Below are 72,089 nucleotides of genomic sequence, written 5' to 3' on the forward strand. Positions count from 1 at the left end.
ATTAAAAAAACAGCAATTCACCTACAACCATTGGGTATATACTTCGTTCGTTTTTTTTTTCCTTATAATTTTGGAATTTTCTTAGGGTAGGAAAATTACATGCTTTGATTCTGTGTTGTTGGGTGTCATTCTTTTCTAAATGTTCTTACTCTAATGAAGTTACTCTGGTTGTTTCTTTTTTTCATGCATAGTCATTTGATTCTTATGCATATGAAAGAAATTTATTTACTTGTTGTGCATATCTAGAAGTTTGCTTCTTTTTCTTTTTTAATGTACACTAAATTAGGAATAGTCATTTGATTGCTATGCATATGAAAGAAATTTATTTACTTATTGTGCATATTTAGAAGTTTGCTTCTTTTTATTTGCTTTTTTATTTTTATTTTTATTTTTTTGTACACTAAATTAGGAAGAGCAGACCACAAACCCACCAATAAATAGGAATTTGAGATTATGTAAAAATGTTTAAGTAAACCATTCATTTTCCGTGGTTGTATATTTTTCAACTGTTTACTGTTGTTGTTGAGTGGTAGAAAATTTTGATATGAACTATGTTTTTTATATGCACATACCGGGTCTAAAATATCGGGAGTTTCAAAATATCGGTAGTCCAAAAACACGGATATATCGATGGAAATATCGAGAAAATATCGATATCGATAAAAATTGAATAAAAATCACGGAAATTATGAGAAAAACTTGGAAATTTTTATTGAAACTTTAGAGGATGTTTACTTAGTCAATTGTCTATTATTTTATCACAAAAAATTGGAAGGAAATGCATGGCATGGTGGGTTTGAGTGATTTAAGTTGATTATGTAGCGACCTGACAAACACTGTGACTTTAGAAAATATGTAGTAATTAATGAAAGAAAATTAAACACACCATAATTTTTTAGTTATAATAATGTACTTCAATATATTACACTTGATACATATGATAAAATATATGAGCTTAACCAAAAAAACAAAGATAAAATGTATGAGTAACTTAGTACCACATAGAAAGAATTCCTATTAAAATTCAAACTTAGTATCACATATAATGAACAATATTAAAACTCAAAGTGAATAATAATAAAACTCCATAATATATAATAACAACAAAATACTACTCCATTATAAAATAATAAATAACATTAAATATATGCTTAAATTTATTCTTAGAGAATTTTTTTAATATGGAAATTTATCTTAGATAATATTAGCTTGCAAACAATTTTTAAAGACCTTATAAATATTACAAGTTGATGGTATATACACAAACTCAGCCGCAACTGAGTTGGAGAAGAAGCTGGCTTTGATGAGAAAGGGAGGGGTTCAATCCTCTGTATGCAAGGTGCTTTTCAACATTTTTCTGTCTTTTCCGGTTTCATATCGCGATATTATCAATATTATCAATAATATCGCGATATATTGACCATTTCATATTGAATTTGAACGAAAATATCGGTCCCGATATTTCGGCGATATTTTCGAGGATATTATCGATAAATTGACGAAATATAAATGGAATGTTAAAAATATCGACCCAAAAAATGATATTATCGTCGATATCAAGCATAATATCGAAATTTAAGTCTATGGTACGATAAAGGTGTTTTTCGCTGACATACTAGTGTATTCGTATTTAGTGTAGTTACATGAAAAATGATAACACTAGACATGTGACGTTTTGTTTCTAGGTAAGATGGATTTGAACATAAGAGAGTTTAGGAAAATGCAATACATATATGGTTTTGGGCCATTTTTTTAATGTTTTTAATGGTTTGAGATTGAGTATTCAAAAAGAACATTGTGAGATTATGAGGAAGACACCCTTTTGGGGTCTTTTTAGGGCTTTTGATGAAAGTTTGGTCAACGAAAACACATGCAAGAAATCATATATAGATATAATCAGAATCATCAATGTTTCAATGCTACAACTAGAGACTTCACACTTAGTGGTAGGCATGAAAAATTCACTGCTTTTGATGTTGAGGAACTGCTTGGTTTACCTAATGTTGGTTGTGAGATAAATATTAATAAATGAAGTTCAAAAGATAATGCATATTTTGTTAAAAGGAACTTTGAAACCACTGAATGAGTTAGTAGGCAAAATATTGAATCTGCAATGAAAGTTAGTTACATGCAATACCTTATGTTCCCATAATACATTATTGTTATGCAATAGTGGCAACACTGTCTCTCGGAGCATAGTTTCACGTTGCCAAGATGTACGCACAATGCCAAAATATAATTGGGCCAAGGCGACATCAAACTTTTTGGAAAGGCAACTCGTGAAGGATCAAAAAAAAGATTTGTGTCCGAATGCGTTGTTGCTTTACCAGTACGTATATTTAATGGGTTTGGTTGTTTCTAATTTTGTTATTCCTTTAAATCAACCCACAATTTACAATCATTGAATAAACATAGTTTTGATTTTACAGAAAATGCATTTGATTGAGCCATTAAGGGATAAAGTGGATGTATCTCCCAAGTTTGTTAAGTGGGACACACAACACCTACATACAACTATGCCCAACTCATATATTTTCTGTGGTGACACCAGTGTGTGCAAATATCATAATTGTAATGATGAGGTATTTTTCTATTGCTTTCATTTTAATAATGATGTTTTTTGCAAACATGTTTGATTAATGAATTTTTCTTTTTATATTATTAATTTTGCAAAAGGTGTTCAAAGATTTACGTAAGACACCATATGCTAGAAAAATGAGGCATAAATCACATAGTGAGACACTTTAGCACGGAACTGAGACTAACACTACATATTTAAGGTCGTTATCTGTGATCACTAGTGTTGCCTCTGGAAAGGTAGTAGACGGATATGTGTTGATATGATTGAGTCAATTGTGCCTTTTGATTTCCCATATGTTCTCTGTCATGATTTACATATTTTTTTTGAATTTCAAAAAATTGTTGCTGAATTGGACCCTCCCAACATGTTCCAACTCATCCACACACAAGACACTGATTTTCATGGAGTCGTGAACGATTGTGGTCATGATGATTCCCCATAACGCCTACAAAATTTGAGTTTGATACGAGGAAGGCTAAAGGAGTGTTTATTACTTTTACAGTGCATTTGGATGAAGAAATTTAATACAAAAAATTTCATAAACAACGGAAATTAATATTCTAGAATTTGTAAAGTTTCTTGTTTGGGTGACGAATTTTAAACACGGAATTTAACCTTTATTTGTAGTTATCTTTTTTTAAACTCAATCTCTCTTAGGATTTTAGAAAGAGTGTTGCTATTTCACTCCCTTGTCCTATTTCCCCACCCACCTTATCTTCCCACTTACCATGTAAATTTGAAAAAAAACCCAAATTTATCTTTCCACCCATCATTATTCCTAAAATAACCTTTAATTGTTTTTCATATTTGCCATTACAATAAAAAAAAATTCTTCAATTAGCTCATCCTCACCCCAAGTTGCCCTCATCGCCACCCCCTCAACCTCCTTCTCTGGTGAAAACCCAACAGTTAACACCATGACCATCACACCCATATCCACCTCTCCTTCTCCCATCCGCAGCCATCCCCACCACCAATTTGATTTTCTCACCGCAACCCTCACTCCTCCTTCACTAGACAAAACCCAAAATGAATAGATATATATATATATATATCATTCCAATGCCACTGGGGCCAAATATGGAGCATTCAAAAGAGGAATTTTCATACGGAGGCGCTATGCACCGCCTAAGAGAAATTCCCAACAAAGCATTACAATTAAGGAGGTCCAGAAGACCATCCAAACCAACACTGAACTAGTGACATAGATGGTTGTACAAATTTCTAAATTGATTGGAGATGGGAGTCGGTTTTGGAAAAAATATATATATATATAATAAAAGAAAATATGGGGTGTGGGTGCATGGGAGAGAGAGAGAGAGAGAGAGAGAGAGAGGGCTTTAAAATTGTCTTCAGAAGTCATTTTACAATTAGGGAAATTTTTCATTAAAATTTTGATGATAAGGTGGGTGAAAATAAAATGTGGTGGAAATAGCAACACTCTTTAGAAATGATGACTTTTAGATAGAATTTAAAGTTGGAATTTATGATCTCCAAATTCCATGTTTTATCCCAAGCGGAATTTCGAAATTTCTATGTTTTTTTATCCAAACACAAGAATTGGTCCATGTCAATTTAGAAATTTTGACTTTTGTCAAAATCTCAAGTTTATTTCCCTCATCCAAACGCATCGTTAGAGAACGAACTAGAATAATAGGTTGGTGAAGGAGTGATTTATTGACTTGGAAAACCTAAGTAGTGAAAATAAGCTAATGAAGGATGAAATTTCAAAATTGAAGGTGAAACTCGAGGAAGCACAGGTGCAGGCTGTGATGTACAATGAACTGTGATGTAATGCAAAAGTCATTGTGGCAGATGCACACAAGCAGTGTGATGAGTTGTCAAACGACGTCCAACAACTTCTTGAATTTATTCAAAAAGAGAAGAGGGTAAAGAGTAATGAATCCACACATGATTTGAAAACATGGGTTATAAGACAAACAGAAACATAGGAAACCGAAACACTTGCCTAGGTATGTGTACAATGAGATCAAGATATTAAGGGAACCAAGGAAGGCAAAGGTAAATGGGCATGGACATGTTATTGTGAGTACTGAAAAGAATAAGCCTTACAAAGAAGCACCTAAATTATCTATATCATTCATGCATGGTGATGAAAGCAAAGGGAAGCAACAATTAGGTACAACAGTTGTTGGTCGTAACGATGTTTGAGGGAAAGCACAAATATCTGCAACCATTAACCCTTCTTGCATGTCTGTGTGGATTTATCTATCAAAGGAAGAACAAGATAGACTACATCATTTTCTTATTTGCACTGATTCCGGGTGAGTCGGAGTATTCTGTTTAAATTATGCATAATATATCAGGATTTTAAGTCACATATGAGTATATTAAAGCAAATATGTAATTGTAAAGCAGGGTTTCATTGTGGCAAGGATCATACTTGGTGTGTATAAGGATGATTCGCGAGACCTACTAATGTTTCGCAATAACGGTAATGTAAGTCACAATTATGGATTTTAAATCTTAAAAGAGAAGGTCATAATGGTTACTCATTGCAGTTATTGATTCGAAGGACCACCCAAATTCCACTTTGAATCGAAATGAACCCCGTATGTGGTCCGACACTCTGAATGCCGGCACAAATGACCAAATCTCCCTTCTAACTAAAACCCGCTTAGTAGTTAGACTTCACCAAAATTCGGCAGTTTCGAATTCGAACATTTCCAACAGGTTAGATTTCCTAATAACTTAACCAACTACCTTTACTACCTAACCTCGTGGTCGCACTTGAACCTTAGGTTGCCTACGCACTTCTTACCGAGGGATCAACCCACACGTAGTTCTTTCTTCTAATTCCGATTTGTCAATTTCACTAATACCGCCTATACCCTCCTTGCATGCCTCGAGATATCGCTCTATCCGAAGTCGCAACCTCGCACCGCACGATGCAAGAGTCCCCTAAAGGTTCCCATATGCCTACGACATAAGTCCCGAACGTTTGGTCTTGATCGGACGGTCGGATTACCCACGATCGCAAGATCGGACAATTACTATAAACCTAGCCTTAGGGTTGGCATTTCTGGAGTAACCGAGACTCCGCTTGACGATCCGTCGAATCCTAAACGATCATGGAATTATCTAGATCAGTATATCTGAAAATGACTACGATCCAACGGCTCAAACATATTGAACCCGGAAATCACACCCTAGGCGAGATCCGTTCATGGTTCAAACGTTATCCAAATTGAATCCGTGAATACCCACACACTCGTGAGGACCAAGGGATTATTCTAGGACTGAATGTGGTTCTCACCCTGCTGCCCACGAGCTGCCACACAAGCCCGGCAACGCGTGGTTCCTATAATGCGATAATCGTCCAGAAAATCTCCAAATCACGGCCAAGACTCCTACTCTAAGTGTAACACCCTATTTGGAACCACTTTGTTATTGTACCTACCCCAAAAACTGGTCGAAGTGGGCGGAATCTCAACCTGAATTCCGGCCAAAACCTAGTTTCCAAAATCGTTCTCCTACAAGCAAAATCAACCATTCCTACTCAACAGGCAGCTAGAGTATGCAGAGAGGGTTCGAAAACATACCTAGTCCGACGGAAATTCTCGTCGGAACCGCCACGCCATCTTCGTGAACACTCGGGAGAAACCCAGTCGAAACCATCGGCTGGAATTGGGTTTTCCGGCCAGGAAACCGGGTGGGTCGAGATCGTGACTTCACGACGAGTCAAACGGGACCGGAGGGTTGGGGTGGTCGGATGTGGCGGCTGTGTGGGTGGGTTGCTTCGGGAGTACAGTAATGGGAAGGGGGCTTGCGCGCAGAGGAGCTCGGAGGAGAGAGAGAGAGAAAAAGAGAGAGAGAGAGAGAGAGAGAGAGAGAGAGAGAGATCAGATTTAAAAATCTGACCCGGCAAATTATCATTTTGCCCCTCAACGTAATTTGATCGTATCTCCTTCAACACAACCTCGATTCACCACTACGCTGCCACTGACTATCTCGTCACAATCTTACGCAACAGCGTAATCGAAATTCCCAAATTCCTTTCCAGTCAAAAGTCAACTTTAAACTTAACAACATAATCCAAGGGTATTCTAGTCCTTTTCTTGAATAAAATAATAATTAAGAATTAATTAAGGATCGGGTTGTTACATATTCATTTACAGAAATTTTACAAATTGAGATAAGCAATAATCCAGAAGTGGAGACTAAATCACACACGATGACAACGTTTTGCTGGGTATGTTTACCAAAATGAATCCCAATAAATTTAATCAAATACATTTCCCAAAAAAAAAAAATTTGAATGATTTTATATGCTTGTCATTTGGTAATTTTGTTTCACCTGGTTTTGGTTTTGTTACATCATCAGATTTGGGACCGATTGATGTTTCTTTCATGGTTAAGTTTTACACCTACTGGTGCACATGATTCTGTGTTGGCTAATAACATAACAGATTTTATCCGAATATCAATCCAGCACTCATGGAAATAATTTGTCATACATATCTATCTATCAATATATTTAGATACATTCCCCATGAGTAAATTAAAACCCAACTTCTTGCTGGGAAAAAAAAAAAGGACCATGCGAGTTATAAAACAAATTTGAGCAAATGACCAATTATATTTATACAACTAAAAACACATCATTACCCAGTAAATTTCAGCAGGGGTAATTAATCTACCTGTTAATTTCTTGTGGGTAATTTACGTACTTGTTATGAACAAATAATCACAGAAATAGACGAAGAAGAAAGAAGTGACTGCAGTAGATTATCAAAACAAGTAATGAAATAATAGACGAGGCAGAAAGAACTGAATCAATCAACTATCAAATAATAGAGCACCGATACCCAAAGGCTACTAAGAAACAAAAAAAAAACCCATTAAACAGGAATGCAGTGGACTATGAACAAAAAATACACCATAAAAAATAGTATGACGAACCTAAAAATTCTTGAGGTGAACTCACGCATACACTGACGGCGGGAAGCAACAAGAAGTCGCGTGAAGGAAAATCAGGGCTTTTCTCAGAAAAATAAATTTTATGACAGAGGATCCAACAAATGACTATCCCTATGCAAGAGATCATTATGCAAATTAAATTCATAATCAAAACTGATGCAAAAGAGTATTGAATTGCAGGCTAATTCGGTGGGAGGAAATCAAAACAATAAACTCAAGAAGCAAAGAGTTAATAATACAACCCCACATAACACGTTATCTTGTAAATAAGGGTAGTTTTGGAATCCTAAAAATATAATAAATCAGATTATAAATTATATTAGGTAACTTGCTTAGTTGGATTATAGTTATGGGTATTATTTGAAAAAATTGGGTATTTTAAATAGAAAAATAAAGGAAAGGGTTGTTGGTGATTTAAAATGAATTTGATGGGTTTAAGCTCAATTTACTATAATAAAATTAATGGAGGTATGGATTTTCGGGAGTTGGGTAGTTTCCACCATGCCCTGTTATACAAGCAAGGGTGGCGCTATTGAGTTCCTCACCTTGGTAGCTTGTATGCTCAAAGCACGGTACTTCTGATAACGAAAGTGAGATGTGTAGAGAAAGATAAGGAGGAAGAAAGCTAGAGAGAGAACACATGAATTTCTAAGAGAATTTTACTGGTTGTATTTTCTTAATGAACAATTATCAGACATCCAGCTTTATACAATTGCTTAACACCTTAATCGACTACACGATATACACGTGATCTATACAGATAATATGTCGACTAGACATGTACAATATCATTCCCCCTCAAACCTCAGCTGGGTTCCCCAATCTAAGATTAATACAATGTTTGAGAAAAATAGGACTATGAAGACCTTTGGTAAATACATCAGCCACTTGTTCTTCAGTTGGTATGTATTGAACAATCAAGTCTCTTCTTTGAACTCTCTCTCTGACGAAATGAAAATCAATATCCAAATGCTTGATTCGTGAATGATAAACAGGGTTAGAACTAAGTGCAATAGCTGATAAGTTGTCACAGTGCAAAACAAGTTGTCGTGGCGCATTTAACTTTTAAATCTTGCAATACCTGTCTTATCCAAGCTATATCAGCTGAGGTATGTGCCAAGGATCTATACTCAGCTTCTGTTGAACTCCTAGCCACAGAGGTTTGTTTCTTGGATTGCCATGAAATTGGATTAGGACCTAAGAAAACCACAAATCCCGTAGTAGATCTTCTGGTATTCACATCTCCTGCCCAATCTGCATCACTAAAAGCATGTAATTGCCAAGGACCAGTAGAGAACTTCAATCCATGATCTAGAGTGCCCTGAAGATATCTGAGTATCCTTTTAACAAGTAACCAATGAAGGTCGGTAGGAGCAGTCATGTATTGGCAAACAGAATTAACGGCATAGGATAAATCTGGTCTGGTAAATGTTAAATACATGTAAAGCGCCAACAACACTGCGATATAACAAGGGATCGATAGAAGAGTACCCTCGATCGCAATACTTGGAGTGTGTGCTTACTAGGAGTTGAACAGGGTCTGCAGGAACTCATGCTTGCTTTATGTAGAAGGTCTTTAGCATATTTCTTCTGACTTACAAATATATCACTCTCTGCATTATAATCAATCTGTAAACCCAAGAAATAGGTAAGCTTTCCCATGTCTTTCATTTCAAAAACTGCACTCAGTTCATCAACCACTTCTTGAATACAAGATGCCTTGGAACCTGTAAGAATTATATCATCCACATATAAAAGAAGAATGACAATATCAGATCCAGTATGCTTGACAAACAAACTTGGATCAGAATGAGAAGATTTGAAACCAATAGCTGGTAAATAACCAGTGAATTTAGCATTCCAAGCCCTTGGAGCTTGCTTAAGACCATAAAGAGATTTCTTTAATTGACACACAAACTCTGGATGTGCAGAATCTTCAAAACCAGGAGGTTGCCTCATGAAAACTTCTTCTTCAAGATCTCCGTGTAAAAAAGCATTTTTAACATCTAACTGTCTTAAGGACCATTTGTTCATAGCAGCAATACTCAAAATTAATCGAACTGTAGTATGCCGAACGACAGGACTAAAAGTCTCACTAAAATCCAATCCAGCTCCTGACTAAATCCTTGAGCTACTAGACGAGCCTTATGCCTAGAAACAGTTCCATCTGAGTTTCTTTTAATCCGGTAAACCCACTTACTGCCAACAACATTTTTATGGCATGGTTTTGGAACTAAAATCCAAGTACCCTGCATGTGTAATGCATCAAGTTCTTCCTGCATAGCTTTTATCCATACTGGAGATTGAGAAGCTAACTTATAAGTTGCGCCAGGGCTCAGTTTCATCAGGAGTGAAGGAATAGAGGTATAATAACATTGATAATCGAAAAAGGCTTTCTACAAACAATACCATCCTTGGACCTGGTAGTCATAGTATGGGTATTAACAGAACCAGTAGGGAACTGAAACATCATCATAGTGAGAGCTAGTTGGTAAAAGCACTTGTACCTGATCATCCCTTAGCACGGGTGCTGGCATAGAAACAAGAGGGACTCAGTCACCAATAGAATCATTGCTAGAAGAAGCACGAGAAAGCGGATCATTATTGGAAACTTGGTGAGGGAAAAAGACATCCTGAGATATAGCAGGTTGTAAACCAGATGGTGATAAACTCATACTATGTGCTGGAATGGATGAAGACACAGGAATAGAAATAGAAACCAATACCGGAGTTGGCTGTGAATTTCCATGAGACGAACTCGAAGCAGACGAAGACATTTTATTTGCAAAAGGAAAAACTGTCTCATCATGCAAAACATGTCTTGAAACAACAAATTTACCAGTAAGCATATTAAAACACAAAACTCCCTTGTAACCTTGTGCATAACCCATGAACACACATTGAGCAGTCCTTGGTTGAAGCTTGTGCACATTATAACATCTCAAGTAAGGATAAACAGCAGTGCCAAAAACTCTCAGATGTTGAACATTAGGAGCATGACCAAACAACTTAAGGAATGGAGAGTGATGATTCAAAACCTCACTCGGCATTCTATTTATTAGATAAACAGCATGAGCAACAGAATGAACCCAAAACTTTGTAGGAAGTGAAGCAGCAGATAAAAGAGTTATGGCTGTGTCAATAACATGGCGATTCTTTCTTTCAGCCAACCCATTCTGCTGAGGAGTGTGAGGGCAAGACAAGTGATGAGTAACGCCTTTAGAATCAAGAAAGGCAGTGAACAATGTGCTAGTAAACTCACCCCCTCCATCAGTTTGAAATGTCTTAACTTTAGCATCATACTGATTTGTGAGCATAGCATAAAACTTCTTGAAAACTCCAAAAACATCTGATTTATTAAAAATGGGATATAGCCACATAAAACCAGTACATTCATCAACAAAATTGACATAATATCTATAGCCATCAATGGATTTTACAGCAGAGGGACCCCATACATCACTATGGATACATTGAAATGGCATAGTGGCTCTAGAATGACTAGTAGGAAAAGACAACCTATGCATTTTGCCTTGTAAACATGCTGAACAGATAGCTGAAGAAAGATCATCAGAAGCAGAAATAGTAGAAGCTTGCAACATTTTCTTTGTAACCTCATTAGTGGTATGTCCTAACCTCTGATGCCACAAGGAAGACTTTATTTTCTGGCCAATGTAAGCTTTATGCATTGAAGAAATTGAAGATATTGTAGACCGAGGAAGCAGTGGAATAGGATATAAACCATGATCACTCTTTCCCTTGAGAAGCACCTGATGAGTGACTTTGTCCTGTATCAAGAAACCAGAGACATCAAACACAATATAACAGTTGTTATCCTTACAAAGTTGGTGCACGGACAAAAGATTTGCTTTGAGTTGAGGAACATGAAAAACAGAGGGCATTGTAAGCCTAGATGTAGCACCAGGAATATTAGAAGTGCCGATATGAAGTATATTCAGACCTTCCCCATTTCTAACTGTGACATTTTCCTCAGTAACACATGGAGTCACATTTTGCAATCGAGACACATCACCCACCATATGATGTGTGGCTCCACTATCAGCAATCCAGACTTGTTCAGGAGAATAAGAAGTCTGTGTTGTCATAGCAGTTAAGGAAGAAGGAGGAGCTTGACCTTGAAATGAGTAATTCGACCTGTGATAACAATCCAAAGCAACATGCCCACGCTTGCCACAGATTTGGCACTGTGCAATCAGAGAAACTCAAGATTGAGAATTGGCATGCCTAAAGAAACAATTAATGACCGTATGACCCCTTTTATTACAAATCTGACATTCAGGAACAAACTTGGAACCAGAAAATGTGTTGTGGCCTTGATAAACAGGAGTAATGCCTCTGAAATTTGGACGAGTAGGAGAACTAAAATTCCGTCCACCATTGAACTTGCCTCGACCAAAACCAGTATGAGAAATAGGACGAGGACCAAAAGACAACGAAGGAGGTCTAGAAGATGCATTACGAATAACCAACATGAGAAGGCGGGGTAGGAAGCAAACCTTGTCCTGAAGACAGAGAGACAGACGATGAACCACTGTGAGCTCCTGAACCCCATAGCGTAAGATGTATGAGGCACAAACAAAGCAGAATGAGAGGTAAGTCGAGCCTCAGCGTTTGCTCAAGACCAAGAATCGAGCACGAAAATCTTTCAACGAGATTGGCGTATCACGAGCAATCAAGATCGTCTTGATGATGTTGTATTCAGGTGGTAGACCATTTAATGCAGCAATGATAAAATCATCATCAGAAATCTTAGTACCAGCAGCATGTAACTGATCACGCAGATGTTTGAGACGAAGAAGAAATCACTCAACGGAATCTCCACCTTTTGCATCTGAAATTCTTTTTCAAATGATTGATTCTGCACGAGAAACCGACGCATAACGATCGGTGAGACTAAGCCACATCCTCGGCAGTTTTACACCAATAACATACTCAATTGCTTCGAGAGAGAAGCAATGAGAAGACTGAGAAGAGCTTTATCGGTGCGCCCAATCCTTATAAGAAGGATCGATGTCACTCCCTCTTCATCAACAATCGCAAATTTAAGGGCGGAGGAAGAGCAGAGCCATCAAAATGGCCAAAGAGATCGTAACCTTCCAGAACCGACTCAATTTGATAATTCCACTTAAGAAAATTATCATCAGTAAGACGAATAGTAAGCAATCCAAGGAGGTGTTCAATTTTGAGAGAAGATGATGAAGAAGCAGCCATGGCAGAAATCTAGGTTGTGCAGAAAAATTCGAATTTTGAGAAGAAAATTCGTTGAAGAAAGAGGACGAAGACACAGAAGGAGAGAAAAGAACAGAGAAATTGAAGAATTGGAAGATGAAAGTGAAAAGGTAGGGTTATCAGGAACAAGAAATCGAAGATTTGGAAGAGGAAATCGAAAAAGGAAAAAATTTAGGATTTATCGGGAACAAGAAAAGTTGCAGAATCAATAAGAGATCGAAGAGGATTGGGAACGGAAGCAAGAAAAACAGATCGAACTAGGCTCTTGATACCATGATAACGAAAGTGAAATGTGCAGAGAAAGATAAGGAGGAAGAAAGCTAGAGAGAGAACACATGAATTTCTAAGAGAATTTTACTGGTTGTATTTTCTTAATGAACAATTACTGTACATACCAGCTTTATACAATTGCTTAACAATTCCTAACTGACCACACGACATACACATGATCTACAGCTACAGATAATATGCTGACTAGACATGTACAGTCATCAACTTCCTCGATACAGATTTCTTACAAGCTTCCCATGGTGATTGCCCATCTTTTACGTGGCTGTCCATCTTGTGGGGACGTGAACTGTTACAACTTGGCCTCCATTTGCACATTTGCGAAGGACGGTTGGTTCGAATTTATGGAGATTCTTGGATTCGACATGCCCGTGTGTTGCCAGTCATGGGCCATTTTAGATCCTGATGCTCGAGTGTCTGAACTACTCACTGCCAGCGGAGGGTGGGATATACCAAAGATTTATCAAGTTTTCAATTTTCTCGAGGAAGAGCTTGTTATTTCTATTCCCATCTCTAATTTAAATTTGGATAGAAGGATGTGGCACTTCACATCAAATGGTAGATATAGTGTAAAAAGTGGACATTGGGTTGCTAATGAACATCAAGGACTTGCTAGTACTACAGCTGCTGATTGGCCTAGTTCATCTTCTGTCAACAAACTATGGAAATATTTGTGGAAGCTGAAGGTGCCTCCAAAAATTTTTCTTTTTCTATGGAGATTTGTACAGAATATTCTCCCATCAAGGGATGTACTATATCGGCTCAGGAGGCTGATCATTGATGTTGTTTGTTTTCGTTGCCTTACTGCTCTTGAAACATCCACCCATGCTATGTTTGATTGTGACAGACAGCAGTCGGCAAGTCTGGGAGGAGGTGGGGCTTTCTGTTATGCCTCTTATATCACAAAGTCATGAGCCGAACGGCGCTGGAGGTGTTCTCTGGGGACCAATTACCCGTATTTGCAATTACAGTTTGGCTGTTTTGAAATGAGAGCAATGCTATTTTATTTGGTTATAATCCAACTTTCCAAGGTAGATTGCTGGAACAGGTAAGGAGCTATGATGCTTAGGTTAAACGTATGACTGAATGTCATCATAGGAGTTCCCCCATGCCAACTATTACGGTACGGTGGCAGCCCCCCAGTGGTTTTTTAAAACTAAATGTGGATGAGGTTGTAGATATGAAAGATGGATCGAAGGGGGTTGGTTTTGTGCTTCGGGATCCCAATGGTGAATTAACTTGAAGCTGTGGCTATGCGAGCTCCTGGCATGGTGTATATCCTTGCCACGGAGCTCTACACGCTGAAGAATGGGTTACTCTTTGCATTGGACGCAGGATTTGTGCCTCTGTTTGTTCAAACTGATTGTTTGAATGTTGTACAATTGATTAACAACGAGGAAGTCCGTTTAGCTCCGGAAGGGAGTTTGGTGGAGGGAATTCGCACTCTTCTGCAGCATGTACCTTCCACTGTTCTCTCCTACATTCCCCGCCAGGCTAATACTCTGCTCATCGTATTGCACAGTTTCCCACCCCGGAGTTTTGTCCCAGATTTTCTTTGGTAAGGTTTTAACGAGGCCACATTGATACATTCTTTCTTCCCAATTTTTTGGAGTTTAATGAAACAAATTTTTCTATATAAAAAATAGATTTCCATATTTTTCTATCAATTTCCATGACTTTTATTCAATATTTATATGGTGCTATGAAACTAATGCAAAAGGGAGCATCTTCAATAAGGATTTTATGTTGATTTTTTTTTTTTTTTTGGATCAAATGATGATAATATTTCATTGCAGAGGTTCCTTATACTTCACAAAAATACAAAAGAATACGTTTCTTTGTATACAAAAGAATATTCACGTATTATACACGTACATAACTATTTTTCACAAATAACACACGTTTTCTTGACTTATTGTAAATGCAACAATTCCCGATAGACAATACTCAATGCCAGTTACACATAAGAGCAGTGTAATATAAGCATTTGCTGCACTGTTTTCCAAGTCACTGTCCCATGCAATTGATTCGAGCAAAAGCTAAGCCACCAAGTCCGGAAATTCAACCTCCATAAAATAATAATGTTATCACCAAAATTTGGCAAACGCCACGAAAGGGCCCCAATAAGATAGCTAACTATATAGTTAAATCTAACACTAAATACATCAAGTTTCTTTGCTCATCCATGTTTGTTAAAGAATATGCCTTCCGTGACACTCCCACCAAAATTGAGGTGGACCAGTTGAGTGCGTATTATAATTACCCGTTTTGAAACATTTAAGTATTACCTAATGAAGTTACAAAACTGCACGAATGGCGAGATTTATTCCTTTTGCCGTTTACTCATGCTTTTACGCTTGTTAACGTCCATATATTTTTTCCTTAACCGAATGGCCTTTGGTGTAACCTGCACAAATAAAAGCATCATATGATAAGTAATGTGACTACAAATTAGCACCATTCTGTAATGTTCGGGAACCAGAAAGTTGTAACAATCTGTACATATAACGAGGAACTTAGCACCCATTCGGTAATGTTCTGGTTTTCAATTATTTTATTTTCTAAATTAAAGATTGAGGATGAAAATAAATTCCGGGGGTGGGGGGCTGGGTGTGGGGGGAAGGAGGGAACAAAAAGCGCTTCTACTTTTAAATTTGGTTTTTAGTTTTATTGTATGAACCATTGCACATTTTATTCTCCATCCCATACATATATCATTTATAATTTCACATTTTATTCTCCATCGCACAGGTATATCATCCCTATTTCTCACTATCCTCTCATTTCTCCTTCTTTGAAAATAAAAACTAAAAACTAAATGAAAAAATGTTACCCAACGGACCTCAGCTGATAGTTTATATGGCAACATATGACAACTGTTCACAATTAATCACAAGTGGACGGAAAAAATTAAAATCAGGAGGTACCTCAATAAGCTCATCAGAGGCTACATAGCCTATCGCTTCTTCAAGAGTCATCTGCACCCAAATGCTTTCAGATATTAGCAACCGCAGGAAGAGTGTAAAGACAATGAAGGTTTTACTTTATTTAAAATTAATGGCGGGTTTATTACTACCAAAAGCAGAAAAGCAGATTATAGAAGTGGCATTTTTATTCTCCAGCAGTTCTTAATATTTTGAACATTTTGAATCCGTTGTTGAAACTAACAAATTTTAAAGAATTTCTCTAAAATGTGATGCAACAGAATATTATGCTTTTGGAAAGAAAAAATGGAACATAATAGGAAGATTAATGTAGTGCACTACTTATCAATAGAGTGCAAGCGTGCTTTATACATGACACGAAGTCACTAATCATACAAGAATTAAGATAATCAAACCATAAGCCTAAAAATTTTCTCATTAAATGATCAGATGTTAAGTAAAGCACTAAAGTAAATGACTAAATTGCTTTTTTTATCAGCCTATATCAACAATGCTTCCCTCTCAAGCTGGAGAGTATATCAACAACTTCCAGCTTGCTACAAGTATAACTGAGACGAATTCTAAATGAGATGAGATCTGTACAAGATGAGAACCAAGAAGAGATCTCATCAGGATGGAGAACTCAGCGGGCAAGATGGAATCTCCACAGGGAAAAAAACTGAGGGGAGATCTTAACTAGAAAAAACCACAAGAATTTCAACATATCTATCACATAGTAGCTAGAGATAAGTTGGCCACTTTTTGTTCTTCCTCATATTATTGTTTTGTGTGTGTGTGTATGTTCAAAGTAAGGGCAACACGTTAAAGGAAAAAAAAAACAAATCAGAAAAATAAGAGGACGATCATTGAGTTACACTACTTATCAATAGAGCACATGGGTGTTTAATGTATGGCCAGAAGACACAAATTTGCCAGATAAGCCTTGAATTATGCTAATCAGACAATAAGAATCAAATTTAGCTTATTAAAAAGTCAGACCTTACGTTAAGCTAATGGACTAAGCTAAAGGTCCCATAATCAGTCATTAAACTAAATGACTAATAACCAGCCTATATTACAAAAGTGCTATCAAGTTGGCCCCTATATTAGGCTGAGGGATTAACTGTAGAAAATTTGAATATCAAGTCAAATATATTTTAGGATTAACGATTTCCAAATTGTAGACCATCTATAGATAGACTTGATCCCCTTAATGATGGATAAATTTACGCTAGGCACATTGCCCAATTTAATATATGGCTAGGCTACAAAACAATCCTTATTTCAATACAGTGACTATATAATGCATGCTAGACAACCCATGGAGAAAACTGTATGCAACAAAGATTAAAGAAAAATAACTTGGTTGATACATACAAGGCGAGGAGGAGCTAGTTTCACATTCTCATCCTTGCTTGCAGCACGTACATTTGTAAGTTCCTTATTTCTTACAGGGTTGACCTGTATTGGCAAGGTCAGTCAACTATACAAACCACAAGTTTAATAACATAAATATAACACAATTCATAACATGAAAAGCACATAATTTCCTTACATCTAGATCCGTGTCCCTCGAATGTTCGCCAACAATCATGCCATCATATGTCTGCGTATTAATGAACAAAAGAGACACTTTTATCAAACAAACAAAACCACGTCTATCCAGTTCATTTACTAGGTACTCTAGGATCTATAATTTCTTTGAATCAAACAACCACTTACCCAGTCTACCTAGTATAGGAAACACAGTTTTCATCCGTTCACTATAGTTATTAATTTTAACCCATGTGAAACAAATTTTTTATCCTGGGCCATCCTGTTTAAGTTAATTAGCCCCAAAAATTACACAGTGATCAATTTTATCCTGTCCTTAATTTCTCTTCTTTATATAGAGATGAAGAACAAGACCACACTCTCTCTTTTTGTCTTTTTGTCCTTTTGTTTTTTGTCTGAACAGGACCACACATTTGTAGGGAAAAAGGGTCTAGAGTATTTGGAGTTGGAAAAAGATGGCTGTGACAGAGAGCGAATGATTAAAGAAATATGGAGAGAGCGAATGATTAAAGAAATATGAATTTAATGTTCTCAAAATAAAGAAGCATCCTTTAGTCAATATGAATGTATTTTTATCATCTAGAATACATGTAATTAGCATAAACAATAGGATCCTTACCTACCACATCTGTAATAACTAAAGAGATTTGGGAAGTTAAAAGATAGGTAGAAACAAGAACTGATCATATATGTACCAACCTCCATGCCAGGATTCACAAAAAGAGTTCCTCGAGGTTCTAAACTCATTAACGCATAGGCTGTGATTGTACCATAGCCCATTGACACCTATTGAGTAAAGTAAAAAGAAGGAAAATACCAGTCATATAACACATACAACTTCCATGTAAACAACAGGTGTAACATATAGAAGATTTAACATTATATGTTATGATGAAGAGTTACATCCGTATTCCTATCTTAAAAAATAGTCAATGTTTGAAATAAGCATCAATCATGAAGCAACTGTAGATCATAAAAATAAAAAGTGGTTCTCTTGAGATGTCTCTAATGTTTAAGCTATACATCTTCTCAAGACAAGAGCAGTTAACTTGAAAAATACATTTTAACAAACCTTAACAGATAATTATTCTTCAGAAACAGTGTAGAATCAAATAGTTCATCATAAATCAAAAAGCAAGTACACGCATACCAACACTCCTTTCCTGACATTTCCAAGAGGACCTCTGTATTTTTCATAGGCTGTGTAAAAAAAGATAACATGCATGAGAAATTGCAATAAAAGAAAATAACAGCAGCCTTAACTTAAAAAAACAACAATATTTAAAGCTAATAACAAATAAATTCAGTGAAGCAAAAAAAAAAAAAGCTAAACAGTAGAACATTTGATTTTAGACTGAATACCAGAAAAAGAAAATGGATGAGTTATAACAAGAGGAATGTAATTAGTATTTAGCGCTTTTAATTCAGAACACGCTAGTGGTTCACTCTCCACACTATCACATTTTAGAAGTATATTCTCCAAATATGAAGGTATAATACTTTATAACAGTTGTGATCATAATAGGAACTGCAATGCGTATTGGGAATTTAACGGAAAAGACATTCTGGTCAAATTGCCATACTCTGTATCCATATCCTGAACCAAGCATAACACAAGTTATGTTACATTTTACAGAAAAATTTTACAATCTAGGGAAAAACTGTAAATTTGAGGAGTATTTTTTTTGGGTCAGGAAAAGCACTGAAAGTTGCTTCATTTGGTTTTAAACTGATTGGAAAAGATACTACCACGAAATTATTTCTGGACTTCTCTGTAAAAACATTTCAAGAACATTAATTTTAGTGTCATTTTTCTTCATTAGAGGGGGAATTCTGTGCTAAGCTTTCTGTGTTGCTGTACTATGTGTTGGTTTAGGTTTTCTCTTTCGATTTTTCAATTCTGTAAAATTAAGATTCATCTGATTAGACCATAATAACTGTTATTAACCAGGCTGAGAATCAGATTTATAAAAATACACATTTAAGAAAATAAACACAACATAAAATAAAATAAATTCAATTCTTATTTTATGTTCATCAGATGCATAAGTATCATACACTAAGAGTATGTAAACATACATATGCATGAGTTATACATGCATGCATACATCACTATATATACATGTAGGCACAGGTCCGGACACAAACACAAGCACATCCATATGTCAGGGTCTAGACCTGGACAGAGAACCATGTTAAATCCAAGCAACCAGAAAATGTAGAACTAGGTGATGACCAACTAGGAAAAGAATTACCTCCCTAACGAGGCCCCAGTTACATGACAGATTTAAAGGCAAAACCAAAATGCAAAGGGAATGGAGAGATAAAAGTAACAAGACAGGAAAATCTTACTTAAGAAAGCGCGATGCATAAATCCAGTTCCACGTGTGTCACTGCTAAACACGCTTCTGTAACCAACCAGACCCCTGAAGAATACAACACAAAAGAAGATCAATTTCTATTATTTAAATAGAATGTATCGCCAATGAAACTATAAATCACTAGGCCAGATATAAATCATAAATGGTGATGAAACTAGTTGACTGCATAGATAAAACATGGTTAAAGATTATGCAATGTGACATTAGATGTGCAGTAATGGTAAAGAGTCACCACAAGACCAAATGAGTACGATGGACATGGTGATTTTCATTCTGATGACTACCAATATGGAAAAATGTATAAACGGTACAACCTATCAAATGCTAAACAGATAATTATTGCTTATGTGGCAAAATAATATAGGCTCAGTGAGGCAGAAAGAAGAATTGACATTAAGAGGGTAAGAGAACCTTGATGGACATGTCAAAGACAATCTAGTCCTGTCAACACTTCCTGGAACAGGACCCATGTCAACAATCTCAGCTCGCCTATGAGATAAGGCTTCCATAACTAACCCGACATGCTCTTCATTTACCTGCAACAATAATACATGAGTCTCAATTGTTGAAAGGAACTACACAATTTTCAGATCTGCAATTCCTTACCTCAATAGTAACTTCTTCAATTGGCTCAAGCTTTTGACCATTCTCCGTTTTATACCTGATTCAGTACCAAAAAACAAAAAACTTAGCTCAAGGTGTCAAAATGAGTAATTCAACAAAAGCAAGGACAGAAGAAAAATCATACGGTGAATTATGTGTGAGCACATATCAGTGTTTTAAATCACGCTCACATAGCGCACTATATCACTAACTATATTGCATAGCGTTCCTAATTTTCTATACACATACACTAATGCACGCACAGTAGATATAACAAAATGAAGTCTAGAAAATAGGACCTGCTACTGTATAAGCACTGATTTTTTTTTTAAGGATATCAGATAAAGTAAAATTATAACACAAGACCTTTTTTCCAAAGCATATAACAAAACATTGGGAACAAAAATGTTAAAAAGAACTCTTCATTCCACCTTCTTTACCATGTATTGACTGTTAATCTTTGCATATGTCTCCTCCATTAGTATCCTACCAAAGTTCCCCAAGTATTTCACATTTTTGCTGCAAATGTCTTTATAATTTTAACACTCTAAACTGATCACCATTATATTTCCAGAACCTCAATATATTTTTCTTTATAATCAAAAGCCCTGGATTTGGGAAATCCATATATATGTAAACAAAATCACATTTACTTAGCAATAAATCAAAAATCAGTGCCTCACATGACTTTGGGAGGTGAGACAGACAGCTCGAAGCCTTCCCGCCTCATATTCTCAATTAAAATACCTGTTTTACACATCATGAAAACTACACTGAGAATATGTTTAAACGTAATTGACAATGAAATGTAGAGATGCAAGTGGAGAGAGCCGTGTCAGTAAAACATCGTATATATATTTGGTTGACAAGAAGTCTCTTGGAAGAAAACAAGAAACTGCGAAAATAATTGTGAACTTAAAGGAACAAACCTAGTTGAAGCTCTCCCCTCCCTGAACTTCATATGATTCTGATAAGCCTGGAAGAACATTAATGGCAAGATTGGTTTCCGCTTCAGCTGACAGCCGATCACCAATTTTTCCTCCAGTGAGCTGCAAATTATAACATCATCAGCATGTCAGATCATGTAGACTGGTCCAAGTGCAACCCATTCTTACAGGTGCAGTCATCAGTTTTTTGCTTAGATTTAAGTGGAATGAAAATACATAGAGTGACGGATGACCATGTTAAAAAGGGCGCAACATGTATTGTGACCCCAATAACACTTGCCTAGAGCATGTCTAGGGCGTTTACAGGTTGGTGGAAAAAATATATATTTTTGGACATTAGCCTGGCTTGGGACTGATACAGAGTATTCCTAGCAGGATGTATTATTATGCAAGTTGAATGAAATTCATTACTTAGAACTAAGAAGTTGCTGGACACCTGCCAAATTTCTACCGTCCTTATGTACTACATATTTTCAATTGGACAGGTGATTCAAACCCTACTTTTCATAAAAATTGACACCCCACTTTAATGTCAAATTTAGGAAAACATAGATGACAATAAGAGATTACAATACAAACTTTCATATCTCTACTGTATGTGCGCTATCTATATATTTTTCATAGTTTATCCTAGTTCTAAAGCAAGTACTGATTTTCTATTCATACAATAATGATTTGAAACCAAAAATGAGAAAAATAAAATGAATACATCTATCAAAGTGACAAGTAAATAGCTAAATGCAAATTAAGGGCATTAAAAAAATATATAGTATATATATCCACTGATTGCAAAAAAAACAAAACAGAAAAATCATGACTTACGTGGGTACCATCACGACCAGCTAATGGAGAATCGTTAACACCAAAAGTCATGGAAATAGTTGGGGGATCCAACTCAACGGTGGGTAATGCAATCATAATCTATCAGATGCAACCATAAGTCAGTTTTCAACAAAATGTACCACTATGACGCGTTATAGAAAGATAAAAACATATAAACCCTTAGAATGATGCAATATAAGAATTACACATCATAATGTTTTACCATCATCTTAAGACAAAAGTAGATAAAATCATTTAAGTAACTAATTTGAAAGACAAAAGACAAGTGATGTAGACTACCTACATAGACATTCAAATCGCAAATCGCACCCAAGAGAAAGAGCAAACAGAGTCAGACATAACATGGTGCAAAAGTTGTACATCCTTGAAAGAAAAGGATCCCATGATGCTGAACAGATATTACATTCGATTGCAAATCCCATCTGTCTATTAAGAGCATGTCTAACTATATTAGTGACTATAATTGATTTCTTATGTGTATCACTAATCCATAGCACCTCATTTTAGTAAGTGGTATAAGTTCTCATACACTAGTACCCACAGATATGGATTATTAAACCAATTAAATATAATTATACACTGTGAGGGACATTAAGTATACATTTACTTATTCAAAAATAAACTAATGAAAAGTTCACAAACAGTAAATAACAGAGCATGTTGATTATATCGAATTGGGAAGCAACAATAATCTACTCCACTTGGATGGAATGATTTTTTTTATAAAAAAAAAAATATTAGATTTGACAATAGGCTAAGGTATGGCATGTTTACTTACTTGAAATGGGGAAGGCAAAAATTGGGGAAGTCAAGAATAGAAGAGAGAAGGAATGGGTAAGAGATCACCCATTCCAAGTAAGTAAACATGCCATTAGTTTTTCCTTCGTGCCTCGATAAGCTAAATTAGTTTAAAACTATAACTAATAGAATATATTTGAGATTTAAATAACTAGATAAATATATTTGAAATGGCTAATATAATGAATAATTTCAATTTTTTTTCCTTCTAATACAAATACAAATAGTTGGGTTTTGTAGTAATGCAATCAAGCAATTTAACTATATAATATTAACTGAATTCCTAGGTTTGAAATAATTCCTCCCAAAGGGACCCTTAGTTTCTCATCTAACCTCTACAAAACTCTGGCATACAACATAATGTGTGTATCTAAAATCCTTCTGACATACATCAAAATAAACTTGGAGCATTTCTTCATGAAAAACTAATAAAGCCCCTACCCATTTCTTCTCTTTGCGTCATTATTGAAAATACTCAATTTCATTGACCTATTTAACTTTATTACAAAGTATCAGAATAAATCAGAAATCCAATTCAACCAAGAAATAACGACAAGTACTTTTATGACATAAGAATTAAAATTAAAATACTTTTCACACTTCTGGCATGATTGTTTATAAGTAATGGGAATAATAAGAAAGAGACTAGAATAAACAAGGAATGGGAATCGTATCAACTATCCCCTCCTAGTTGATTTGATTTCTGGTTTTGGGGTATTTGATTAAGGATTTTAAGGTGGGACCTGTGTATTAAATGATTGTTTTCTGTGTAAGTTAACACAAGGGAAGTCAGGAATGGCAATCATTCCCTTTCTTCTTATTCCCATTACTTGTAAGTAAACATGCCATTCGTCATAAATTGTCTAACAAGACTAAGTTTCAATTCACAATGTCCTCAATTACCAAAAAAAAAAAACTCAGTTTGTTCTCTATTGGTACCACCCTAAACTGCGTAAGAAGAATGCATTCCCACCCATTACCATAATATCCCGCAGTACTCACTGAACTGCATTACATCAAGCAATCCTACTATGGTGAAAGCTTCTCATAACTTTACTTTAAAGTAATAAACTTCTACATCACCATATGAGCCAAAACTATTTCAAATGAACAAACAGAACATCAAATATATGTACAGAGAATATCAAAATATCAAATGCTTTACCATGGTACAAGCACCCTTAATTTTTATTTGAAAAGTTCAAACTCAAATGTTAAACAAGACACAAAGCACCTACACCTTGCGTTATACAACGGCCATCCATAATTTGTTAACACAAACTAGGATCAGTTTAAATAATTATATTAGAAGGGAACCAAGGTGAATGCCTATGACTCTGCAAGAAAGGGACTGAAAAACCTTAGCAAGAGCCCCAGTTGAGCCTTCTCAAGGTAGGAACGGAAGTACAAGGGATACAAGAAAATATATAGTGAAGTAATTATATATTCAGATTTAAAAAAGAAAATCAGAATAAAAAAACAAAAATGGGAAGATCAGTTGACTACGTGAGACCAAAGAGAAGAAAATGAAAAGACTTGTGAAGGCCATAGACATAATTTCCACTAACATACCTCAACGTTTGCGACCGTATGGCCAATAGATGGACTTCCCAACCCAGCCATGGATACTATGTCACCAGCTCCAGCACTATCAATTAGGGCCATATGTGTTCCCTTCTTTTTCATCAGTTTCACAACCTACAAAAAGTAAGCAGTTATCCTGTAAATTAGTACCATTGCCTGTGGAAGATGAAGAAACAAAAAACTAGTTTAGAAAAAAAAAAAAATGTAATATTTCAATTTGGTGTTGAGCTTCTTTCCTCATGTAAAAAATTATAGCTAATGTTCATATTTCATAGAAAGTCGTTGAAATAAGCTTTTGTTCATTTTTTATTTGCCTCAAGAATGTTATGGTTCTTTTATTTGTGATGATTAATAAAGCTTCCTTAAATTAAAAAAATTTATTATTAAAAAAAAAAAGTAGTAACTTCTTCTGAAACAAAATGTTCACAAATATTGGTCTAAGTTTGTAACATGTTCATGAGAAGACAGAGGAAACAGAGAATTTTGTATTATTACGTGTTCAAAAGAATTTTTCAAACATTACCATTATTCTGTGAGAGACAAGGATGTTTCAGAGGTTGTATACTTTCATCTTAGATACTTAGTCAGAGAAAAACAAAGCAATAAGCCTCAATACTCTAATTAAGAAATTACAAAATGCAGGCTTAGAGCGCTAGTAGTCAAATACAGAACATTCTGAGTAAATTAACGCCATTTCTGATAAGTCAAATTAACTGAACCAACACATACACATAGATAAAATAATATATAGGATGGAATGAGGACATTGATAGTGAACTCTACAAGAGCTTTATCTGAACATGGGTAAAATATCATTGTGATAAAGAATTAAATATTGTACAGATGCACTACAAGTGGGAAAAATATTTCTTGAGCTCCAACTACAATGAGGAAAATTTACAGCCACAAACCTTCCCTTCTTCAATTTTCTCAACCCCAGAATCTTTGTGACGCAGCCCATGAACTCGGTCACCAACACGAATGCTGCCAGAAGAAACCCGTCCAGTCAATATTCGTCCAAGGTAGAAGTCTCGTTCCATCATGGAAACCTTAGAGCAACGCCAATAAATGCTATTTCAATTTTTCCAACACTATGAACAATAAAAGGAATGAACAGAAAAGATAAAAACAAGTTATTTATCCATTAAGTCAAAGCCGGTGACATGGGTTCTATAGCATAATTATGTGTTCCTTGCAAGTGTGTGTTGCTGGATTATCCATAAAAAGTGCAACTGCGCTCCAGTGTGAATAACTCTATTTCATGCACTAATATTGAAGTCTTCTGCCAAGAACTTGTATTTATAGAACAATAAACCATAAAGCAACATGAATCCTAAAAAATAAAAAGAATAAATAAAATCATACAAATTCATAAAGAATAAAGCAACATAAAAATCATACAAATTCAGAATTCACCATAGTTGGGAAGATTTTGGTTTGAACAATATCCTATATCTAGATAATCCCAGGAACGTAATAAAATTTCCAAAATTGAAATCTGAAGTTAAATTAGCATGAAAACAAACTTTCCAAAAGCTTTACCAGTGCATAGCTTTCAAATCCATCCATGAAGGCATTTCCACATCATAAGATTATGACGAGGATAAAAAAGAAAATCATAATCAGCAATGCACTAATAGCTAGTTAGAGGATATTGGTTATGGTGCCCAAGACCTTAACAATCAGTTGCAATCTCAAATATTACTAGCAGTCGTCTAATCCTCATTTATAGGATGGTCACACTTCCCACAGAATTCGAAATGTACAAGCGGAATTCTCTAAAGAAACCACTTCATAAATCAAGGAGGAAAGTACATTAACAGACCAGCCAAAAGCAGGAAAAATAATATGGATTCAACCTACATATTCAGCTCAAAAAAGGGAAGTGCGTGGGGTGAGGATAAATATACAAATACATTCTTTAACAGTTGAATACCAACCAGCATCTGGAAAGGTGCCTCAAGATTGGCTGTTGGTGGAGGAACATGACTTATAATGGCATCAAGCAGCCGTGACATATTTCTTGCATCAGCAGGTGGATCTTTGGTGTAAGTGGTGGAAGCCCAACCTTCCTTAGCAGAAGCATACAGCACAGGAAAATCTAGCTGCTCCTCTAAATCAAGAATAGGAAATATTTTGATTCAGATTTTCATCTGACTAATACAAAGTTAAGACAATGGAAATTAAAGTTGGAACATCCAACCCATAACCAATTGGCAATGGGTGAAGAGGCCCAGATGTTATATACTGTGATGCAAGGTTTCAACAATCCAATGTCGGATCTTCATGTGTGGCAGGACTGAGACAAACATGTGGATTAATTATATTAGGTGGTGTAAAACACATGTGGCAAATTGTGCTGAACACGTGAATGAATTGCCGGCTTTGATATCATGTTAAAATTAGAGCATCCAACTCAAAACCAATTGAAAATGAGCAGAGGCCCAGGATAATATATATTATAGTGCAAGACTTGAAATACCCAAAGTGGGATTTTAAAATCTCAACATTCCCACTAACGTGTCGCAGGACTTCACCTGACACATAGATAAATTATATTGGTAATATGGAGCATGTGAGACCAGATTGGGCCTGACGTGTGGATGAATCTTCATAACACATTAAAGTTAGAGCATCCAACCCAAAATCAATGGCTGGAGAGGTCCATGATATTATGTAATGTGGTGCAATGCTTGAAATACCCAATGTGGGATTTTATAATCTCAATATTCTGTTCTTATATTTCCACACCTGAAGCACCAAGATTTGCAAAAAGATCGAATATCAAACTCTCAACTTCATTACACATCTCTTCCGAAACTGCATAAACACAATAACCAATAACATTAGCAATAACCCAAGTAAATGGGAAATACAGCTTAACAGCTATGATCTGAGGGATGGAAGCTGTTCTTTTTTTAAATGAAAATTGTTTCCTTCTTTTTCTGTTTTTTTTTTTAAAAAAAAATGAAAACTGCTTCCTACAAGGCATGGCAAGAGTAAAGTGGAATGGTAAAAGGGTATAATAATAATTAAACAGGATGCCAAATAAAACATAAGACAAATTAAGTTCAGACACACAGCACACAGAGAGAAACATTATGCACAAACAGAATGCTTTCAAGGAAGCAACCCAAAACATCTTGACACAGCTCATCTTTTCTTATGCAGTTAACATGTGTCTGCTTGCGCACATATATGTGTTTACATATCATAAGTTGACTATCATTCTTTTGTTTGTTATCAAACAAAGCATCAGCACTTTGGTTTGACAAACCCGACCAACTCAAACACAACCCAAAGTTTGAATAACTACCTGGGAAAGTATAGTTAATAAGTTGAACAAATACGGAAATAATTTCTTAGCCCAAATTAAAAGATCAACAGAGTCTGAAGTCTTCAACTGTTCAATCCATTTCTAGGATGAGTTCTAGTACCAAATTGTAGAAGTTACAACATGAGAAGTCACAGGCAATTTCCATATACTGTTCTTTGACTTAATCATTTAGTTGTAATAAGAAGATTAGCAATAACCGAAATGCTTTCCAAGTCAATATTGTTAAATTATAACGAAGCACTTATATGTGTTTAAATTAGTTATTGAGAATTGTAATGTCATTTTTTTGCTCAACTCACCCGTGAAACAATGATTTGGCAATCAGAAAAACCCAAAGAACCCAATAATAACTTGGACTAACAAAGATAGACCCCTTAGTCTTCCTTGAACAAAGTGAATTTGTAATTCGGCAAGCAGGCCTCCTAACCCATCCAACCTGCTCATGTCCGCCCTTTATCAATGTCCCCATTCTAAAATTATGCATGCAATTATTAACTTCAATTTTGCACATTAAAGATGCACCCAGTGTGAATAAGTACCTGCAGGACGATCAACTTTGTTTAGAAGAAGAATAGGTCGCAGCCCATATTTTAAGGCTTTCGCAAGTACAAACTTTGTCTGCGCAAGCGGACCTTCCCCAGCATCAACAACTAAAATTGCCCCCTCAACCATACCAACAACCCGCTCGACCTACAAATCCATCCATAACAAAAGTTAAACAAAAACCAATGAAAACCAATTTCATCCATTAAAGGAAAAAAAATTAAAACTTGTTTCCGACTTCCACTCTCAAATAGAAGTCTAAATGAATGTCTGCTGCAGTCACTTACTTCACCACCAAAATCTGCGTGTCCAGGCGTATCAACCATGTTTAGCTCATACTCCTTCCACGGAATTGATGTAACCTACATACAGTTATAAGGTAATTCAATCAAGATTCACCTTATCACAACCAAAATCAACCAAAGTAAAATACAAAGAACTTGGACAATAAATAAAAAACTAAATTAAAGAACAAATAAATTTTGAAAAAACAAAGACGTTCCCCGACTTTATTCAATAGTTGCATTCTACATTTCTCGCCCTATCCATTTTCTAATGTTACATATGGGTACCATACAAAATCTCAACTTTGGCTCTTGTTTTCCATTTTCTCAGCAACCAAACAAGTCCTCGGATCCATCCAAGAAAAATAAAACACGCCCTCAGATTAGATTGCAATTTGCATTGCATTTCTGTAGGAAGTCACTGACCTTTGAGGCGATGGTGATGCCGCGCTCCCGCTCCAGGCTGATGGAGTCCATGGCGCGTTCATGGGGGATGTCGGCCCCGCACTGGCGGAGGAGGCGGTCCATGAGCGTGGTCTTGCCGTGGTCAACATGAGCTATTACCGCCACGTTGCGGAGCCGGCTTGGGTTCAGCGCGCTGCTCGGTGAAGTAGCATCGGAGGCCGCAGTGGCTGCCGAGAAGGCGCGTGCGAGTGCTGAGGCGGGTGGGGGCAGTAGGTACGGTTTGGGAGCAATGGATGAAGCTGAGGAAGAGAAAGAGTTTCGGGTGGAGGACCAGAGAGAGCGAAGCACCGGCCCCACCATTTCTAAAAACTGAGACGGAAGAAGGGGTATGCTCGTATCGGATACTCCTCCGAGGATATGGCAAACGACGTATCGTGGACTTTTCTGTTATGTTGACCATCCGATACGCCTTCGGTACGCCATGGACACACAAGCGATACGGTCCCGATACGGTCAAGGATATGGCGGAGGTTATTTTGCAATATACTTAGCCTTTTCTTCTGGATTCGACAGAGGCTAGTTTTTACTGCTTTCGGAGGTAGAGAAGAAAGAAGAAGAAGGAAGATGAAAAGAACTTAGTTGCGCTTGCAGCTGCTGCGAATCTCCAGTTGCAGTTGCTCTGCGAAGAAGAGGCGTCTTACTCGTGAAGAGGATGATGTTAGGTGCCCTATTTACAATACGCATCGTTTTACTTGCATACGTTGAGTGAAAGAGACGGTATGTTTCACAATGGGTTAGTGCCTAGGTCTGTTTCACTAAAAGGCCCACTATAAGAAGCATGAGAACCAAATTGGGTTATTATAAGTAAGCCCAACCCAGAGGCCCAAACTTTTTGATAATTATTTGGGCCCATTATTGACTTATTTATATTATTTTCTAAAATATATATTATTTTAATTGCTGTATCGGTGTTGTATCTGTAACTGTATCCTATTTTTTGGAGATTTGTTGTATCAGCGTACCCGTATCTGTATCTATGCAACATAGACTAAAAGAAATGGCCGAGTTATGTACACTTGTTTGGGTTTTATGTTGTTGTTTCTGACCAATAGGGTTAAAGTAGACCTAGCAAACAGGTCATGTTTGTAATGTAGTGTTCATGTCATTAATGGGTTGACACGACACGACCCGTTAAGTTAATTGATGAAAAATACACGATACGAACACGACCTATTACAATTCACGAATAGCACGAAACGATCTGTTTTATCTGTTAAGAATAAAATAAATAGATAAACTGAAATATATATATTTTGGGAGATCTCTCAAATAATTTTATTTGAAGGACACCCTTCAAGGTCCCCTACGAATTTTTTTTCAACGATCCAAACCATCTATTTATTAAGTCTACATTCAAAGATCATCCTTGCAAAAAATTAGACAAATCAAAAACCATTCGATACAAAATTGTGTCATACAAAATCAATAAACATCATGCTTCAAGAATGTACTATATATACAGGGAGCTTCAGTTGAGTGATTCCTCAAATAAGCTTATTTGAGGGACACTCTTGTAGGGCACACTCCGTATTGTATTTCACTAATCCAAATTGTCTATTTTGTAGATACTCATTCAAAGATCATCTCTACCCAAAAAAAAAAATTCACTTGAATCTAATGTCATTTGACCACTTAATTAAACTACTAAAATTTTGGTATCTTCTTGAAGCACCGTATTCATTGATTTTGTAGGACACAATTAGATATTGAAACGGTTTCCAATTTGTCTAATTTTTCGCAAGAATGATCTATGAATGTAGACTTAAAAAATAGATAATTTAGATGATTGAAAAAAAATTTGTAGAGGACCCCAAAGGTTTGAAGGATATGTTAATAGAAAGGGACTGTATATATATATATATATCAAACATTGTGTTGCACAACCCCTCTCCCAATTTCCAAGACCACTCAAGAATCAATCAAATACTTGCATATCATTCGATCTGTAGTTATTTGGTCTTGCCAATAATTGGCTCTTTTGTTGTGTTTGCTATTGCTCTTCATTTGAGTTTGAGACAGTCTGTATGCTATTAAGAGATTTGAGTTTTACACCCCCAAAAGAAAAAAAGGCCTCTTTCCCGCACTCTATCTTAACCCCCTTTCAACGCCCTGCCCTTTCTGATTACTCTTCAATTTCATTGTATTCAAATAGCCTCTATTTAATTTGATGAGTCATTCTACAGTGAGGACCTTATATATGAGAAAAACTTCCCTAGCATGGGGATGCTAGGGTAAGCATTCCAACTAAGTATCCCGAATTAGTAATTTCTTGATGGCTGGATATCACTCTTTAAAAAAAAAAAAAAAAAAATTGGTTAGACCAACATTAAGTCATTTCTCTCCGATCTGCTCCCCACCTATAGTAGCTAGCTTCGGTGTTGACGCTTCATTCTCTCCGATGGCTCCCGCCACAAAGAATCGCCTTGGTGGCAACGCTTTACACTACCATCCTTCATCCTCCTGTGTCCTTCCTTCATCATTGTCTACATCTCTCCTCACCAACTCTCTCACTCTCATCTCTCTCTATCTCTCTCTTCACACCGACAATAATGGAGGCGGCGACCTTGCCAACGTCCCAAAATTCATGTGGCTAACATCATATCTGAAGGCCAACCTCTAGAATTTCTTATGCGAAGAGAAAGAAAGAAAAGGTCAGATAGAGAGCTAGTGAGATGAGAGAGAGAGAAAAAGAGACAGAGACAGAGACAGAGACAAAGACACAGAGAAAGAGAGAGAGAGAGAGAGGGGAGGGGAGGGAGAGACAATAGCTGAGAGAGGAGAGAGGATTTCAATTGCAGGGGACGAGAGAGTGAGATTAGAGACAAAGAGAGAGCCAGTGAGAGATGAGAGAGAAGAAGAGCAGCTTTGAGTTGCAATGATGGACTCACGAAGGATGGAGTAAACGTGGCCAAAAAATAATTCTTTCATATTGTGGTGACAACTGTTGATAACTGATTGGTTGGGGATACTTAGTTGGAGTCCTTACCCTAGCATCCTCGTGCCCGAGAAGTTTTTCTCCTTATATGTGGCCTTTAGGTGAGGTCATATCTCCTAACCGTTGGATTAGGCTAACCAATTTAATCCAATGGTTAAGAGATAGAGCCTCACCTAAAGGCCATACATAATGCCTTCACTATAGAATTCTTGTTGATTTCATAGCAATTGGGCTTTTAGATTAAAAATTTGTATTTTTAAGTGTTTAATTTTTAAGTTTGATTTCTTTTTTTTTTCCTCGTTTTCGTTTATAAGGGTTTGGTAGGGTGTTTGGTTGCTAAGAAACTATAGGACATCAGACCACATGTATGCATAAGTAGCCCTTTCCTTTTTATTTTGCAAGTAAAATTATTTGGGATTATCTGTCTGTGAGGAAATGAAGAACAAAGTATGTGGGAGAGAGAGTGTGTGTGTTAGGTAGAGAAGAAAGGTAAGAAAAAAAGAAAAAGAAAAATGAAAGGTTTAAAAATTTATAAAAATACATTTGCCCTTAACGAGTGGCTAAAGGGTCTACCTGTTTTCAACCCGACCCATTTAGTCAAACCTGAATACTTATTTTTTCTTACAAATTCATGTTGTGTTAGCAAATCGTGGACAATACTGCCAAAACCAAACAAGTCCTAGGATCTTTCCAAGAAAAATAAAACATGTCTTCAGATTAGATTGCATTTTGCATTGCATTTTTGTACGAAGTCACTAACCTCTGACACAATGGTGATGTCGCTCTCGCACTCGAGGCTGATAGAGTCCATGGGACGTTCATGGGGGATGTCGGCGCCGCATTGGGGGAGGATGAGGTCCATGAGCGTGGTCTTGTCATGGTCAACTTCAACTATTACCGCCATATTATGCAGCCAGTTTGGGTTCAACGCGATGCTCAATAAAGTGCATAAGAGGCCACAATGGCTGCCGAGAAGGTACATGCAAGTGTAGAGGCTCATGGGGTCAGTAAGCATGATTTGGGGCGATGGATGAAGATGAAGAATAGAAAGAGTTGCTAACTTGGGTAAAAGTGTGAGTGACCAGGAAATTAAGGATAGTCTCTTTGCTATTGGCCCTTACAAAGCTCAAGACTTGTGCCCATTGTCCAAGATTCCTTTGTGGGACTTTCTTTTTCTTCTTCTTGACTTGACTCAATAACCCTCCCATTCAGGATAGAACTCTAAGGGTATCTCTGAAGCGAGTGAGGACCATAGAGAATGAAGCAACAACCCTCCCATTCCAATAGGGTTTAAGACGTTTCCCTCTAGGTCGCGGCAGCCAAAATAGAGGAAGAAAAAAAATCAAAAAGTTCGGTTTTTGGGACCAACTCGATTTATATCGAAGGCGGTTGTTGTACCCTAACTTTCCAAAGCATATGTTACCAAATAGAACCGACATATATTTATACATATTTCTACTCTTTATAATGTACACATGTCAAGCTATGATTGGTTATAGTAAACAAGTGGCAATATGTTATTCTTTAAAATAGCTAGTTCTACATTACACTAGAATTGGCTGTTATCACAGCCCACGGAAATATCGGAGTCGCCTTTTCTTTTTTTTCCATTTGATCAACTCTCGCTTTCGAGCTCTCATTTCCTCTCTCTTACAAAATTTTGATTCCCTCTCATCTCTGTTCTCTCCTCCTCATCAATCATCTTCTCCATCTCTATTATTTGATTGAAGCACCTTTCTCTTCCACATAACCACCACCAATCCCTCCACTCTCCAGGAGATTGCCCTCACCTCTGTCTCCTCTCGTCACTCGGTAGGTAAATATCATTTGCGCCATTTTGTGTATGCCTGCAATTTTAGGTATTATGTTTAAATTAGTTTTGGATATTGATAAAGGGTGCTGATTGGGGTTTCTACTAGTTTTGAATTGAGTTTTTAAAAAAAAAAAAAAAATTTATTTTATAATGGGCCTCCTAAACCACATCCTTAGACAAATTTTAGGGAGTTATTGGAAAATTACAACTCCAACCATGCTCCCTATCCACATCCTAAAATAGAGTGACTTATAGGAGCTCCTAAATATGAGGAGAGAGAAATGATTTCTAGTGGTTCCCTATAATTTAATGTTGCTTTATTTTATGAGTATTTTAAACCTTTAATTAATGCTAACTTTATTTTTTAAAATAGAGATTGACCAATTAAAAAAGAGTTATAGCATTTATGACTCCCTAAATTAGAGTGTATGATTGGAGTTATTTTATAGAGAGCTCCTAAATAGTTTTTGTATGTTTTTAGCTAAATTTTAACTAAAAAATAGAGAGCATGATTGTACATGCTCTAAGGTCTTTATTATAAAGTATTAGGGGTTTTTTATTAAGTTTTTTTTATGTATTTTTTTAGTACAAGTGATAAAACTATATGGGGAGAGGGTTTCTCACACACACACTGGTGCCATGGAGATTAAAGTTTTTTTAGCTAGTCTGCAAGTTAAAGCACTTTTCCATTAGTTTAGACCTCGTTGGCTTTAATAAAGTTATTAATTCAAGTTTTCTAATAAGTTTGGTAGTAGATTAGAGCTTTGAATTTAGGGGTTTGGCTAAGTTTATTATAGGTTTGAAAATGGTGCTGGCTAGTTAAATTATGGTTATTAATTAGGGGCTTCGTTTTAATTAAGGGTTTTTAAGTAATTTGATTTTCTTAGCTTAAATTAAGGGCTTGTTTGGGTTTCGTTATCTGTTGATACTTGGTTTTCGCACCACCAATCAAAGTGCGTCCCAACCTTTAGGCCAATCCTTTCACAAGGGTGTATGGAATAAGGTGATTGATTTTAAATGAATTTGTTAAAATACTGAAGGATCGGTAATGTGTGTAATTTTAGGATTTTTTTTTATTGCATTATTGTAAAATTGGATGATATATTTTAGTTATTGACCTTATCTAGAATTGGAAAAATTATGTTATTATCTTTCACATTATTAAAGTATTTATTGAGTTTAAACCAAAGCCCCTTATTGGAATGACTTAGATGTTGCAAAATGCGGATAAATACATTGTGTGTAAATGTAGAGGCTCAGAATCCAAGCTTAGGTGACATTTTCTAAATTTTTTTCTCTTACTAAAATTATTAACTCAAAAATCTTCTTTTAACCAATGAGGTGTTAGTTAGATTGACTTAGGTGTTTGGTGTGCTCCCAAGTGATCTTGGGTTCAAGCCCTCATGGTACGTGTGTGAGTGAAATTCCCCCTCCCTCTTTCTAACTTTGGCAACAAAAAGAAAAGCGATAATGGGGAGGAGATTTTTTACAGACACACACATTGTTAAGGTGCCATCATGGGGGTTCGAACATGAAACTATTGATATGCAAGTGAAGCCCCTTTTCTACTAGGTTAGACTTGGTTGGCAAAGAATTAAACACAAAAATCTTCTTTTAAGAAGAACAAAAGAGTAAAAATTGTATCTCTATTAATTGATCTTATATTAATTAGGTTAAATTGTATATCTATCTTCCAAATTAGTAAACTATTTTGTGTGTGAAAACTATAGCTCCCAAACTAATATGTTAAAAATTAAACAAGGTAAATGAGAAAAAAAAAATTAAGATTCCGCCAATCGTATTAGCTTCACATTCTTTCAAGTTATAGCACAAAACCACATAGCCACTTATTCTTTTTCTGTATTTTTTCTTTTTTACAAATATAAGTAATAGTCTAAACTACAAAGGGTAGAGATTGAGGTTCTCTATTACTTTCCCCCGTCCAATCAAAACTCAAATAATATTTTGCTTTGTCGTGGCCAGTGGGTTAAGGCTCTGTCTAGTTTTCTTATATAATTTATGTATTCCGCTCTTCATCTTAACCGTACAATTCTTCTCATTTGTCTTACTGTTTTGTTGCAAAACTGTTTTAATACTTTACTCAAGACAAGTACTATTTGATTAAAGTAAAAAAAGGCTTCATGCACGGGGAGAGAGGCTAGCAGACAAGAAAGAGAAAGGGATAGTAAGGTGGGCTTTGTGTGGCCTTCACAGTTGGGAAAAAAATTAAAAAAATTCTGTATGGTATAATAGGGCATACAGACCACTATCTGCCTCAGTCCAGTGCTATCTTGCTTTGCTTGAGCACTGAGATTACAACATATTTGCCTTCTTTATAGTCCACAAGAAGTATGGAACACAATAATATTACATAAGCGAAAATACAAGCAGAAAATGAAAAACAACAAATGCCAAGAGTACTGGCATAAATGGAAAATGAGGACTTAGAAGAGGAACTGTGGTTGTTACAAGAGAGAAAAGTAACATGAAAATTTAGAGAAACACACAATGCCTCGCCTTCCGTCGCCTTTTCTTTGGTTTAGGGGGTTGCAGAACAACTTTGATGGCAGCATCAAACACAGCCTTCACATTCTAAAGTTCAAGCCAGAGAACAGTAAGTTAGTTTGAGCACTTGATCACAGCCTTGACATTCGTAATTAGTGTAATGATTATTGACTAACTACACTATCTGTATAAAGCCTGGTTAATCATTTGTAAACAGAGTAAAGGGAAACAATACTTTTAAATCACAGTTAAAGTTGTAGGCAGAGAGAACTTTTGGCCTTTTGCATCATATTTGCTACCAAAAGAAAATAGAGTCTGTTTCCATGACTTTAGACATGAAAGGGATTCCCTACATTAAAATTTTTTTTTAAAAAACTCTTGGAGAAAAGGAGTTTTCATAAGAACTGAGAAAATGTAGCAGCATTCTAAATAGATACATCAGATCAAGTTCTAGTTATAAGTATAACCAAATAATTTGAGTTTTCTGTGTAATCCTAGTTTGAGTTTTAAAGATCAGATCAAATTCAAATAATGAGCTAATTAGAGTGTTATATTTAATAATAAGCACTAGGAAATTAAGCAAACCTGCTGAGTCTTGGAGCTGCACTCTATATAAACAGCAGCACCAATTGCCTTCTTCAGCTCTTCACCCTGCTCAAGAACATTGAAGAACATTTCATTGTTCAAGAATTGACAGTAGGAAGTAGTCTGTTAGAAAGCAAGATAAAGAGGACAGACAATCAACTCCTATGCCCTTTATTGTGTAAGTTAACTTGCCTGTGCAATTGATATTGGTGTAGCACCAGGATGATCAATCAAATACTCTTTGTCCTCCCGCAAATCTGCAGCCAAAATTACTATCAGAATTACATCAAGATCAAATTCTAGTGTTCATCCACAAGCAACCAAAAACACAGAAATGCGTGCACACGAGAGCGCACACACGCACACATATATTATACGCACATTTTGTGCTTTTTATGACTTTTATCTACTATAAATAACACATACCAAGTTTGGTTCCCACAAGCACAATGGGGACTGTTGGAGCATAATGCCTCAGCTCAGGTATCCACTGGGTGTCAAACAATAAAAGTTGATGTGCATATTAGATTCTGACTGCTAAGAGTACAAAAATACAAGTAAAAGAATAAATCAAAATATTGAAATGTTTAACAAACCTTCTTGGCAATGTTTTCATAGCTGGCTTTGCTGATGAGAGAGAAGGCCAACAAGAACACATCAGCACCTCTATAGCTCAGAGGCCTCAGCCTGTTGTAATCTTCCTGTCCTGAATTCCGAAGAGCACATACAATAAGCACGTGCATATTGAAAATACAAGTAATCTTTTTTGCAGATGTATTCTAGTCAGTTTGTCAAACTAACCATATCATTTTATGCAAAATTGACGGGTTCAAAAAATCAAATGTTCAAACTAAACAATCTCTATTTTCTTTTCTTTCTTTTCTTTTTCTTAGAAGTTAGGTTATCAAACTAACACCACTTAATTTATGCAAAATCCACAAGTTCAATAATCCAGATAGTGATTGACAGAGCCAGAAACTGCCAAAGCATATGAACAAAGAACATTGTAATCTCTATCCTTATGAGAAGGAGTTTGCAGTTCAAGTAGTTAACAACAATCACTCATACAACCGAGGTTGTGTCTTTGATTTCCCCATCCCCCAATAAATATTGCATGCATTGTTGTAATTTCTATGAAATCAGAAAGAGCATCTAGCATGATTCATTGCAGCAACTCAATTGAAATTTATTTTCTGTCTTTTTTTTTTCTTTGTAGTTTAGGTCAGTACTTCAACAAGTATATATGACCTTGATAATCTCTTCACCACAGTAGCAAGTAATTCAAGAACAAAGCACCCACATACAGAAGCAAAGCAATTACTTAATTACCTGCAGTGTCCCATAATCCAAGGTTAACTGTGCTGCCATCCACCACCACATTAGCGCTAAAGTTGTCGAACACTGTAGGCACATAATCCTATAAAATAAATTAAAATTTAAAAATATAAAAATGGGAAAGATCACAATTTAAATAAATAACCATGAAACATTGATTAGCATATATTCATGCTTAATCTTACAGTGGGGAAGGTATTGCTGGTGTAAGAGATTAGCATGCATGTCTTCCCAACAGCTCCATCTCCAACAGTGACACACTTGATGAATCTAGCTGTGCTCATTTTCTTTGCTTCACTCACCCTCTGCTCTCAATTACCAAATTACCCTTCTCTCTTCTCTGTCCACTTCCATTGACACAAGCCTCTCGGCTGCCTCTCTTCCTCAACTATAAACTTCTCTGTTAAAAAATGTTAAGTGGAGCACTCAGAGAAAAGAGAAGAGAAGTAGGAAGGAAGAGGGAGGCTAGGGATCTGGGAGCTGGGTTGAGTTTGAATTTTGAATAGAAATGGAGGGCAAGGAGACAATTAATAAGGGGAGGACCACCACACCACCCACTTCCATTAGCTTTGCTGCTTTATTGTTTTACTATGATTGCCATTGGCTTTTCTGTTTCTTTAAGGGGAGGCCAGAGAGGCTAAAGACCAATAAAGGAGGAGTTTGGTGTTTGGTGTTAGTGTTAGTTGGTTAAGTATGGGAGAAGGGAGATGTTTAATCATGAGTATTGTGGAAATATAACATTGCTTACTTACCTATACAAAAAATAATATTGCTTAATACTTTTTTTGTTTTTTTTTCTAAGTTATAAAATAAGGGGAGGTTTTCTCACGCACACTATCAAGATATATATCATTGGAGTCTAAACTTGAGACTACTAATCTACAAATTAAGACATTTTTTTACTTGGCTAGACCTATTGGCAAAAAAACCATTGCTTAGTTGACCAAATAATCATCATCGATGCATGTAATAAGAAAAAGAAGAAGAAGAAGGGGTTACAAATCCCAAAAAGAATAAAATAGAAATTACTGGAGCCGTCGATTGCATATTCCATCTAATCTTCGTTGTATGTTTGACTTCGGATTCTTTTGATGGAGAAAAGCACTACATGGTTTTAACTTTCAAGTTAACTATCTACAGGTAGATATGTAGTGTAAAAAGTGGATATTGGGTTGCTACGGAACATCAACGACTTGCTAGTAATATAGCTGCTGATTGGGCTAGTTCATCTTTTGTCAACAAACTATGGAAACACTTGTGGGAGCTGAAGGTGCCTCCAAAATTTTTGCTTTATATATGGAGATTTGGGCAGAATATTCTCCCATCGAGGGATGTACTTTATCGGCGCAGGCTGATCACTGATGTTGTTTGTTTTCGTTGCCTTACTGCTCTTGAAACATCCACCCATGCTATATTTGATTGTGACAGCAGTCGACAAGCCTGGAAGGGGGTGGGGCTTTCTGTTATGCCTCTTATATCACAAAGTCATGAGCCGAAATCTCTACTTGTAGCGGCGCTGGAGGTGTTCTCTGGGGACCAATTACCCGTATTTGAAATTACAGTTTGGCTGTTTTGAAATGAGCGCAATGCTATTTTGTTTGGTTATAATCCAACTTTCCAAGGTAGATTGCTGGAACAGGTAAGGAGCTATGATGCTTAGGTTAGACGTAAAACTGAATGTCATCATAGGAGTTCCACCATGCCAACTATTACGGTACGGTGGCAGCCCCCCAGTGGTTTTTTAAAACTAAATGTGGATGAGGTTGTAGATATGAAAGATGGATCGAAGGGGGTTGGTTTTGTGCTTCGTGATCCCAATGGTGAATTAACTTGGAGCTGTGGCTATGCGAGCTCCTGGCATGGTGTATATCCTTGCCACGGAGCTCTACACGCTGAAGAATGGGTTACTCTTTGCATTGGACGCAGGATTTGTGCCTCTGTTTGTTCAAACTGATTGTTTGAATGTTGTACAATTGATTAACAACGAGGAAGTCTGTTTAGCTCCGGAAGGGAGTTTGGTGGAGGGAATTCGCACTCTTCTGCAGCGTGTACCTTCCACTGTTCTCTCCTACATTCCCCGCCAGGCTAATACTCTGCTCATCGTATTGCACAGTTTAGCCTCCATGAACGAGATATCTCATACGCGAGGGAATCGGGTTTCCCACCCCGGAGTTTTGTCCCAGATTTTCTTTGGTAAGGTTTTAACGAGACCACATTGATACATTCTTTCTTCCCAATTTTTTGTGGTTTAATGAAACGGATTTTTCTATATAAAAAATAGATTTCCATATTTTTCAATATTTACATGTTATGAAACTTATGCAAAAGGGAGCATCTTTAATAAGTATTTTATGTTGATTTTTTGTTTGTTTGTCAAATGGTGGTAATATTTAATTGCAGAGGTTCCTTATACTTCGCAAAAATACGAAAGAATAAGTGTTTCTTTGAGTGCAAACTTATTATTCGCGTATTATACACATACATAACTATATTTCACAAATAACGCACGTTTTCTTGACTTATTGTAAATGCAACAATTCCCGATAGACAATGCGCAATGCCAGTTACACTTAAGAGCAGTATAATATAAGCATTTGCTGCACTGTTTTCCAAGTCACTGTCCCATGCAATTGATTCGAGCAAAAGCTAAGCTACCAAGTCCAGAAATGCAACCTCCAAGTCACTGTTACATTTTACAGAAAAACTATTTTACAATCTAGGGGAAAAAGGAAAAATTGAAAGTAATTTTTTTTTTTTGGTCAGAAAAAACACTGAAAGTTGCTTCATTTGGTTTTAAACTGATTGGAAAAGGTACTATCACGAAATTATTTCCGGACTTCTCTGTAAAAAACATTTCAAGAACATTAATTTTAGTGTTATTTTTCTTCATTGGAGGGGGAGTACTGTGCTGAGTGCTTTCTGTGTTGCTGTTCTATCTGTTGGTTAAGGTTTTCTCTTTTGATTTTTGTGCTTATTCTTTTCTTCCCATCTCGATTGAACCATAATAACTGTTATTAACCAGGCTGAGAATCAGATTTATAAAAATACACATTTAAGAAAATAAACACAATATAAAATAAAAAAAATTCAATTCTTATTTTATGTTCATCAGATGCATAAGTATCATACACTAAGATTATGTAAACATACATATGCATGAGTTATACATGCATGCATACATCACTACATATACATATAGGCACAGGAGTCCGGACACAAACACAAGCACATCCATATGTCAGGGTATAGACCTGGACAGAGAACCATGTTAAATCCAAGCAACCAGAAAATGTAGAACAAGGTGATGACCAACTAGGAAAAGAATTACCTCCCTAACGAGACCCCAGTTACATGACAGATTTAAAGGCAAAACCGAAATGCAAAGGGAATGGAGAGATAAAAGTAACAAGACGGGAAAATCTTACTTAAGAAAGCGCGATGCATAAATCCAGTTCCACGTGTGTCACTGCTAAATATGCTTCTGTAACCAACCAGACCCCTGAAGAATACAACACAAAAGAAGATCAATTTCTATTATTTAAATGGAATGTATCGCCAATGAAACTATAAATCACTAGGCCAGATATAAATCATAAATGATGATGAAACTAGTTGACTGCATAGATAAAACATGGTTAAAGATTATGCAATGGAACATTAGATGTGCAATAATGGTAAAGAGTCACCACAAGACCAAATGAGTACATGGACACAGTGATTTTCGTTCTGATGACCATCAATATGGAAAAATGTATGAACAGTACAAACTATCAAATGCTAAACAGATAATTATTGCTTACGTGGCAAAATAATATAGGCTCAATGAGGCAGAAAGAAGGATTGACATTAAGATGGTAAGAGAACCTTGATGGACATGTCAAAGACAATCTAGTCCTGTCAACACTTCTTGGAACAGGACCCATGTCAACAATCTCAGCTCGCCTATGAGATAAGGCTTCCATAACTAACCCGACATGCTCTTCATTTACCGGCAACAATAACACATGAGTCTCAATTGTTGAAACGAACAACACAATTTTCAGATCTGCAATTCCTTACCTCAATAGTAACTTCTTCAATTGGCTCAAGCTTTAGACCATTCTCCGTTTTATACCTGATTCAGTACCAAAAAACTAAAAACTTTGCTCAAGCTGTCAAAATGAGTAATTCAACAAAACCAAGAATAATGCGTGTGCACATATCAGTGTTTTAAATCATGCTCACATAGTGCGCTATATCACTAGTTATATTGCGTAGCGTTCCTAATTTTCTATACACATACACTAATGCACGCACAGTAGATATAACAAGATGAATTTTAGAAAATAGGACCTGCTACTGTATAATCACTGATTTTTTTTTTTTTTTAAAGGATATCAGTTAAAGTAAAATTATAACACAAGACCTTTTTTCCAAGGCATGAAACAAAACATTGGGAATCAGAAATCCAATTCAACCAAGAAATAACGACAAGTACTTTTATGACATAAGAATTAAAATTAAAATACTTTTTACACACTTCTGGCATGATAATAAACAATGAATGGGAATCAGATCAACTATCCCCTCTTAGTTCATTTGATTTCTGGTTTTGGGGTATTTGATTAAGGATTTTAAGGTGGGAATGTGTATTAAATGATTTTTTTATGTGTCAATAAACACAAGGGAAGTCAAGAATGGCAATCATTCCCTTTCTTCTTATTCCCATTACTTGTAAGTAAACATGCCATTAGTCATAAATTGTCTAACAAGACTAAGTTTCAATTCATATTGTCCTCAATTACCCAAAAAAAAAATCATTTTGTTCTCTATTGGTACCACCCTTAACTGTGCAAGAATGCATTCCCACCCATTACCATAATATCCACAGTCCTCACTGAACTGCATTACATCAAGCAATCCCACTATGGTGAGAACTTCTCATAACTTTGCTTTAAAGTAATAAACTTCTACATCACTATATGCGCCGAAACTATTTCAATTGAACAAACGGAATATCAAATGTATGTACAGAGAATATCAAAATATCAAAATATGAAATGCTTTACCACGGTACAAGCAGCCTTAATTTTTATTTGAAAAGTTCAAACTCAAATGTTAAACAAGATTCAAAGCACCTACACTTTGCCTTATACAACGGCCATTAATAATTTGTTAACACAAACTAGGATCAGTTTAAATAATTATATTAAAAGGGAACCAAAGTGAATGCCTATGACTCTGCAAGAAAGGGACTGAAAAACCTTAGCGAAAGCCCCAGTATCAAGCCTTCTCAAGGTAGGAACGGAAGTACAAGGGATACATGAAAATATATAGTGAAGTAATTATATATTCAGATTTAAAAAAGAAAATAGGTAAAAAAAAACAATAATGGGAAGATCAGTTGATTAAGCGAGTGACCAAAGAGAAGAAAATAAAAAGACTTGTGAAGGCCATAGACATAATTTCCACTAATATACCTCAACGTTTGTGACCGTATGGCCAATAGATGGACTTGCCAACCCAGCCATGGATACTATGTCACCAGCTCCAGCACTATAAATTAGGGCCATCTGTGTTCCCTTCTTTTTCAATAGTTTCACAACCTACAAAAAGTAAGCAGTTACCCTGTAAATTAGTACCATTGCCTGTGGAAGAAGAAGAAACAAAAAACTAGTTTAGAAAAAAAAAAATTAAATGTAATATTCCAATTTGGTGTCGTGCTTCTTTCATTATGTAAAAAATGATAGCTAATGTTGATATTTCATAGAAAGTCGTTGAAATAAGCTTTTGTTCATTTTTTATTTGCCTCAAGAATGTTATAGTTCTTTTATTTGTGATGATTAATAAAGCTTCCTTAAAAAAAATTAAAAAGTAATAACTTCTTCTGAAACAAAATGTTCACAAATATTGGTCTATGTTTGTAACATGTTCATGAGAAGAAAGAGGAAACAGAGAACTATCTATTATTACGAGTTCAAAAGAATTTTTCAAACTTTACTATTATTCTGTGAGAGACAAGGATGCTTCAGAGGTTGTATATTTTCATCTTAGATACTTAGTCAGAGAAAAACAAAGCTATAAGCCTCAATAATCTAATTAAGAAATTACAAAATACAGCCTTAGAGCACTAGTAGTCAAATACAGAACATTCTGAGTAAACTAACACCATTTCAGATAAGTCAAATTAACTGAACCAGCACATAGACATAGATCAAATAATATATAGGTTGGAACGAGGACATTGATAGTGAACTCTACAAGAGCTTTATCTGAACATGGGTTAAACCTCATTGTGATAAAGAATCAAATATTGTACAGATGCACTACAAGCGGGAAACATATTTCTTGAGCTCAAACTACAATGAGGAAAATTTACAGCCACAAACCTTCCCTTCTTCAATTTTCTCAACCCCAGAACCTTTGTGACGCAGCCTATGAACTCTGTCACCAACACGAATGCTGCCAGAAGAAACCCGTCCAGTCAATATTTGTCAAAGGTAGAAGTCTCGTTCCATCATGGAAACCTTAGAGCAATGCCAATAAATGCTATTTCAAATTTTCCAACACCATGAACAATAAAAGGAATGAACAGAAAAGATAAAAACAAGTTATGAACAGAAAAGATAAAAACAAGTTATTTATCCATGAAGTCAAAGCCGGTGACATGGGTTCTATAGCATAATTATGTGTATCTTGCATGTGCAATGTGTTGCTGTATTATCCATAAAAAGTGGAACTGCGCTCCAGTGTGAATAACTCTATTTCATGCACTAATATTGAAGTCTTCTGCCAATAACTTGTATTTATAGAGCAATAAACCATAAAGCAACATGAATCCTAAAAAATAAAAAGAAAAAATAAAATCATACAAATTCATAAAGAATAAAGCAACAGAAAAATCATACAAACTCAGAATTCACCACAGTTGGGAAGATTTTGGTTTGAACAATATCCTAAATCTACATAATCCCAGGAATGTAATAAAATTTCCAAAATTGAAATCTGAAGTTAAATTAGCATGAAAACAAACTTTCCAAAAGCTTTACCTGTGCCTAGCTTTCAAATCCATCCACGAAGGCATTTCCACATCATAAGATTATGAAGAGGATAAAAAAGAAAATCATAATCAGCAATGCACTAATAGCTAGTTTAGAGGATATTGGTTATGGTGCCCAAGACCTTAACAATTAGTTGAAATCTCAAATATTACTAGCAGTTGTCTATTCCTCATTTATAGGATGGTCAAATTTCCCACAGAATTTGAAATGTACAAGCAGAATTCTCTAAAGAAACCACTTCATAAATCAAGGAGGAAAGTATATGAACAGGACCAGCCAAAAGCAGAAAAAATAATATGGATTCAACCTACATATTCAGCACAAAAAAGGAAAGGTGCCTCAAGATTGGCTGTTGGTGGAGGAACATGACTTATAATGGCATCAAGCAGCCGTGACATATTTCTTGCATCAGCAGGTGGATCTTTGGTTTAAGTGGTGGAAGCCCAACCTTCCTTAGCAGAAGCATACAGCACAGGAAAATCTTGCTGCTCCTCTAAATCAAGAATAGGAAATATTTTGATTCAGATTTTCGTCTGACTGATACAAAGTTAAGACAATGGAAATTAAAGTTGGAACATCCAACCCATAACCAATTGGTAATGGGTGAAGAGGCCCATGATGTTATATATGGTAATGCAAGGTTTCAACAATCCAATGTCGGATCCTCGTGTGGCAGGAATGAGACAAACATGTGGATTAATTATATCAGGTGGTGTAAAACACATGTGGCAAATTGTGCTGAACACGTGAATGAATTGCCGGCTTTGATATCACGTTAAAATTAGAGCATCCAACTCAAAACCAATTGAAAATGAGCAGAGGCCCAGGATAATATTTATTATAGTGCAAGACTTGAACTACCCAAAGTAGGATTTTAAAATCTCAACATTCTCACTAACGTGTGGCAGGATTTCACCTGACACATAGATAAATTATATTGGTAATATGGAGCATGTGAGACCAGATTGGGCCTGACGTGTGGATGAATTTTCATAACATACTAAAGTTAGAGCATCCAACCCAAAATCAATGGCTGGAAATACCCGATGTGGGATTTTATAATCTCAATATTCTGTTCTTATATTTCCACACCTGAAGCACCAAGATTCGCAAAAAGATCGAATATCAAACTCTCAACTTCATTACGCATCTCTTCTGAAACTGCATAACCACAATAACCAATAACATTAGCAATAACCCAAGTAAATGGGAAATACAGCTTAACAGTTATGATCTGAGGGATGGAAGCTGTTCTTTTTCTAAATGAAAATTGTTTCCTTTTTCTTCTGTTTTTTAAATAAATGAAAACTGCTTCCTACAAAGCATGGCAAGAGTAAAGTGAAATGGTAAAAGGGGATAATAATAATTAAACAGGATGCCGAATAAAACATAAGACAAATTAAGTTCAGACACACAGCACACAGAGAGAAACATTATGCACAAACAGAATGCTTTCAAGGAAGCACCAAAACATCTTGACACAACTCATCTTTTCTTATACAGTTAACATATATGGTTTACATATCATAAGTTGACTATCATTCTTTTGTTTGTTATCAAACAAAGCACCAGCACTTTGGTTTGACAAACCCGACCAACTCAAACACAACCCAAAGTTTGAATAACTACTTGGGAAAGTATAGTTAATAAGTAGAACAAATACAGAAATAATTTCTTAGCCCAAATAAAAAGTTCAACAGAATCTGAAGTCTTCAACTACCCAATCCATTTCTAGGATGAGTTCTAGTACCAAATTGTAGAAGTTACAACATGAGAAGTCACTGACAATTTCCATATACTGTTCTTTGACTTAATCATTTAGTTGTAATATGAAGATTAGCAATAACCAAAATGCTTTCCAAGTCAATATTGTTAACTAAGCACGTATATTTGTTTAAATTAAATTAGTTATTGAGAATTGTAATGTCATTTTTTTGCTCAACTCACCCGTGAAACAATGATTTGGCAATCAGAACAACCCAAAGAACCCAATAATAACTTGGACTAACAAAGATAGACCCCTTAGTCTTCCTTGAACAAAGTGAATTTGTAATTTGGCAAGCAAGCCTCCTAACCCATCCAACCTGCTCATGTCCTCCCTTTATCAATGTCCCCACCCTAAAATTATTCATGCAATTATATAACTTCAATTTTGCAAATTAAAGATGCACCCAGTGTGAATAAGTACCTGCAGGACGATCTACTTTGTTTAGAAGAAGAATAGGTCGCAGCCCATATTTTAAGGCTTTCGCAAGTACAAACTTTGTCTGCGCAGGCGACCTTCCCAGCATCAACAACTAAAATTGCCCCCTCAACCATACCAACAACCCGCTCAACCTATGAATGCATCCATTAAAAAAAAAATTAAACAAAAACCAATGAAAACCAATTTCATCCATTAGAGAACAAAATTAAAACGTGTTTCTGACTTCCACTCTCAACTAGAAGTCTAAATGAATGTCTGCTGCAGTCGCTTACTTCACCACCAAAATCTGCGTGTCCAGGCGTACCAACCATGTTTAGCTCATACTCCTCCACGGAACTGATGTAACCTACATACAGTTATAAGGTAATTCAATCAAGATTCACCTTATCACAACCAAAATCAACCAAAGTAAAAAACAAAGAACTTGGACAATAAATAAATAAAACTAAATTAAAGAACAAATAAATTTTGAAAAAGCAAAGACGTTCCCCGACTTTATTCCATAGTTGCATTCTACATTTCTCACCCTATCCATTTTTTAATGTTACATATGGGTACTATACAAAATCTCGACATTAGCTCTTGTTTTCCATTTTCTCAGCAACCAAACAAGTCCTCGGATCCATCCAAGAAAAATAAAACACGCCCTCAGATTAGATTGCAATTTGCATTGCATTTCTGTAGGAAGTCACTGACCTTTGAGGCGATGGTGATGCCGCGCTCCCGCTCCAGGCTGATGGAGTCCATGGCGCGTTCATGGGGATGTCGGCCCCGCACTGGCGGAGGAGGCGGTCCATGAGCGTGGTGTTCCCGTGGTCAACATGAGCTATTACCGCCACGTGGCGGAGCCGGCTTGGGTTCAGCGCGCTGCTCGGTGAAGTAGCATAGGAGGCCGCAGTGGCTGCCGAGAAGGCGCGTGCGAGTGCTGAGGCGCGTGGGGGCAGTAGGTACGGTTTGGGAGCGATGGATGAAGCTGAGGAAGAGAAACAGTTTCGGGTGGAGGACCAGAGAGAGCGAAGCACCGGCCCCACCATTTCTAAAAACTGAGACGGAAGAAGGGGTATGCTCGTATGATCGTATCGGATACTCCTCCGACACGATACACCTCCTGGACTTTTCTGTTATGTTGACCATCCGATACGCCTTCGATACGCCATGGACACACGAGCGATACGGTCAAGGATATGGCGGAGTTTATTTTGCAAGATACTTAGCCCCTTCTTCTGGATTCGACAGAGGCTAGTTTTTACTGCTTTCGGAGGTAGAGAAGAAAGAAGAAGAAGGAAGAAGAAAAGAACTTAGTTGCGCTTGCAGCTGCTGCGAAACTCCAGTTGCAGTTGCTCTGCGAAGAAGAGGCGTCTAAATCGTGAAGAAGACGATGTTAGGTGCTCCAATTACAACACGCATCGTTTTACTTGCATACTCCGAGTGAAAGAGACAGTAGTTTCACAATGGGCTAGTGCCCAGGTCTGTTTCAGTAAAAAGCCCACTATAAGAGCACCTCCAGCGCCCAACCCAAACTGGGTGAAGGGCTGCCAGAGGAGCCCGAGGCAGCTCCAGTGCAGGGCCCGTAGCCGGTTTTGAGGTGGGTCCCACCAGCCCGACGAAGCCCAAGGGCAAGTCTTGCCGGCTGAAGCCTAGATGGATAGCGTCGGCTGTCACGCCAGCGCGTAGTAACGATCAATTTTTTTACCGCGGCGTCGGCCGTGACGCCACACGACTCAACAGTGTTTGCCACGTGGCGCGGCGAGGACGCTCAGATGACTTTTTCCAGAAATCAAGCGGTCCTCGTTTTTGGCTAAAAAATTGAAAAAATCGAAAAAATTCTGAATTTTTTTTTAAAAAATACACAAAAATTCTGTATTTTTTCTCTATAAATATCTAACCATTTTATTTACTTCCCACACTAAATCTTCATACAATTTCTTCTCCATCAAATATTTTTTACTCTTTACTCACATTTCTAAAACATTCCACACCAATTCTTCATACAAACTTTTCTCCTTCCAATATTTTTTTATCTCCACTCACATTTTTCACTTCCACACCAATTCTCCATACAAACTCTTCTCCTTCCAATATTTTTTACTCTCCACTCACATTTTTCTACTACTTTCCATTTGTATAAAAAAAACGAATGACATCTTCTATTGAAGTCGGAGGCTCGTGGTCAACGAATGAAGATATTGCGTTGTGTCAATCTTGGGTGAACATTAGTCATGACCCTATCACAGGCAATGAGATGAAGTTTCATCACATGTGGAGCAAAATTCATGGAGAATTTTGTCAAAGATCGGGTTCTATTCGGACCGAAATGGCATTATCTAGTAGATGGAAACTTCTGAATAAAGAGTTAGGGAAATGGAGAAATGCCTTGACAAAAGCAAAGGCGAACATTCAAAGCGGTCAAAATTTGACCGATGAGGTAAAATATTTATAATTGCCATTTTAATCAATTCAATGTCACTTTTTTTTTATTGCATATTCTATTTGTTTTTCTTGCATATTTTTTTCTTGGTGCACCTTTAATTTGTCTATATTTTCTTGCATAATCAATTTTATTTTTGCATTTCAAAATAGTTTATATTTTCTTGCATAATAATTTTTGTTTCTTGCACTTCCAATTATTTATTTTTAATAGATGATACAAGCACAAATGTGGTACGGTGCCATGGGGCAAGGCAAAAAAAGTTTCGTGCATTTCCATTGTTGGGAAATTGTGAAGGATTGTTCGAGATTCAAAATTATTCCCACCGGTCCGCCGATTGTGATGAATGAGACGCCACTCCACGATTCTCCATCAACCGATTCTCCATTGGACTCTCCAATGGAAACGGAGTCACCATTTGTGCCACGTCCGCCAAGACCTATTGGGAGAAAGGCGGCAAAGGCCAAGAGAGGGGGCACTTCGACCAATGAATGTGTACAATTATTGGAGCAAATAGCTAAGAGCACCTCACTAAGAATGGAGAGAGACTTGAAAAGAGATGAAATGGACATGGCACGAGAGGAAGCATTTGTTCTGCAACAACAAATGGCACAAGAAAAAGACATAGAGGATAGAGAGATGAAAATCATGGCCATGGATACGAGCCATATGTCTCCCAAAACAAAAGCCTATTGGAAGTTACGACGAAGAGATGTGATGAGAAAAAACTTTTCAATGACGACGGACCTAGCAATACGGATTGGTTAAATGATGAAAACCATTAGGTTGTATTGAAACACCTTTGCCATATGTTGTATTGTTGTATTATCCTTTAATTTGTTGTATTGTTTCCTTTTTATTCAATAAAAAAAGCATTAAATAAAATGACTATTTATTAAAAACATTTGAGCATCAAAACAAATGTTAATTCAAAAAAACCTTCATTTATTGCAAACAACACACAAAACAAACCATACATAAAAGCATAATAATAAAAAGCATAATTCCAAAAAAAAAACCACACACAAAATAAAACATAATTAACAAAGCATAATTCCAAACAAAGCACTAATCTTGACTTCATCCATTGTGATTGCCTTTCATCTCCCACAAGTGCTCGACCAAGTCACCTTGACGTATCTCGTGAACATATGAAGATTGCATTTCTTGATACCGATCAATCATGGGGTTGTTGAATTGACCATCCCGAAGTAAGGGTTCGGGCTCCAGTGGTAGTCCATTTGGTCCAATCGGCCTTTCATATATTCTTGTCAACGATGTGTTCATTGCATCGGGTTCAAACACCTCTTGAGCATCATAGTCATACTCATCCTCCACAATCATGTTGTGAAGGATGATGCAAGTCATCATAATACTCCGCATGGCACCTCCTCATCTAGCATCCGAGCGGCACCTCTAATAATTGCCCAACGAGCTTGCAAGATACCGAAACACCTCTCCACGTCTTTTCAGTAACCTTCTTGAAAGGAAGCAAAGTTTCTTTCCTTCTCGGATTGGGGATTCGGAATTGTTTTCACGAATGTCGTCCACCTAGGATAAATTCCGTCGGCAAGGTAGTACGCACCAGAGTAAACGGTATTGTTGATTTGGTACGTGACTGGGGAGAATGACCTCGCAATACCTCGTCGAACACTGGGGATTGACCAAGGACATTGAGGTCATTCTGAGATCCGGCAACCCCGAAGAAGGCATGCCAAACCCAACAATCGAATGAAGCTACGGCCTCCAAAATTATATTTTTTGGCCCTTCCGATTCCATACTCCCTTTGCCAAGCGGTAGAGGCGTTCTTCCACCGCCAGTGCATGCAATCGATGCTTCCAATCATTCCTGAAACCTCGAGCCTCGCCTTTTTGTAGAAGCCGTTGCAGGTCTCTTGGCGTGGGTTTGCGAAGGTACTCCCTTGTGTACAAATTTTCCACTGCATCACAAAATCTCACCAAGCACTCTAGGACAGTAGATTTTCCCATCCTTGCAATCTCATCCACCTGCTCTGCAGATGCCCCATAAGCAAGCATTCGCAGCGGTGTAAGTTTTGCTCGGGATAAGACCCAAGCTCCAACATCATGCTTTTGAATGAAGTATGTGTCGTAATTACAAATATCATGCATGATTTTTTGGAACAAATGTGGCTGCATTCTATATCTTTCTCGAAACTTAGAAGCAGGATATAACGAATTTGGGATAAAATAATCCTCCATGAGATTCTTACCCCGAGACTCCTACGTCTGTCACATTCGGGGCACGACGACGACGGTGTTGCCTTGATTGATCCATCATACACACCGCTGCTACAAGCAGTTGTTCCTCTTCTTCATCGGCGTCCCGATCTTCTTGAGCACGTCTACGCCGGATTTCTTCTCTTTGTTTCTGTTGCCTCTCCAACACCCTCGACAAGTTTGACATTGAGAGTAGAATGTGTTTTCTAAAATCTAAGAAATGAAGGAATAGCTAAGAGATGGTGTGAGAGGTATGAGTTGATGGTGTAGTTTTATAGAGGGATTTAGAAGATAGAGATGACACGTGGCACAATTTTAGAGGATGAAAATCTTATCTAAAATCTGATATTATAATTTTTAAAAATATCTGAAAATCTTATCTGACATTTGACACGTGGCACAATTGTAGAGGGTGAAAATCTTATCTGAAATATGAGATTATTAATTTTTAAAAATATCTGAAAATCTTATCTGACATTGGACACGTGACACAATTTTAGAGGGTGAAAATTTTATCTGAAATCTGATATTATAATTTTTTTTCAATATCTGAAAATCATATCTGATATGGGACACGTAGCACAATTTTAGAGGGTGAAAATCTTATCCGAAAATTTAATTACAAAAGATTATCAAAATTAATGGTTTAAAGTATAAAAAAATAGGAAATAAAGTACAATGAATAGTAATTACCTTAGACTTTGCCCTTGTGGGTGGAACCACAAATGCAAAGGCTGACACTATTCACATGAATAGTGACAGCCCTTGCTTGCCCTTGCCCTAGACTTTGCCCTTGTGGGTGGAGATGCTCTAAGAAGCATGATAACCAAATGAGTCCGTCTATAGTGAGGGGAAGTCATAACGGGTGTGTTTGAGGGGTATGTAAAAGCCATCGTATGAAATATAACGGTGAGTTTTTAAAAGAGGGTGCATATAGAATTGGGTTGAAATCTGACCCGTTGAAAACCCAACTTCAGTTAAAGATCTTACCATCTCTGTGAAAAACTCAAGAACACAATCCGCTCTTTTTGAATGTAACGCAAACCCACAATTAGAAAGATTCAAAGCTCCCAAACCCTATAGTCGCTCCATTGTCATCAGCTCCTTGGGAGGCCTGCGATCTATGGTATCCTCGGTATAACGATTAATGGCTCTTACCTAGCTATTATCCTGTTTTGATTATATGGCTCAAGTGAAAACCCCTTCTATTTTTCATTCAACAGACGAGATTCCAGATGAAAGCAAAGTAGCATATCTCTTTCTGTAGCTAGATGTCGCAGCAGCAGTTGTTCCTCGATTGTGGTAGAGATGGAGTCTCCACTACTAAAGAGTCTTCTCTAATGTCCACCACATTCTCTCAAGTTGACTGACTTCAGAGCTCCCGATTGACTTTGAGAGATAAGTTCACTCTTGCTGAATTGATTTTATTGGGTTTAGTTTATTTTTTGTGAGGTGAGAAATTCGTCATTTGTGGCATCAATAATGCGTCATTTGTAGAATCAATAATGCGTCATTTCTGCCATCAATAATGCGTCATTTCCTTATGAATATTCAATATATTTAGTTGATTGTTTTTGGTGGGGGTGAGAAATTATGAAATGTAGGTAAAAGATCCTAAACTTAGGCTTAATAACATTAGGAGTAAGCATTTGGAAAGGATATTGGGTGAAGTTTTGTAATTGCTGGTTTGAATTACATTCGTGTTCATGTCTAATGCGGTTACTAAAACAAACAACGTCTAAATGAAAAATAAAACCTCTATTTTACAAATTTAGAACAGAGTCTGTCAGACTTACGATTAATTTTGCCTTGTCTGCAACCTTTGGATCAGGGATGTTTCCCCGTTTATCTTCTCTTGCCTTCTTCCATAGCAGAGATTGATCGATTTCTTCACCGAGCATGGTTTCTTCCAATTGGTCCTCCAAACCAACATACCCTTTTTGAGACAACCTATAGTTGTACTCGCATTTTTCCCTTCTCTATGACTGCTCAAAATGCACAGCCTCAAAATCTGGGGATAACCTTGAAGCTATAAAGGCATCCTATTGCGATTTCTCTATGAAGTTATAAAGCTGAAGGGGTTCTTTTAACTTCTCCTTCTCATTTGGCAATGGAATGATAAACTGCCTAGTTACGGTAGACTTGAAATCCTTCCATTTTTTGGTGGCAGACGACAACACCATCTTCTTGCCCTCTTCCCCAACAACATAAGCCATTTGAACAGCTTCCCAAATTTGCTCCTTTAGGTCCTTGGGCAACTGAGTCCATTTCTTGTCCACAAGAGGGACTCTGGTGTATGCCAAAACACCAATGTAACTCTACATCTCAATAGCAGCCTTGCCATGTGGTCTGCCACTTTTAATGTACTCAACCACATGCTTAATCTTATGGATTTTCTTCTTCACAACATGGCCATTGTGTTGATACCCCGAGTCGATTTTGGCTCCTCATCAAATGTCGCAGAGCTGGGTCTTTCTCGGAGGTTGAAGTAAATCTCATCTTCTTTGTGGGATTGCTTTGGACTGATTTGGCTTCACTCATTTATGCCTTCGAAACTGCAAGGTCCTTGCTTTGACCTTTAGATACTTGAGCCTCCTTACTTTGAGATTTTGAAACCATGTTTAGAGAGAAATAAAAACTACAAGCAAACAACGACGGTTAATTAAAAACAATGATGTAATATCAAAGTTCAAAAGTTGGCAAAAAAAAAAAAAAAACCATCGTGATATTCTTTAGAACCATGGATGTTCAAATACGTTGTCGTAAGGGAATTAAAACGACAAAAATAAGATCAACCCATCATTTTATTATGAGTTCATAAATAACTGCCCAGATTTCTCTCTCCCACGTTCGTTTCAAATAAGACAACTGTAATACCTTAATAATGTCGTATTTATTCTCACACCACGTCAGTTATTAAGTACAGTCGTGCTATTGAAATAGTACGAATTTAATTACCGTTGTGGTATGTGAATAAAAACATCAAATAAAAGACAAAACCGTCATCCTCACACGACATGAGTCTGAGGGACTAGTGATTTTATTCAAACCAGTGAAAGATTTCGTCAATAAAAAGGAGTCTTGTTTCCAAACTCGTTCTTTAAAAAAAAAACTTCAAATGATACTGAAAAAAGTAAAAGAGAGTGAGAAAATACCTTTGGCTTGCAAAGAAAGTTTTCGTCGGAAGTAAACTTTGGAGTTTTGGAGACGAAGACGAGGAAGATGAAGAGAATCAGACACGCAGCTTTTGGGAAATGAGAGGAAACCGAAAATTTTTATCAGTTAGAGTGAACGTAAAACTTTAGGTCAAGGGGCGAAAAAGTTTTTATGTTGTCCAAAAGATTAATACGACGATGATTTTGTGAAAAAACAGCCCTAGTATGTCCTTACCACGACGTTATAATAGCAGAAACCGACGTGGTTAGTAATAAGCCAATTGAATATTTGTATTCCGAAAATGACGTGGTTATCTGGGCACTACACATCAAAAGTTTACTTTTAAAGAATGATATTATAAGTTACCACGTCGTTAATTAATATATAACCACCGTTGTTTGTTATAAAGTCGATGAATTTAGTTTAAGATACTAACGTGGTTATTTCTATATATGCGACAACAAAAGTAATCACTTACGTGGATTTTTTTTAATTAGATGTCGCTACGTGTAATAGAACCAACGTGGATAGTGAAGAATATTATTATAAGTATGGTTTTTTCATGCGTTCTTTCACTCTCAGTTTTCAATTAGGGTTCCATCTTCTTCTTGCCCTTGGCTACCGTCCTCATTTCAGGCCTTGGCTCTGTCTCACCTCTTTGGAGCCAATAGTTTGGATGTTGATGTGTGTGCGCATTTGTGTATCTGAAATACACAAATACGCATACATCATCACTTCTAAAAAAATTATCTTTCTGAAAGAAAATGTTTTGGATGTTGATGTGTGGCTGCCGTAGTGAAATTTTAGAGGCAAATTTTTTGGATTTTGATGTGTATGTGCCTTTGTGTATCTCAAAGACACAAAGACACATACATCATCAACGTCTAAAATATTGTCTTCCTCTCACATTGGTGAATCGAATATTGTCTTTCCCTCTGGTAAGATTTCATTCTAATTTCTTGTTAAGATGGTTTTCTACATAAACTGTTGTGGTTTTTACAATTCTTATGATTCTGTTGATCTACCGTAGTAGGCTACAAAAATCATAGAAATAAATCATAAAAAGCAATAAAAATTAAGATGTCGGTTTACAGAAAAGGTCAGACGTATAAAGTGAATACATACGGCAGTACTTTTAAATTCACGACGTGGTAAAATAATATTATACGTCGTTAATTGAACAAACCGACGTGGTTAGTGTTAAGATAGCAAGATTAAACAGAAAATGCAGAGAGAAACGAAGAGAAGCAGAGAGAGTTTCAGAGTAATGAAGAGAAGAATTATTGTATTCTCATTAACCTGAAGCTTAGCACAATTACAGACTTTATATCTGCTTTAGTTAGAGCCTTGTTCACATTTTCTAACCTCTCTAATATTCACTGATCAATTACTAACAGTTCTTCCTAACTGCCTAACAAGACTAACAACATCTTAACCACTTGACTCTTTAATCTTATGACATGTGGCAAGACTAGGACCATTGATATCTTTACATTCCCCCTCAATCGCAGGCTTGGAGGACCCAAGCATAAGATTGGAACACTGGTGCTGGAACAAAGGAGTAGAAAGACCTTTAGTGAGAATATCAACAAACTGATCTGTAGAAGAGACATGTTGAACAAGCAAATCACCTTTAATAACTCGCTCTCTGACAAAATGGTAATCAATCTGCAGATGCTTCATTCGGGAATGGAATACTGGATTGGAAGCAGGAGAAATAGCAGAGATATTGTCACAATGGATTAAAGGAGGGATATGTAAAGACACATGAAGATCACAGAATAATTGTCGAATCCAAGCAAGCTCAGCAGCAACAATAGCAAGGGCCCTATATTCTGCCTCAGTGGATGAATGAGATATAGTATGTTGTTTGATTTTGAGCCATCATTGCAGAGACAAAAAGAGGTGCAAAGTTAGTTTGTTCAAGAGTGGCTTCTTCAGCAATCAATTGAGATCAAAAATCTTTAAGAGATAGCACATTTTCTCTGTCTCGAACCATGCACCGAAATGTATTATAGTCAGAAGGAAGACCATTGAGAGCCAAGATCACAATATCATCATCCTCAAAAGAAACCCCTGCTGCAGAAAGATGATCTCGAGCATCTTTTATCCTTTGCAGATATTAGGAGATAGGTTCTAAACCCTTCTTGATAGTCTGAAGTTCACTTTTCATCTGAAAGATTCGAGCTTTGGTTACAGTAGAAAATCTATCTTTCAGTTGAATCCATATATCATGAGAACTGGTACATCCAATGACATAAGAAATCGCAGTAGAAGAAAGAGTTGCAATAAGCAATTGCAACAATGCATGATCATGCATTTTCCAAACTTGATGAGCATCAGGCTCAACACCTTCAACATCAGAGTCCTCATCAAATCGAGTAGGACACTTCCATGATCCATCAATAAACCCCAAAATGCCATAACTCTCAAGAAGAATTTGCATTTGAAAGTTCCATGTGAGATAATTTGTATCATCAAGCTTGACTGTCATAGCAGTAGAAACTGTAGGAAGCGAAGTGGTAATAGGAGATTGAACAATTTGAAGCTGAGTAGTAGTCACCATGTTGATAATTCAAGAATCAAAAGAGGAGAATCGAAGATTGAGAAAGAAGAAACTTGCAAAGAAATGAAGATTGAAGAAGAACTTTCAGTGAGACAAAAGATTAAACAGATAATAGGCAGAGCAAAGAACACGAAATTGACTGCTATGGTTGAGTAGAGAACGAAGTCAAAGAGAGAAAACAAAGAGGAAGAGAGTGCGAAAGCAGAAGATCACAAGATCAAGATCGATCCACGGCGAATGATACCATGTTAAGATAGCAAGATTAAATAGAAAATGCAAAGAGAAAGGAAGAGAAGCAGAGAGAGTTTCAGAGTAATGAAGAGAAGAATTATTGTATTCTCATTAACCTGAAGCTTAGCACAATTACAGACTTTATATCAGCTTTAGTTAGAGCCTTGTTCACGTTTTCTAACCTCTCTAACCTCTCTAATATTCGCTGATCAATTACTAACAGTTCTTCTTAACTGCTTAACAAGACTAACAACATCTTAACCACTTGACTCTTTAATCTTATGACATGTGGCAAGACTAGGACCATTGATATCTTTACAGTTAGTACAACTTACCCGAACAGTAGAGTATTAGTTATCGTCGTAGTACACTGTGAATAAAAAGTCGATAAATTTATCTTTACCATCTTGGTTTGATTTAATACGGCGAAGTTTTGTAATACACCGACGTGGATTCTTTTGAAATTATATGACGCTGATTAGGAAAATTTGGTCGTGTTTATTTAGGAGTAAACACGACGGCTGTTGTTGAAAACCGTCGTCTTTACTTTCTACGTCGGTGGCTTCATAACTGCTATCGTTGTTTTGGGCTCGAAGTCGACTCTGAGAAAACCTTTTCAATAAGACAACGCTTTTTTAATTTGGTGCTTCGTTTTTTAAAAACATCCATGAGAATCTCCATTTTTAGGCTTTTGAGTTCATCCACGACGGTTTTCTATTACCATCGTCTTTTCAAACACAACGATGGTTTTTTGTTCTATCGTTGTTGTTTTTTGGTCGTCTTTTTCCTTTTGTAGTAGTGATTAAAAAAAAACTTTTTTTAAAAAAAATTATAGAAATTTATAACCATAACCATTTAGGGGTCGTTTGGTACGGTGGACTATCATGGACTGGACTAAATCATGGGATTGTCTCGGATTGGCCTAAACTGGATTAAGTCTTGACCTACGTTTGGTGCTGAATTGGACTAGGAAGCTAGATTGTAAAAATAGTGAAGACCTTTGTTTGGTGTTGTGTCGGACTAAAAAATAATTCTTATAATATTTAAATTTAATTGGGGTTTGTGACCTAAAAGACAAATAAGTGCTACAAAGAAACCCAATTCAAAATTTTATAACAATTTCTGGCGAAAAAAGAAAAAGATTTAAAACAATAATAAAAAGAGAACAAATAATTTTATTTATTTATTTATGAAGAATAAAATTATGATATTTGTTTTTTGGCTTCTCAAGATTAATCTTAGTTGGTCAAAACATTGTTAAAGGAGCTAAGCTCACTCTATATAATTTTATGTTTTTTCTGGTACCAAGTACAATAATAATTAAAAATATATATATATATATATGTATCATCCCCTTCTATTGAGGATCCTCAAATAATTTTATTTGAGGGACGCCTAAGGTACCCTACAATTTTTTTTCCAATGATCCAAACCATCTATTTTTCAGGTCTTCCAAATGCAATATCAAAATAATTATTGTAATATTTAAATTTAATTAAGGATTTTTATCTATAAAAAATAAAAGCTGCAAAAAAAAAAAAAAAAAAAAAAAACAAAACTCATTCAAAGATCTAAAACAAATAAAATTGTGATATTTTTTAAAGAGAGGCGTCGGACTCACATATTCTATTTAGCGAGCGTGCTATTTAGCAAACCACTTTTCAGGGCTCATTGTATTAGATGAGCGAGTGAGGCATTTTTTTCACTATTGGACTATATACAGTCTCATTTAAGTTAGTCCTATCTCTTACAAAACGAGTATTTCGAGTGCTATTTAACCCAGTCCAGTCCAATTAGGAATACTAAACATGGCCTTAGGCCATTACTACTATAAAAGAATCTAAAAACCATTTCATTTCTATAAAAAAAAAAAACACACACACACACACACAAAAGTGGACATCTGTAAATTTTTAATTTAATTAATCAAATGAAATACCTTTATTACCCTTTTTAACATCAAATAGGAATTCTAATTCATGTATTTGCGTCGAAACTTGGAATTCATAGGAAAAAAACCAAAAGCGAGAGTTTGAACTCGCCTTGATTGAGAGAATTGTGAGAACGGGAAAAGCTTGCAAGGAGAAGTAATCACCTGCGATGCACTCAGCTATCTAATCTACCCGTAACTAGGACGAAATTAACTCACCCCTACTATCAATCATTTATTGAATTAACTACTTAGGACTGATATTATAGTGTACAAGTGATATTATGATGTTGTGTGATAGTGTATATTATGGCGTACAAGTGGTATTTTTGGTAGTTAAATAGGGTGTACTTAGTTAATTTTACATTTGATTAAAATATTATGGTGTACTCAGTTAATTTTAGTGTTTGTTTAGCAACACTCTTCACAAAAATGGGGACCCCTAAAGACCGTTCAAATAATTGAAATACAATGCGTTGTGGGCCTTACAAAAGTGTTCTTCTGGAATCCCTTAAAATATATTAATATTATAACGTTCTCTTATTAGACATATAACTTTGTGAGACACATATTTACGTTGCCCAATGTGAATCTAGATCTTACATTAGTAAAAATTAACATGATCAATAGTCCAAATTCATAGTTTGAAAGCAAAAATATTTTATGTTGCCAGACATTCTAAAATAAAAAAAGGCATTTCCCAGTATATGTATTGTAATGTCCTCTTGCTAAATTGTGAATATAAACCACACATGCAGCAGTTGACCTAATTAATAGTCCACATTCACAATCATGACAAAAATATATCTTCCTATATTATATCACATGTACACACAATATTGTTTATTTGTTTTCCAGGTAATAGCTTTTTTTTTTTTTTTTTTTTGGCCAAGAATGTAATTATATATATAGCTAACAACGTTTAATTATCACTTCAGGAGAAATATGTCTGATACAGGTGAGGTGAATGATTAAAAGAAGAAAATAACATAATAGATTTTGTTCTATCCTCAAGCAGTCGAGCTCAAGATGAAGGAAGGTGGTAACTTGAAAAACAGAAGAAAAATGAGTTCACCATATATGCAAAGTATTATGACCCTCCTTCCCATATTGTGCCTTCTATGGGCTTGCTAATGATTTGATTAAGTTGACCTACAAAAGGAAACATAAAAATAAAAAAAAATTATTATGTAGGTCACCAAATAAATTACAACATTAATTTTGAATTTAAAAAAAAAACTTGGCCCAAAAAAAATAATAATAAAACAAAAGGGATAGAAAATAAATTATGAATAAATATATTGCCATATAATTTGTATTTTCAGCCTCCAATTTCTTATATATGATGCCTTGGTAAACCCTAGTTTGCCATGGATGTCAATGGTAAACAAAAATAACTTTTGGGTGTCAGGATTAAAATTCAAGGCCTGTTAAGAGATGTGAATGGTTATCTGGGATACAACAAACAAAGCCAAGCAAAGCAAAAATGTTTTTATCTGCATATATTATCCGCTTCCTCATTCCTAATCTAAAGTAATATTAATTGTACTATATATATATTATAAATAAGAATTGAAAATTACCTGAAAGATAATACTGCTGATTAATGTTGTTGATTGAACGCTGCTGGTGCTGGTTTAGTGGAAGAACAACAGAATCAACCAGTTTTGCTTGCTTTATGATCTTCTCTGGACTTTGGAACTCACAATTTGAAGGATAACCATATGAGGCTGAATCTATTATCACATTCTCGTTCTCATGAAGATAACCACCCAAATTAATGTTGTGATTAGTGATTCCATTAGCTCCTCCACCATTCCAACCAACAAAATCTGACAAAGATTTACTAAAACACATTCCCTTTTGCACTTGTGAAGGATGAACCATTTGAATTTCATGGTTTTTATATCGCTTTAGCTCATCAAAAACCATCCTGTACTCCCCGTAAGGACCCAGCACGGGATCTTTTTGCCTACAAAGAGCTTCCCAGACCAACGAATCAACCACCTTTCTCTGATTCGCTTCATTGGCATTCTTCACCATCTTCGTTACATTGCTTAACCCGAAAACTTTGTGCACAGCGAGGAATTCCCGGGTTCTATCAGCAGGAAAGTAAGGAGCCAATACACACCCATCGTGACACTTTTTCCTTTGATGCTTGCATGCTGCACATGCTGGTTGTGTTCCTGGTGTGCCACTATTCTTCCTCTGCATCCTAATATATATATCAAATACTTCTGTTAATTAAAACAAATCAAGATAATACGTACCACACCAAGAACAATTTGTTTAATTATACGAATGTGAACGAAAAAACAAAACAAAATACAACGAAAAGTCATTCAAGTAACATAAACAAAGATTGGAACAAGAAGCTTTACAAACCTTGTGCTATATATATATAATTGATGTTGAAATGAAAAGACAATGTTGGTATAAGTAAGAAGAAGAAATACAAGTGGGTAGAATGGAAGAAAGTTTAATTGTATCTAAAAAGCAGCATGTAAAGATGGCACGCCTATGGTATAAAAAGAATGAGTTGTGTAAGGGTTGAATAGAGTTTTAGGTAGTTCATGGGAAGAAAAAGAGTTCTATGGAAAGAATAAAATAATTGGGCAACAGTCTTCTATGGGAGATAGACGTGTAAGGGTTGAGGAAATAATTTACAAAAGAATTTTCATGATACATAAACAGTAATTTAGTCACAATTGGCAATTCCGATATTTCAGTTATATTATAACACAAGATATATATAGCCATTCCCATATTTATCACTAAAACAAATAAATTTCCAATATATATATGTAGTACGGTCCTCAGGTGAGCCGTTCTGCTATGCAATAAGGGGTTCAAAAATGCGAAAAATATTCTCCAAATATCGATGTTGTGATAATATATAGAAAATGTGAATATAAAGTAGGTACAAACTCAAAAGAGAGTTTTTCGTCTCAATTGCATAAAGAGGGGGCTCACACAAAACCAATATAAGTCAACGAGGTCTAGCACAATGGAAAATAGCCATGATTTACAGACTATAGAGGTCTTAGATTTCAACTCTCATGGCATCTTTGTTATGTGTGTGAGAGGCCCCCACTCCACCCTATAATTTAAAATATCACTTGTACTGAAAATAAATAAATAAAAAAACTCCCAGGAACAAAAGATTTAAAACCCACCACACCACATAAAGCTTTTTTTTTTCTCCCATATTTCGGAAGTATATTCTAATCCAAATTCCAGGTTCATGATATTACATCTGCTGATGGAGACTGATCGAGGAATTAAACTAAAAGTACATTGTAGCATTAATAAAATAAACAACTGTCTAAATAATGAAAACTTTTCCAATATTTATGCATCAACAATATAATTTTTCTCTCACAGATATGCAAACAACTAGTCTTTGGCTTACTCGTAGTTGTATTTGGCTTACATGCCCAATAGACTATAATTCTACTAATTATTTGGACTTTTTTTTTTTTTATATCTAATTTATTTGAGTCCAACTGTGGATACAAAACAAAACCCACATCTTATTTATTCGTATTAGAACTAGACTTTCATAACATTAATAACTATAGTGCACATGGTTAATTAGTTTGCAAATTTAGCTTTGTAGTTGGTCCACAGTTGATCAACTCTCTTCCCAAGCAGCTCCTGAAAGAAGTTGTCACTGTAGCCATCTCTCATCTTCTTGTTCAGTTCAGCCACAAACCCTTGTTGAAGATCATTGCAGTCCAGGAACCTTCCAGTCACTGAATAACCTTCACCTGACTTTACCCATTCATTGGGCACATAATCCCCCTTCAACCTCACAAAGTCTGCAATCCCTTCTATCAATCCAACAGGAGCTTGACCCTGTCCATTCCACTGCCATGTATGTGTCATCTCATGGTAAAGTACCCCATTGAATTCTGTTTTGATATCACCCTGTACGTGGACACACGGTATCAAATATTATACGACAATAACAATATAAGGTAAAAACATACAGATATTAATATCGGTTTAAATATCAACAATTGCCAACGGTTCCAATGAAAAAAGACCTTGATTTGTAGATGAGTGGTCTTAGGTTCGACCACTCATGGAGTCATGACACTTTGTCAACAAGGACAGACCCAGGAAACTTATCTCATAGAGTCATAGTGTAAAAGTTCAATTTTTTGGAGGAGCTGGGGCTGGGGCTTAAAGGTTTGGTGGGGGACAAAGTTAAAGTTTTGGAGGGGTGGAGATTGGGGATTTAGGTTTGAGGGTTTAGGAAGGGGGGGTTTAGATTAGAGATGCTGAAGTCGGGAGAGTTCTCTTTGAATCTGTTCTTTTTTTCTTTTTTCAAAGACACGGACCAAAACAACATCATTTTGGCGGTCTTTTTAAAAAATTTGCTAGGGCGAGCAGACGCTTTTGGCCAGATGTTAAAATAAATAAATAAATAACAGAAACGCACTCTGCGTCTTCTTCTTCCTCAAACCAGCAACCATCTCCTTCAGCCATTCATGAGGTCACACAACCATTAAAGGGGACCTTGTAGCTTACTTTCATGGAGTCCATAGAATCGTTTGACCCCATTGACCCCACTGTGGGTCCGTCCCTGTTTGTCAATATGTGTGAGAAAACACCCTCTTTCTTCCTAACTTTGGCAAATTAAAATAAATAAATAAAGTTGATCTAAGGGCTCACACACTTTAATTATAAAGACTTTTCTTTGTCCACCCAAATACTTAAAATTTTAAGCTCCTCTTAAGTTTTATTATTGTGTAAAAAGACAAAAAAAGGTCATCCGATGTAATATTTAACCCTAGTACATCTATACACACACCCCACCACTCTGCATATTAAGTTTTAGAAAAACACAAACTCCTCTACACCCTATTGTTAAATTACTCTTCTCTTTCAATACAAGAAACCTACTATACTCTCATCTTCTCTTCACAAACCCTAAATACAGTGTGCAAATAATGGCTTGTGGGTCGTTAATTGAGGTATGTAATGCGAGATTATTTCTTGGTTTGGGACTCCTCTCCTAGATTATTTCTTAGTATGTCAATTTGTTTGATGATGGTAACTTGCATATCAATTTAACTGTCAACATTTCTCTATCAAAACCCTCCTAGTTCATTCTCAATTTTTTTTTTTAAAGTAATCAAAATAATAATAAACTAATGCTTCTATACATTTGACAAGTGTTTTTATCTCTTTAACTAATGTGAGGTTGAGGTGAACTTAGAGTGGTGAGGGGTAAGATAGTGGGGGTGTGGGGTGTGAAGTTGATGAGTTTTTTTTTTTTTTTCTATTGGGTGTGTATTTATGGATAGTTTGGGAAGATAGTCGGGTTTTTTTAGAAATTGTGAAAATTTGAATTAGAAGATGGGGTGAACTTAGAATATGGGTTGAACAAAGAGAAGTGCTATGTTTAAATAGAAAAACTCAACTCAAAATGAGTAGTCTTTATTAGGAATAACACACATTTTTTCATTTCTATCTAAACCCATTGACCCATTAATCTAACCCAAAGTACATGTTATTTGGAGGTCACGAGATGAAAGTATATGTGATTACGAGTTTGGGGTAATAATTTGGTGAATTTTTCAGAGCACAAATGAATTTTTAATGAATTTTTAAAAGTTAGTCTAGTTAAAATTTGACACATGGCACCTTGATAGTAGACCATATTAAAAAGGAATTAAAGTTGAGAAGCACGGGATTCTAACTTCAAACACATCCAGTCGTCTTCTTCTTCAACTTATTAGTCTGCAACTTAAGTGAAAAAATTCCAAATCTTCTCAAATTTATAACTTTAGTTGTGGAGGTCCAATTGACGAACCGTTTTCTCCTACATGATCGTGAGATCAAGCCCAACAATGTTAGGTAGATATTCAGGGTCCCACACAACAGATACAAAATAGCTTCTCTGAGGCTTTTAATCGAAACTTGATGGGCACAAGCAGATTGGCAAATTCTGTGCATTTTCAGGTGAGAGAAGGTGCAGTGACACCACCTTGCGCATTTGTGGGTCCGCCACTGCTAATGTGTGTTGATAAGTCAACCTATAGATTGGGTTTTGCCCTACACTTTTTAAGTACTAGCCTCTCTACATGCGTGAGAGGCCTTCAGGCGTGCTACGCAGGACTAAAAGCTTTTTATTTTTTATTTTTTACAATTGCATTTTTCTTTTTTATACAAGTGATATTCTACTTATAAGGTAATTGATTATGGATATTATTATTGCCTATATCCCTCAATAATTTTTAAAGCATTAGTTGCTTCAACTATTTTGTCGTAAGCAAAGGTTTTGGCAAGGCTTGTCTCTCAAGATCATATCATTGGAGGATTATTATTATTATTATTATTTTGACGGGATCTATGGAGGATTATGTGACTAACTTTCATATCAATTAATCTTGATTGTACGCTCAATCATCTACCACCAACCAACACAGGTATATAGTTTGCATTTGTCTACCTCTTCATTAGGTAAAACGCTAGTCATATGTGAGCTTTAATTTTACCTTCTGATTAGGTATGGTTCAAAATTGTTTTGTTTAGAAGATGAGATTTCATTAGATAATCAAGTCGTTACAAGATGCATCAACATGTATATAGGTGGCCTCATTAAAACTTCTTAAGGAAAATCTAGAGGGACAAAACCCCAGAGTAGGAAAGAGTACTAGACATGCCACAGACTACAAGAGAGTCAAACATCAACAAAACTAGCAGGACAGTCCTCAAGAAGACAATCCCTCAACCAAGGGGGTGGATCATCAAACCAAAAAGATAGGTCCTCCTGACTAAGGCTGAAGCGCACAATACGATATGCAGCAATGCAGAGTACAAAACAAACAGAACAAGACAACGTTGAGGCAAGAAGTCATTAGATTTCCTCGACAAGGACCCCTTCCACCACATAACATGCCTCCTCCTTGAGAATCAATTGGGTTGCAGTCAAGGAGTCAGACTCAGTTAGTAAAGGTAAAAAGGATGCATTGAGCGCAAATGAGATGCTAGCTTTAAGAGTATACAACTCAGTGGCCAGAACGGACAACAAGCTTGGAGCACGCATCACTACCGCCCCACAGAGACCATCCTTTGAATCACACACCACCATACCAACACCACGTGTCCCCAGCGACATATTAAGCACACCATCAACATTAATTTTAAAGAAGCCAACATGAGGAGTTTGCCACCACTTCTCAGGAACTGGCAAAGAAGACCACCTATGATGAAGTAACATGATCTTTTGAAATTTAGCATCATAGTTCTTCGCACAATAAACAACTTGCTTAGGGGGTAGCATATTAGAACCAAAGAAAGCAGCATTGCAAACCTTCCACAAGAACCAAAGAACAATCACAAGCAAAGAGTGTTGTCCACGAGGCACGACATCTTATGTAGCCAATAACCAACTTGCGACATCATCAACAGGTAAAGCAAGATATGAGTCCCAACCCAATTTCTCCCATACTAGAAAACATGCCTCACGATCTTTTAGGAAATTTGCATTTATGCCCCAATGCTTTAAACCTTTTCAGCACTTCTCCATGTAGGCTTTTTGTGATAAGCCTAGTAACCCTCTTGCTCTATCTCTATGAATCTCAATCCCTAAGACATAAGAAGCCTCTCCAAGATCTTTCATCTCAAAATTCATATATAGAAAAACCTTGCTTTCATGTAAGCGGTTCTCATCACTGCTAGAAAGTAAAATGTCATCTACATAGAGAACAAGAAAGATAAACCTACTCTCACTGCTTTTCAAGTATATGCACTCATCCAACCTATTCTCAATAAAACCATATGCAATTATCTTGTCAAACTTTAAATATCATTGTCTTGAGGCTTGTTTCAAACCATACATCGATTTCTTCAGTTTGCATACTAACTGCCCATTGTCTTCTTCTACAAATCCTTATGGTTATTGCATAAAGATCTCCTCACCCAATTCACCATTTAGAAAGGATGTTTTTACATCCATTTGATGTAAAAACATATCAAAGTGTGCCACAAATACCATAATGATCCTAAAAGCATCTTTGCTTGAAACTAGTGAGAAAGTTTCATTATAATCGATTCCCTCCTACTGTGTGTGAAACCCTTAGCTACTAGTCTAGCCTTGTGCCTCTCAATATAGCCCTTCGAGTCTCTTTTGGTCTTGAACCACTTACACCTTATAAGCTTCATTCTGTGTTGCAACTCAACTAGCTCTCACACATTACTGGCTTTCAATAGACTCCAGTTCACTTTGCATTTCCTCAAGCTATTTTTCAATATGTTCACTAGCTATAGCCTGCTTGTAACTCATTGGATCTTTAAAGTCACAATCCTCAATGTCTGTTTCATTCAAATAGACAAAACCTTGCATTGTATTGGTCCTCATTTCCCTTGTGGATATTCTAACTTCTTGTTGATATGGTTGTGGTTCTATAGGCATCTGTTCTTCATGCAGTTCTTCTTGTATATCTCCAACATCTTGTTCTTCATTCCTAGGCTCAATTGATGCCTCTGTTTGTGACAACGTTTGAGTTAATGGATAGGTTATAACTGGACTGCTTGCATTGCAAGGTTTGGTTCATATTTCTTCTTCTTCTTCAAAAACAAAGTTCTTGTTTGCCCCTTCATTATCCTCATCATGCTCTAGAAATCTAGCCTTCCTTATCTCAACAATTATATTGGTGTGATTGGGACAACATAAACAAAATCCCTTTTACCTCTCTGCATATCCATTAAACCTGCAACTCACAGTCTTGGAATCTAATTTTCCCAAGTCTAGATTGTAAACCTTGGCCTCAGCTTTACAACCCCATATATGCATATGATTTAAGCCAGGCTTCCACTTGTTCCATAGCTCAAAAGGTGTCTTAGGCACTGACTTACTTGGACACCTATTTAGGATATAGTTAGTTGTCTTGATAGCATCTCCCCATTGAAACCTTGGAAGTTCTATTCCTTCTTTCGGATACTTCATTTTCTTGAGGAGTCTCAAGGTTTGTGTATTGTGCAACTATCCCACAATCTTAAAGATATCGAGCCAATGGTGATGGATGTCTACCTTACTCATCATATATGTCATAGTATTCTCCTCCCCTATCAGATCTTAACACTTTAGTCGTTAACTCAAGTTGGTTTTCAACCTCAACTTTAAACACTTTCAAGACTTCAAATGCACTGGATTTGGTTGGGATGAGGTAGAGAGAGCAAAATCTTGAGAAATCATCAATGAAAGTAATGAAGTACCTATGTCCCTAGAGTTTAAATTGGAAGTGGGCCACAAATGTCAGTTTGAATTACCTCTAGAAGTTGTTGACTGCGTTTGGATACTAGTTTCTTTGAGTTAGTCATTTTTCCCTTAATGCACTTAACACACTCACTAAAGTCTAAAAAATCCAAGGAAGGAAGAATTTCTTCTTGGATTAGTCTTTTCATTTTTTTTCTTAGGCACATGCCCTAATCTTTTGTGTCATAGTTTTACAAACTTCTCATTATCTAGTGATCGTTTTTAGCCTATGGATTCAATGGTAAAAGCAACATTGTTACTAGTAAGTTTCAAGCAAAACAATCCATTAATCAAAGCGCCATTGCCCACTAAAATTTTATTAAATATAAATAAAAATCAAACTCCTTCTCATAGAAGGTACATAAGCAACATCTTTCAAAACTAAAGAAAAGCCTAAAACTAATTGAAGCCTAATTGAGCCTATTGCTTGAACTAGTACTCTCTTCCCATTCCCCACAAACACATGGTCTTGGTCTCTACTTGGTTTCTTCCAGCTTGCGAAGTCCTACAAGGAATTGGCAATGTGGATTGACAATCCAGTGTCAATCCCCCATGTGTTAGTAAGAACTATGACAGTGCTAGACTCAAAACAAACCAGGATAGAATTAGACTCACCCAAAGTTCCCTTTTTCTCTACTCAACACTTGTACCTAGGGTAGTCTCTCTTCATATGACAATGACATGCCTTGTCACTGAAGTAACACTTAGAGTTCTCTTTGTTAGCATCAGTATGTGAGCTTGGTTTAGAGAAGTGAAATTTAGGAGCATTGGTATTGTGGTACACAGTGTTAACCTCTTTTTCCTTCTTGATCGGAGCCTCATCTTGAACACAAACTGATATGATCTCATGAGATCCCACTTATCCTTTTGAGCATTGTAAATCACCTTGATTTGTCCATATGATGAAGGAATGGAGTTCAAAGCAAGGTGAACCATAAAAGGATCGGCTATGGGAATGTCAAGAGTCTTCAGTTTGTTGGTTGTCTCAATCATTCCTAGAAGATACACTCTCATATCGTCCACACCATCATACTTAATGGTAGCTAGCTTATTCATCAAATTCCCAGTCTCAGCCTTATTTGATTCCTTGAACTTCTCACCCACTGCCACCAAGTACTCCTTAGCAGTATCAAAATCAGGAATGCCTCCACAAATGGCTTCAGTCATAGACTTCTTCATGATCAGCAGATAGATCCGATTTGCCTTCTCTCATCTTTCATGTTTCATCCTTTGCTCAGCAACGCTCTCATCAATGAGCACTAGTTTCTCTTCTCTTAAAGCTATGTCGTGATCTAAGAGATCTTCACACTTTAACTTCTTAAAGTTGCTACCAATCAAAATTGAATTGATAGAAGTAGGATTCATAACTAAAAACACAAAATCATGCAATATGATTAATCTTTATCCCCAAATAGCTTTATGCATATGTGATAAACATTTGTGGACAGAATACCAAATATACTTGACTTTCGTTCGCAAGTCTAACATCATAGATTGTCTATAATAAATTGTTATCAAGATCTTCCCATATGTAGACTAAAAATTTCTTGATCTTTATAGCAATTGATGTGTTATCTTGTTCCATCATAAGGCACAATCGATTGAGGCTCTCACTTGTAAGCATAAGAACTCAATCGATGTGTCTTGTGATGCAATTCTGTCATCAAAGTCTTGGGATGATTTCATACAATTGCCTCATCTATGGATTGAACATCAGACAATGGTCTTTTATCAAAACATGACATCCTTCATGGGTTTACTTGACGCGGAATTTCAATACATTCATGCTTGAGTGGTTTTACTCTAGTCATGCTCCTATGCATATTTGCAGATACATAAACTATATGACATGGTTTATTTTTCAAAACATGCGTAGCAATCCCAGAATATAAGTTCTAATCTTGAGTTTAGTAGACAATCATATCAAGGCAACACATGAAGCAAAAACTTAAAAACCAGTCAAGAGTTCCATGCATACTTCTCCTGTTGTATCTCGATTTAGGCCTCTAGATGCATGACCTAGGCTCTGATACCACATGTAAGACTATAAGATCATACAAACTATAAGTACTAACCTTGAGAAGCCATGGAGATCAACCAGCAAACTCACGAGCAACAAGCAAAGGCCTTCAGGGTAGGGTTTGTGCTTGAGTTGTATATGAGACTGGGGATCTAAGCCTTGACCTAGGTTTCTTGCCCATAAAGAACACATAAATCATGCCTTAATCACCTCTAGAATCCATGACAGAATATGATAGATATCTCCTTTGATTTGATTCTTTCTTCACCTCCAACCAACCAACTAATCAAGCAAATACTTTCCTCGTTTATTCCTTACATATTTTTTGTCTTAAATGGATGCAAACTCAATAAGGATCTTACATGAGGAATTTGGTACAAATCGTGAGCGAATCGGTGTTGAAAATGAATAATTTTTTTATTTTATAAAAAAAAACCTTTTATGTTAATATAAATATTGTGTAACTAAAGAAATATCACAAAAACAAGGTTGGTGTATTGACCAAAA

At 36.3% G+C, this 72,089-nt stretch overlaps 3 protein-coding genes and 2 pseudogenes across 5 annotated transcripts; all 5 read right to left on the minus strand.

Annotated features, from left to right (window-relative positions):
* Window positions 1-14,976: 14,976 nt before the first annotated feature.
* On the minus strand, window positions 14,977-29,971 carry LOC148917734 (uncharacterized; annotated as a pseudogene). Its single transcript, XR_016125923.1, has 19 exons — window positions 29,285-29,971; window positions 28,862-28,936; window positions 28,571-28,721; window positions 27,446-27,514; window positions 26,635-26,807; window positions 25,606-25,743; window positions 24,683-24,808; window positions 22,292-22,390; window positions 21,452-21,571; window positions 21,206-21,269; window positions 20,526-20,580; window positions 20,331-20,455; window positions 19,891-19,964; window positions 18,689-18,738; window positions 18,238-18,324; window positions 17,540-17,590; window positions 17,362-17,445; window positions 15,988-16,038; window positions 14,977-15,467 (listed from the first exon to the last, which is right to left on the minus strand). The product of XR_016125923.1 is annotated as an uncharacterized LOC148917734 (transcript).
* A 6,314-nt stretch (window positions 29,972-36,285) lies between these two features.
* Window positions 36,286-39,123, minus strand: LOC148917735 (rac-like GTP-binding protein RAC2). Its single transcript, XM_089049778.1, has 7 exons — window positions 38,682-39,123; window positions 38,491-38,578; window positions 37,758-37,867; window positions 37,588-37,651; window positions 37,354-37,418; window positions 37,162-37,227; window positions 36,286-36,663 (listed from the first exon to the last, which is right to left on the minus strand). The coding sequence occupies exons 1-7, from the start codon at window positions 38,778-38,780 to the stop codon at window positions 36,565-36,567; spliced, it is 591 nt and encodes a 196-aa protein (XP_088905904.1). The 5' UTR covers window positions 38,781-39,123; the 3' UTR covers window positions 36,286-36,564.
* Window positions 39,124-41,568: 2,445 nt separating this feature from the next.
* Window positions 41,569-49,196, minus strand: LOC148917736 (uncharacterized; annotated as a pseudogene). Its single transcript, XR_016125924.1, has 11 exons — window positions 48,439-49,196; window positions 48,015-48,088; window positions 47,725-47,873; window positions 46,629-46,697; window positions 45,848-46,029; window positions 44,865-45,002; window positions 43,956-44,081; window positions 42,556-42,610; window positions 42,361-42,475; window positions 41,922-41,995; window positions 41,569-41,747 (listed from the first exon to the last, which is right to left on the minus strand). The product of XR_016125924.1 is annotated as an uncharacterized LOC148917736 (transcript).
* An 11,995-nt stretch (window positions 49,197-61,191) lies between these two features.
* LBD2 (LOB domain-containing protein 2) lies at window positions 61,192-62,660 on the minus strand. Its single transcript, XM_008230912.2, has 2 exons — window positions 61,875-62,660; window positions 61,192-61,443 (listed from the first exon to the last, which is right to left on the minus strand). Exons 1-2 carry the CDS (start codon window positions 62,503-62,505, stop codon window positions 61,382-61,384), a joined length of 693 nt encoding a protein of 230 aa, XP_008229134.2. The 5' UTR covers window positions 62,506-62,660; the 3' UTR covers window positions 61,192-61,381.
* Window positions 62,661-63,885: 1,225 nt separating this feature from the next.
* On the minus strand, window positions 63,886-64,785 carry LOC148917737 (uncharacterized). Its single transcript, XM_089050395.1, has 2 exons — window positions 64,729-64,785; window positions 63,886-64,221 (listed from the first exon to the last, which is right to left on the minus strand). Exons 1-2 carry the CDS (start codon window positions 64,783-64,785, stop codon window positions 63,886-63,888), a joined length of 393 nt encoding a protein of 130 aa, XP_088906521.1.
* Window positions 64,786-72,089: the final 7,304 nt, after the last annotated feature.

Source organism: Prunus mume, linkage group LG4 (genome assembly GCF_029339155.1).
Source record: "Prunus mume cultivar Tortuosa linkage group LG4, ASM2933915v1, whole genome shotgun sequence".
NCBI lineage: Eukaryota > Viridiplantae > Streptophyta > Magnoliopsida > Rosales > Rosaceae > Prunus > Prunus mume.

Excerpts from the sequence above, each read along its gene's own strand:
- LOC148917735 (XM_089049778.1), bottom strand. The coding sequence starts at position 38,780 with ATGAGCACAGCTAGATTCATCAAGTGTGTCACTGTTGGAGATGGAGCT. Across the intron at positions 37,419-37,587 it reads GCTTGTGGGAACCAAACTTG|ATTTGCGGGAGGACAAAGAG; the intron begins GTATGTGTTATT and ends TTTTGGCTGCAG. Across the intron at positions 37,228-37,353 it reads CACCAATATCAATTGCACAG|GGTGAAGAGCTGAAGAAGGC; the intron begins GCAAGTTAACTT and ends GTTCTTGAGCAG.
- LOC148917737 (XM_089050395.1), bottom strand. The coding sequence starts at position 64,785 with ATGGCTGAAGGAGATGGTTGCTGGTTTGAGGAAGAAGAAGACGCAGAG. Across the intron at positions 64,222-64,728 it reads AAGACGCAGAGTGCGTTTCT|GGTGATATCAAAACAGAATT; the intron begins GTTATTTATTTA and ends GTCCACGTACAG.
- LBD2 (XM_008230912.2), bottom strand. The coding sequence starts at position 62,505 with ATGCAGAGGAAGAATAGTGGCACACCAGGAACACAACCAGCATGTGCA. Across the intron at positions 61,444-61,874 it reads TCAGCAGTATTATCTTTCAG|GTCAACTTAATCAAATCATT; the intron begins GTAATTTTCAAT and ends TTCCTTTTGTAG.